The following is a 72,089-nucleotide window of genomic DNA, read 5'->3' as shown; positions in this document are numbered from 1 at the left end:
TAGGATACAAAATATGTTAAAACTGGGGGAATTGAGTCTGATTCTGTTGTATTACTCGATACAATCAGTTTGCAGTTTGGTAATTGCCTTGCCTTACTCATCTCTTCTCAGTACTCTTTTCAGCTCACCCCCCCTTCCCCTGGCGCACACATGCGTAATGATGTCATTTACACCCTCGTACATGCGAGTCAAGCAGTGCGCACTCTGAATGGCAGGTGAGTCCAGTCTAGGGGTAGGCAAAGAGCTACCTGCCCTGCCCTAGGCAGCTGCCTCTTCTGCTTAGTTCCAGCCCTGGATTTTCATCACCTCTGGTGCTCGGCATCACAATGATGTCTGAGTGTGATTCTTTAGATGCAAGCCTGTTCCTTCCATTGACTCATCTCGTAGAGGGAACACTGGAGCTACCCCCACTGAGTAGGTCTGCACTGAGAATTAAAATAGGCCCTGACATTTCAGGTACACAGAGGCCCAAACAGCCCCCACCAGCCCACTAAATATTGACTTTCTATGGGACCTTATAGCAGCCCCTCTGGCATTTGCCAGAACCCACAGATTGCCAGTCCGGGCCTGCCACTGAGGCAAAGGCAGCTCCAAGAGCTGCATGCAGTTAGGAACAGGGGGCAGAATGGATGCCCTGGCATTAAGCACAGCTATGTGGATATGCAAGGAGAGGCTTTGGATGCAAGCAGTAGCATGTAGCATAACTTTAGGAAGGATCTGCCTCCTCTATAGCTAACAAGAAACCCCCCTTCCCCAGCCACTCTCTTACCTGAGGCGGGAAATCAGAAAGCAGGTCGGTACAGGGCGGAGAGTGGGCGGAGCCATGTTGGGAGTGTGTAGAGTCCAGGTAGAGAATGGGCGGGGTCAGGACGGGAAGTGGGCAGAGGTGGAAAGTGGGCGGGAGGATCTGGATTGGAGTGCGCTGGGCCCCCCTGAAGATTTTTTTGCAGTGAGGCCCAACGCACTCTAGTTACACCACTTGATGCAAGTACTTTTATTGAATGGTGTCCAGTCATGCAATGACTGTATCCATTTTTGCGTGACCACAATATGTGTAAAAAAAGTTTTTCCTACTACAAAGTACATACAATCTTTAATCTTTGGTAGTTTTTTAAAACTATTATTACATTTTTGATAAATATAAATGCCAGGGGTCTGCTTAATAGTTTGGTACTGCATATGTATATGTAAATGTAGACGTGCTGGCAGCAATGGCAATGCTCTCTAATAAACTGGCTTCTCTCCTGACAGTGCTTAGTGTTAAACAAACAATGCCTTACAATGTGATGTGTACTGAACTAGGCTGTCACAGAACATTAGTTTCTAACATTTAACTCTTTCAGTGGCATGTATGTTGTGTACAGCTGTGTAACCCGTGCTCGCTTGAACTGATTTCACACATTATGAGCCAACAATAAACATTTCAGTGTTAGAGCTATATATTCTATATATTCTAGAATGGAGCAAATTCCAACTTACCTCAAGACACTTTCCTCATTGCCGAAGGTTGGCTGTTGTCCAGAAGATTTCTGAAGCCCCTGGGAAAAGGAATTAAAAGTGAAGCTGAAAAAAGTCAAATGCACATGTAGGACAATATAGAGACAGTAGGACAAGACAGAGACAGTAGGGTAATGTAGAATCAACAGGGGAAGATAGAGACTGTAGGACAAGATCGAGACAGTAAGACACGATGGAGACAGCAGGATAATATGAAGATATTTGGTCTGGATATTGCGAGGAAGCCAAGATGAAGAAAGTCAGGGCCGGATTTACACAGCAAGCACCCCTAGGCCCGCTCTGTTTATCACCCCTGTTCCCTCCCTTTCATTTGTGCACATGCACACATTTTCATAATCAGGTGGGAGTACTGGGGATTGGTGCATGGGAAATTTAAAAAATGATTGTATCTCATGATCAGCCCCAGAGCTTCCGAACCAATACATGTGTGGTTGGGCTTCATGTCTTTTATGGCCTTTCCACAAATCCGGGCCTGGAAACAGTAGGATAAAATGGAGACAGTAGGATAAGATAGAGACAGTAGGACGAGATGGAGACAGCAGGGTAAGCTATAGAGAGGAAGACAAGACAGAGACATCATTGAAAGATGGAGACAATGGCACGATTGTAACTCTGAAAGATATTGAATGCAGTTGATTCACTGTACACCCATCATTTAACCATAGACTGTACTGGTGGCACAGGCTTTCCATATGCCCAGCAAGGTCCTTGTAATCCAGAAAAATATAAATTATAAACTGCATATACGTAAGTGCATCAGTGCAGCTCCGTACAATTTTCTACAGTGTTACAAATGTAGGACTAACATTTTATATCACTTTTTCCCATCCTGCAGCCCTTTTGTTGCTGTTGTTGAAATAAAAGGCAGGGCAAAGTTGGGGTGTAAGGGTTAAAATACAAGGAAAGCTAGAGTAACTAGGGGATGCCAGTGTGTTACCCCCTCCCAGTAAGTGTCATTGCGTCTCTCTCTTACCCTGGTGCTTCTCTTCCATGTAAAACACATCAGCTTGGGGTCATTTTCAAACTTGCATTTGCTAATGAGCCCTTTTGTGTTGTTTCAAAAGCAAAACATATTGGCATCTACATTTGGTATACTATAGCACACAAAAAAACCCCATTGATTGCTGAGTATTTAATTGCTGTCAGTATTAATATTACCCCACAATTCATTACATAGTCCAAAGCCTATATTTAATTAAATGCTAATGACTTTTCCTTTTTGAAAGGGATATCAGCAGAGATACACAAGTACAATGATAACTGGATACTGGAGTACATATAGATGAACCTCGAATAAGCATTAGTAGTTGTTTATTCCTCTGGTAAATTCACATTCTGATGCATGTTGCATAGTGTAATTAATGAATTCTTAACCAATTCTAAAGGTTCATTAAGCCCTTAAGTTCATCCCTATCCATTTTCCAGCAGAAAAAGTTCATTGTATTTTACCCTTTTTATTGTTAAGTTCAGCCTTTCAATCATAATCACCCACCTGCCTCTTTAGGAAGTCTTCTAGTTCTTCAAGAAGGGTGACGGACAGGACTGTTTCTGTAGAGCATTGGAACGCTTCTGAAGGATAGTTGGAAGGGGCATCTTCAACACAAAAGAAACTTTACCAGACCACAAGGGTCCTGATCATTCCAGAAAAGTCAGGGGTATCTTCAACATAACTAACACATCCAAACTTTCCAATGTCCCAATTTAGTGTAGGCTTTATGTCTACAGAGAAACCTGACTGGACAAATGGTCCTGATCATTCCAGCAATTGGAAGGGGTATCTACTTACCAATATCCACAGGAAGTGTAGGCTTTATATCTGAAAAAAAGAGACCAGACAAAACAGCCCTTATCTTTATAGAGAAAAACTCTGCCAGCAAGAAGTTTCCTTAGGTTTACAGAGAATCTTGGCCAAAAACAAAGATGCAAAATGTTATAGAGAAACTCGGTCAAGCAGAAGGATCCTGAGGTTTACAGTCAGAAGGAAAATCCATTTCCCATATTAAAACACTGTCTATTGAAAAGCAAATTATTTGCACTCAAATCCTCATTGGAAGCTCTTACAGGTCTTCTATCCAGAACACTTACAACATAACTCTTCTACTTGAAGAACACTGGACGCATGTACCAATTTTTTTTGTTGTTGATTAAGATCATGGGTTGAGCGCCTCAACAGCAGACCTTTCCAAGACCTTGGTCCTACTCATTTTGCATTCATGTTTGTTATTTCAACTCTCTGTTCCTCTTTTGTTAGTGTGAGTATTTGTTGTGGCTCCTCTCAAACTACAACCTGTCTAACACAATTATCTTGGCTGGCACACATTTACTAAATAGTAACAAGATACCAGCAGCTTTAGAACTGTTGTAGTCTTCTAGATATGAATGGCCAAGAGCTGGCTCCTGGTAGGCCCATATTATCAGTGCATTGTGCTTATCAAATTAGAGCAAGTCATGTTGTTTAGATAAGTAGTTAGTGTTACACGCCTTGTTGGAAACAGCATAATGTTTTGCACAGAATTCCTACTCTGAGCTTTTGTGTTTGATTAGTGACACAATGAAAGTGATTGACCCTCATTATCCAACTGTTATTACTGCTCATGTATCAAAAATCCACCTGCAGAGATGTATTATTGTGGTTAAAAAGCAAATAATAGTGTGGCCATACTTAACTCCTTCATGCTATTGATGTGAATCAGAGCTCTATTTCTGGGTACGTACTGCTGGGAGATTAATTTCCCTTAAAAGGGGGATATTGCCTAATCAAGGGAAAGAGCAGCCTAAGAAGAAAAGTTATAGAGAGTTATATAATATTAAGTACTTGTAAGAGATTGGATTCCATTAACACTGAAGTGGTTTCTTTTTGACCAAGGGAAAGAGAGCAACCCAAGGACAGGAAATACAATAAATAACAGCTCTGTACCTAGGTAAGCACTGGAAGGAGATTTGATTCCCAAGGGTAGGGATGTAGCGAACGTCGGAAAAAAAGTTCGCGAACATATTCGCGAACTTGCGCAAAAATGCGAGCGGTTCGCGAACGGTTCGCGAACCCCATAGACTTCAATGGGAAGGCGAACTTTAACATCTAGAAAAGACATTTCTGGCCAGAAAAATGATTTTAAAGTTGTTTAAAGGGTGCAACGACCTGGACAGTGGCATTCCAGAGGGGGATCAAGGGCAAAAATGTATCTGAAAAATCTGCCTGTGTGTGCTTGGAAGAGATAGTGTAGGGGGAGAGCTGTTAGTGATTTCAGGGACAGATGATAGTAAGTTTGCTGGCTAGTAATCTGCTTGATACTGCTCTGTATTGGAGGGACAGAAGTCTGCAGGGATTTGAGGGACATTTTAGCTTAGGTAGCTTTGCTGGCTAGTAATCTACTGTTCTCTTTAAACAACTGCCATACGTTGACCTTGTAGGCATTGTTTGCCCAGTTTTTTTGGACGCAGCCACTGAAGCACAGTTGCCAGAAAAAATATGCCATATAAATGCTGAAAATAGTCATTTTGGTGCTGTCAGTTGGTGCTGCTGAACTACTAGGAGCAGCAGATTAGCACACCAGTCCCACTCCCCAACACTGCTAGACTAATAGCACTGGGCTCTTATAGTAGTAGTAGTAGTAGTAGTAGTAAAACAACAAAAAAATAAATAAAAGCAGTCCTTACAAGGACTACTGTTATTGCAGCAGTCAGCAGATGAGATCAGAAGCAGGACAGCTGCCCACTGCAGCTACATACAGAGCACTGCAGTAGAAGGTAGATTACTAGCCAGCAAAGCTACCTAAGCTAAAATGTCCCTCAAACCCCTGCAGACTTCTGTCCCTCCAATAACAGAGCAGTATCAAAACGATTACTAGCCAGCAAACTTTCAACTGTCCCTGAAATCACTAACAGGCAGCAGCTCTCTCCCTACACTATCTCTTCAGCACACACAGGCAGAGTGAAAAAACGCTGCAGGGCTTCGGTTTTTATAGGGAAGGGGAGTGGTCCAGGGGAGAGCTTCCTGATTGGCTGCCATGTACCTGCTGGTCTGGGGTGAGAGGGCAAAAAAAAGCGCCAACAATGGCGAACCCAAAATGGCGAACGTCGCGCGACGTTCGCGAACTTCCGGCGAGCGCGAACACCCGATGTTCGCGCGAACAAGTTCGCCGGCGAACAGTTCGCGACATCTCTACCCAAGGGTGAGTTCCTAGTATGGCTCATGCAACCATTTCTAGGAACTCTTTAGAACAGAAAACTGTCCCAATGACCTTGGGACATTGATTAATTAGTCTTTCTTGTTCATTTTAACCAGCAACTAATGGTCAAACAATAAGGGTCCCTGAGGGGGGGGGGGTTGGTTTTTAGAAAAATAGACCAGTCTGAAAGTTATTGTTGGATGCTACATATTCTAACTTGGGATTGAATCTTGCATAGGGCCCAAAGTAATTTGCTTCAGGTGCCAAATACAGGGAGAAAGGTTGTTTTGAACTGAACGTTTGGTAGCTATGGAGATCTCACATACACATGACTATTTACTGGCAGCAGGTTCCACTTTATATGGGCCTGTGAGTCGTGCATTTCTGATCTTGTTCCTAAATATACTATAGGTTAATTTACAGCTGTAAGTGCTGTGATCAAATTAAATTTTCCCCATTGCTTTTTACTCAGAATTCTGGCATCATTGCTGTTGCAAAAAGGCAAAGCACTTGGTACAAATGTAATTGTACAATCGTAATTGTTGGCTAAATCCAGGAGTATACCCTTTACTGGTGAATATCAACTGTATGGCCTACATTTGAAAAGCACCCACTTAAACCCATCTATCTCCAAACAACTGCTTCACAAAAAAACAGCACCGTTGTAGAACAATGTCAAATGCAAATGACCCAAAAAGTTTTTTTTTTTAGGGACTAGTGTACCATGAATAAGTAGAAGTATTATTATAAAACATGTAATAGTAATTAGGTGCAGTGACTGGTGCAAATATTTTTATATTTTGCTCATAAAATGTACCATATCCTCAGTCAGCCACTGATAGATTGTCTGAGCTGAGTAATATGTGCTACTACAGTGTGGGTCATGAAACTCTGACTCCTCTATTGTATATCAAGGAAAAGAACCGATTTGCTTTTTTAGAGTTCCTTGTAACCAACATATTGCCATTTTTAATGGTCACACTCTCAGCATGTTCTTCTAGTGATACATTAAAAGCTTTTTATGGGAATAGTCTTTACCAGTGAAGCAACCTGTTCCTCAATTTATATCTTTTTCCATCTTGATTCACAGAACTTTCTAAAAGAGTAATTCTAAAGAATTACCTGCCCCTTCCTCATCAAACTAGTATAGTGTAATTTACTTTTCCAACATATGTGCCAATAGTTCTGTAAATATCTAGGTAATCCCAGATTATTAATACAGGTACATTGCATTGATTTCTATAGGTCGTTTCACTTAGGAGACTCAATGAAACCTCTTTTATGGAGAAGATCCCCTTTGGTGGTCAATGCCATTGACAAAAGCAATCAGTATGAAAACCAGTATAAGGGGCATAGATCAGGATTAGGAATGTTCTGTGCTATACACACATATTCCTAGCATACATATGTTTAATGTTGTGACATTTTCTGGGTAAATCACTGATAAAACAAGGTTTGCTTTTCCTTTATAAAGGCTGATGTGTAGATAAATATTCCTTTATGGAAACATGACAGTATAGATGAAAGAGCAAGCCTGCTCTACAGCAATAAAAAGAGCAATACAGGCCATAAATCACACAAATGCCTATAACAAAATCAAACAGACAATAAATCAAGGGAACTACTGTAACAAAGACTCGCATAGGCAATACATCAGGAATATTACTGTTACAAACACAACCAGGCAGCCCATAAATCAAGGAAAGGACTGGAGCAAGAGGCTAGCAATTATGCATCTGCCCATTAATAAAACAGCAAGAAAACAAACAAACACAAGAAAGTGATATTATATTACCCTATACCTTTCAACATTCATCATCAAAACCAGGGCATGCTGGCAATGCCATAACCAGATCCACATGGGACAACATATCTGCCTATTTTGCTCTAATGTCACCAGCTTGCCGAAGTCGCTCAGTGTCACTATGTTGTCTTACTGTTGCCATCTCACCCAATGTCTCCATCTTGCTTTAAAGTTCCATCTTGCCCTTCTGTCTATACATGGCTGCGTTTTAACAACTTCCTCCATATTCTTCCATGGTTCCATGCTTCCATTCAGTTAATTTTGTATTGCTACTATCTTGTCTTGCTGTTTCCATCCTGCTCTACATCTTGCATTACTATCTTCATCTTGCCTTGCAGTCTCCATCTTGTCCAACTGTCTCCATCTTGCCCTACAATCCCCATCGTGGCCTACCATCTCCATGCCCTACTGTCTCCATCTTTCCCTACTGCCTCCATCTTACCCTACTGTCTTCATCTTTTCCTACTGTCTCCATTTGCACTGGTTCCATGCTTCCATTCAGTTCATTTTGTTTTGCTATCATCTTGTCCTGCTGTCTCCATCCTACTCTACTATTTACATCTTGCATTACTATCTTCATCTTGCCTTACAGTCTCCATTTTGTCCAACTGTCTCCATCTTGTCCTACAATTCCCATTGTGTCCTACCATCTGTAATATGTCCTACTATCTCCATGCCCTACTGTCTCCATCTTTCCCTACTGCCTCCATCTCACCCTACAGTCTTCATCTTGCAATACTGTCTCAATCTTGCCTAACTGTCTCCCTCTTGACTTACTGTGTCTCTCAATCTTGTCTTACTGTCTTCCTGTTGTCATGCAGCCTCTATATTGTCTTGCTGTCTTTATCGTGTCCTACTATCTTCCTCTTGTCTTGCTCTAATATCACCAGCTTGCCTAAGTCACTCAGTGTCACTATGTTGTCTTACTGTTGCCATCTAACCCAATGACTCCATCTTGCCTTAAAGTTCCATCTTACCCTTCAGTCTACACATGGCTGTGTTTCACCAACTTCCTCCATATTCTTTCACTGCGGCCATCTTGGATAACTGCTTCCATTCAGTTCATTTTGTATTGCTACCATCTTGTCCTGCTGTCTCCATCCTGTTGTACAATCTACATCTTGCATTACTTTCTTCATCTTGCCCCACAGTCTCCAGCTTGCCCTACAGTCTCCATCTTGTCCAACTGTCTCCATCTTGCCCTACAATCCCCATCGTGTCCAACCATTTCTATCATGTCCTACTACCTCCATGCCCTACTGTCTCCATCTTACCCTACTGTCTTCCTACTGTCTCCATTTGTCCTAATGTCTCCATGTCACCCTACAATCTTCATCTTGCAATTCTGTCTCTATCTTGTCTTGCTGTCTTTATCGTGTATTACTATCTTCCTCTTGTCTTGCTCTCTTGATCTTTCCAGGTCAGTTGGACAGATTAGCAGCACCCCAATGTAAAATGGATAACGTGTTCCCTACTATAATTTATAAAAATATTATAAGTCAGCAAGTAGTTATGTCACTGTATAAAAGCATGAGACCGCAGGCTCATTTACTAACACTAATTTACTAACAGTTGATAACCTGAAGCTGTGCAGCACTTAGTTTAGATCAGAACACTACAGGCTGGAGGACAAAAGCAAAAATAATCGATTAACCTTGCACATGTGCAGTCTAAACCTGATTGTGTGGCGCCCTCTTGTGGCACAAACATATACTGAGATTAGAGGGCTCTGAAACAAATTAAAGGGATACACATAGGGGCACTGTGTCGCTTTCATGCTTTAATTTAGGTGTAATTAATGTAGACTTGTTATCACTGTAGAATACATATGTCAGCCAGATCCCAGACCTGTTCCTTATTTGTTCTTTTCCTCCATACTGTGTGCTGCATGGTCTCTTTCAGTTGCATCATTGCACTTGTCTACTTTATTCTCCCTCAACAGCCAGGCAAGCCTTAATTGAAAGGTTTTTGTATGGGTGTAATGGGATCCCCCCACCACCATTATGATGACGATTGTGCACTCATTGCGACTCCAAACAGCTGCACCATGCTGACCAATCTCAGTCACATGATACAGTCATTCTACATTATGATGGTGACTTGGTCTGTCCTTTAACAGAACATAGTTTTTTGCCTTATTAAAAAAATATAATTGTGTACAATTTCCTATTATCCATTAATTTGTCATTCTTGCTGGGTTTGCAGTTATGTGTAACTGTCATTGCAATTGTCTGTCACTGTTTCCCTTTCTGTTCTCTGCACTGTTGGCTCTTACTCCTGAAACAATTTCTTAATGTCAAAGTTATGTGTGGCAGTCATTGTGTCTATCTGTCTATTCTTTTCTGCATTCTGAACTGCTGGTTCTGACTCCTGATACAACTTCTGAATCAGTCCTTAAACTTTGTTACATTTCACTGATTTTACATTTTCCTGGACTTAACACCATTTTTTTCTGGTCCCCTGAAAACCTAAACTATGGGTTCTATTGTAGTTATGTGTAACTGTCAGGGCTATTGTCTCCCACTTTCTGTCCATTTCCCTTCTCAGATTTTAACTCTTCAAATAACTTAGTTAGTTAGTTAGGTTAGTTTTTAGATTATGCAAAACCAGCATTTTTTTGGTGGAGTATTAGAACACATTTTTGTCCTTGCTTTAGTTCCTTATGTTTGTATAGATATTGGGGTGTATTGGTAGCTATCTACAGATTGAGTCTTATGAGAGACTATTGCAGAAACCGCTTGTTTCTCTGCAGAACCCTGGTCCAATCCCCAGTTCCCAGGGAAACTAAGCTCACTTCAGCCCATACAGTATTATTATTTCAATCTTGATATTGTCCTACGCTTGGCAAATGGCGTGGTGGGTCCAGTATGCATGGAGGTATAATATTGCCCCACTAACTGGAACTTTCCCAGATAGAATAAAGGTGGTAAACTGTGTGTAATGATCTTCACCGCTTTAGAACCCCTTGGTGATTAAAGGCTACTGCACCAAGAGTTCCCAATCAATGTATGGCACCAAATGGGTTAAGCTACACCCAAAAGTGACCTGTAACACAATTTCTGCCTGAGCTCCCCCACTCCTGTTCCTGTCTGGCGGCTTGATCACCGCAAGGGTGCTAACCCCAACTGCTCTCCTTGTTGGAGTCAGAAAGCTGCTCACTAAAGTAATCTGCCACTATATTTTGCTTCTAGAGTGACTATAACACAAAACTCCTACAACTAAATAAACATTCCCAAGGTGGGATCCAGGAAGAGGGAGCTCTATTATCCATCTCTTTCTCTTTAACTGCCATCTATGTCTGTCTGTCTGTCTATCTGTTTAATCTATCTATCCAGGTCCGGAACTATGGGTAGGCAGAGTAGGCACTTGCCTAGGGCGCAAAGCTGGGGGGGCACCAGCAGGTTACATTATCTTACTCCTACCCCATGTCCTGTCCCCTCTCTCCACTCTAATGTCGGATGTTACCTGGCTAAGAAGTACCCGCATGTGTCTATTTTCGTGTGTGCCTCTTTGTGCATATATACACACGTATGCATCAGCGCATTAGAGGCAGTGCGACTGGTAGGGTTACCACCTGTCCGGATTTCACCCGGACAACCCATTTTTTGGAAGGGCTGCCCGGGTGAAAAGTTCCAAATTAGGAAATCTGGACAGGACATTGAAGTGAACGACATGGTGATCAGCCAATCACTGATTGCCACTTCATCAGTCCCGCCCCTGACATCACCTGCCTGCCTCCCCACATCACCTGCCCACCCCTGACATCACAGCCATGCCCCCTGATGTCACTGGTCCGCCCCCTACATCACCACCCGCCCCCTGCCCGTTTAATCTACCTATCAAATGGTTGTAATGCGCAACCAATCTAGGGAAAATGCCAAGGTGCATCCAGATCTTTTTGTCCCTCTTTCCATTTTCAAATGTTGGGAGGTATGTGAAAAACAACAACAAATAAATGACAGTGACACCTTTCCTTTACAGAAACCTCGGCTATAATCAGGAAGGGATCTGTTGGGATCTCAGTCTGTTCAAATTAAAGCCCCTCCATATATTGGGCTATAAATGAGTTTCATTAGGGTTATTAGAGGACTGGCATTCATACATATTGTAGTTCAGGGCACAATGCTGCGCCACCATTATTAGGAAAGGTCTGAGCAAAGAACAGGACAAGGAGTAGTCAGTTGTGGAAAAGGATGGGGTACCTCCAGTTTACTCCAGCAGCCTTGCTGTATGGCAACACCCTTTTAAAGACAGCCTTGCCTGCAGCGCCAGCCTGTGCCACCTGTTTTCCCTAAATCTATTCCTTAGATATTCAGCCTTAAAGGAAAGTAAAGCCTGGCATTAATCAGAAGCACAATAATCCCTGGCATTAAAATGCTCTATGGGCCGGCCTGACCATTCCTTCAGCATTCATGTTTTGTCTCCCTCCTTACAGCCCCTATCCACTTGCTCTTTATCTTTTCATAGATGCCCTTCTCATGGGGGGGGGGTAGAGTGGCACATGGAATGTAAACCAGGTGGCAGAGATTTAAGTATGTGCCATGCTCTTATCTGTAACTGTGCCCTGCTCTTATCTGCCATTTACATGCCCTGCCCCTATGCAATATACCTATTATTTGCAAAAAAAACTTAAGGATATATTATTTCTCCCTAGCACTTTGCATTTCCATAGACAGGCAGACAGGTTTGTTCTTAGAGCAGTCACGCACTACTGAGTTATAGGATCAAAAGAGAAGTTGCAGGTGTATCAGCACAGGGAGAACTGGCTCAGAGCTAATAATGCAGGATTAAGAGTGTTGAGCATAAAGACAAAACTCAAAATCTGATAATTATGATAACTATTGGCACCTCTAATTATTGAAGCCTCTGCAAAAGCTGAAAGTTATTGAATCCACACACTGTTGGTTTATTTGCAATATCACAGGCCATTTCCCTGTAGGTAAATACGTTCTTCTGGGCAAAGACTAAGAAATATCACCAATTCAACTAAAGTGATTCTTATTGATAATATTATCCAATCACTATACTTGTTTTCATCCCTCACTAAATGAACTGCTAACATCTGGCATGCCCTCCCCCCAGGACTTTGCTGACTTCTTTAAAAGCAAAGTATCTTGTATTCAGAGACACTTTCCCCACCCATAAGGTTCCATTTGGTTCATCCCTAGGTAAAATCCCTATCATGACTAGGGATGTAGCGAACGTCGGAAAAAAAGTTCGCGAACATATTCGCGAACTTGCGCAAAAACGCGAGCGGTTCGCGAACGGTTCGCGAACCCCATAGACTTCAATGGGAAGGCGAACTTTAACATCTAGAAAAGACATTTCTGGCCAGAAAAATGATTTTAAAGTTGTTTAAAGGGTGCAACGACCTGGACAGTGGCATGCCAGAGGGGGATCAAGGGCAAAAATGTATCTGAAAAATCTGCCTGTGTGTGCTTGGAAGAGATAGTGTAGGGGGAGAGCTGTTAGTGATTTCAGGGACAGATGATAGTAAGTTTGCTGGCTAGTAATCTGCTTGATACTGCTCTGTATTGGAGGGACAGAAGTCTGCAGGGATTTGAGGGACATTTTAGCTTAGGTAGCTTTGCTGGCTAGTAATTTACTGTTCTCTTTAAACAACTGCCATACGTTGACCTTGTAGGCATTGTTTGCCCAGTTTTTTTGGACGCAGCCACTGAAGCACAGTTGCCAGAAAAAATATGCCATATAAATGCTGAAAATAGTCATTTTTCGCCATACGTTGACCTTGTAGACATTGTTTGCCCAGTTTTTTTGGACGCAGCCACTGAAGCACAGTTGCCAGAAAAATTATGCCATATAAATGCTGAAAATATAAATTTTTTTGGTTGCAGCCACTGAAGCACAGAGGCCAGAAAAATTATGCCATATAAATGCAGAAAATATGCATTTTTTTGGTCGCAGCCACTGAAGCACAGTTGACAGAAAAATTATGCCATATAAATGCTGAAAATATAAACTTTTTTGGTTGCAGCCACTGAAGCACAGAGGCCAGAAAAATTATGCCATATAAATGCAGAAAATATGCATTTTTTTGGTTGCAGCCACTGAAGCACAGTTGACAGAAAAATTATGCCATATAAATGCTGAAAATATACATTTTTTTGGTTGCAGCCACTGAAGCACAGAGGCCAGAAAAATTATGCCATATAAATGCAGAAAATATGCATTTTTTTGGTCGCAGCCACTGAAGCACAGTTGCCAGAAAAAATATGCCATATAAATGCTGAAAATAGTCATTTTTTGCCATATACGTTGAGTCAACGTATGGCAAAAAATGACTATTTTCAGCATTTATATGGCATATTTTTTCTGGCCTCTGTGCTTCAGTGGCTGCGGCCAAAAAAACTGGGCAAACAATGCCTACAAGGTCAACGTCGTTGACCTTGTAGGCATTGTTTGCCCAGTTTTTTTGGCCGCAGCCACTGAAGCACAGAGGCCAGAAAAAATATGCCATATAAATGCTGAAAATAGTCATTTTTTTGGTCGCAGCCACTGAAGCACAGTTGCCAGAAAAATTATGCCATATAAATGCTGAAAATATAAATTTTTTTGGTTGCAGCCACTGAAGCACAGAGGCCAGAAAAATTATGCCATATAAATGCAGAAAATATGCATTTTTTTGGTTGCAGCCACTGAAGCACAGAGGCCAGAAAAATTATGCCATATAAATGCAGAAAATATGCATTTTTTTGGATGCAGCCACTGAAGCACAGTTGCCAGAAAAAATATGCCATATAAATGCTGAAAATAGTCATTTTTTGCCATACGTTGACCTTGTAGACATTGTTTGCCCAGTTTTTTTGGTTGCAGCCACTGAAGCACAGAGGCCAGAAAAAATTAAACCAGTAGGGTTTGCACCCTAGTTTGTAACGGTGGCGGAGGGAGGAGGAGGACGCTAAAGGACAGCTGTGTGTGGAGTCATGAGGCTTGAAGAGAAGGACAGCTGCATAGAAGTCAGAACAAGTCTTCCGGCGTGCAGTAACCCTCCGAGATCCACCCCTCATTCATTTTAATAAAGGTCAGGTAATCGACACTTTTGTGACCTAGGCGAGTTCTCTTCTCAGTTACAATCCCTCCTGCTGCACTGAAGGTCCTTTCTGAGAGCACACTTGAGGCTGGGCAAGACAAGAGGTTCATGGCAAATTGTGACAGCTCTGGCCACAGATCAAGCCTGCGCACCCAGTAGTCCAGGGGTTCATCGCTCCTCAGAGTGTCGATATCTGCAGTTAATGCCAGGTAGTCCGCTACCTGCCGGTCGAGGCGTTCTTTGAGGGTGAATCCAGAAGGGTTGTGGCGCTGCCTTGGACAGAAAAACATTTGCATGTCTGACGTTACAGACTGGCCAAAGGGCTTTGTCCTTGCAGGTGTGCTCGTGGCAGGATTACTGGCACCTCTGCCCCTGGAATGTTGATGAGTTCCTGAAGTGACATCACCCTTAAAAGCATTGTACAACATGTTTTGCAGGCTGGTTTGTAAATGCCGCATCTTTTCGGACTTGTGGTATGTTGGTAACATTTCTGACACTTTATGCTTGTACCGAGGGTCTAGTAGCGTTGCGACCCAGTACAGGTCCTTCTCCTTAAGCCTCTTGATACGGGGGTCCTTCAACAGGCATGACAGCATGAAAGACCCCATTCTCACAAGGTTGGATGCAGAGCTATCCATCTCCGCTTCCTCATTATCAAGGACTGCATCATCCACGGTCTCCTCCCCCCAGCCACGTACAAGACCAGGGGTCCCCAAAAGGTCACCACTAGCCCCCTGGGAAGCCTGCTCCTGTTGGTCCTCCTCCTCCTCCTCCACAAAGCCACCTTCCTCCTCTGACTCCACTTCTGGCACCTCTCCCTGCGTTGCAGCAGGTGCCTGGGTTCGTTCTGGTGATTCCGACCAGAAATCGTGCGCTTCCAGCTCCTCGTCACGCTGGTCTACAGCCTCATCTGTCACTCGTCGCACGGCACGCTCCAGGAATAAAGCGAAGGGTATTAGGTCGCTGATGGTGCCTTCGGTGCGACTGACCATATTTGTCACCTCTTCAAAAGGTCGCATGAGCCTGCAGGCATCGCGCATAAGCACCCAGTAACGGGGGAAAAAAATCCCCAGCTGTGCAGATCCAGTCCTACCACCCAGTTCAAAAAGGTACTCGTTGACGGCCCTTTGTTGTTGCAGCAGACGTTCCAACATAAGGAGCGTTGAATTCCAGCGAGTCTGGCTGTCAGAAATCAAATGCCTGACTGGCATGTTGTAGCGCTGCTGAATGTCAGCAAGGCGTGCCATGGCTGTGTAGGAACGCCTGAAATGGGCCGACACCTTTCTGGACTGGGTGAGAACGTCCTGGAATCCTGGGTACTTGGAGACAAAACGTTGGACTATTAAATTTAACACATGTGCCATGCAGGGCACATGTGTTAAATTGCCTAGTCTCAACGCTGCCAACAGATTGCTTCCATTGTCACACACCACTTTTCCGATCTGCAGTTGGTGTGGGGTCAGCCACCGATCGGCCTGTGACTGCAGAGATGACAGGAGTACAGATCCGGTATGGTTTTTGCTTTCCAGGCACGTCATCCCCAAGACAGCGTGACAACGGCGTACCTGGCACGTCGAATAGCCTAGGGGGAGCTGGGGGTGCACAGGTGTGGAGGAGGAGAAGGAGGACCCAGCAGCAGAGTAAGAAGAAGAAGAAGAAGAAGAAGAAGAAGACGAGGTAGAGAGCGATGGAGGAGTAGAGGTAGAGAGCGATGGAGGAGTAGAGGTGGTGGCAGAACCGCGTGCAATCCGTGGCGGTGACACCAACTCCACTGTTGTTGTTGAGCTACCCATTCCCTGCTTCCCAGCCATTACCAAGTTCACCCAGTGGGCAGTGTAGGTGACATACCTGCCCTGACCATGCTTGGAGGACCATGCGTCAGTAGTCATATGGACCTTTGGCCCAACACTAAGTGACAGAGATGCGGTAACTTGGCTCTGCACATGTTGGTACAGGTGTGGTATTCCCTTTTTAGAAAAAAAATTGCGGCTGGGTACCTTCCACTGCGGTGTCCCAATTGCTACAAATTTGCGGAAGGCCTCAGAGTCCACCAGCTGGTATGGTAAAAGCTGGCGGGCTAAGAGTGCAGACAAGCCAGCTGTCAGACGCCGGGCAAGGGGGTGACAGTCAGACATTGGCTTCTTACGCTCAAACATGGCCTTCACAGAAACTTGGCTGGTGGCAGATGACTGGGAATGGGAACAGGTGGTCAAGGTGGAAGGCGGAGTGGAGGGTGGTTCAGACGGGTCAAGGAGAGCAGAGGTAGAGCAGTAAGATGCTGGACCAGAAGGAGTGTGGCTTTTAGTTTGCCTGTTGCCTTTGAGGTGTTGCTCCCAAAGTGCTTTGTGCTTGCCGCTCATGTGCCTTCGCATAGAAGTTGTACCTATGTGGCTGTTGGGCTTACCAAGGCTCAGTTTCTGACTGCACTCATTGCAAATTACAATGCTTTTGTCAGAGGCACACACATTAAAAAAATCCCACACTGCTGACTTTTTGGAAGTGTGCGATCTGGCGGTAACAGTAGAAGTTGGCGGAGTTGGCGGTATTGGCGGCAATGGCGGGTGCGTTGGCCGGCTGAACACAGGTGCCGATACATGTTGTTGCCCTGCTGATCCCTGCGGGCTGTCCTCCCTGCTTCTTCTAAGTCTTATTCTCCTACTGCCTCTCTGACTCTCCGTCTCTCCATCTGAACTACCCTCCTCTTGCTCTCTTCTACTAGGCACCCACAAAACATCAATCTCCTCATCATCATTCTCCTCAGATGCATCAATTTCTTCTGACACATCACAGAAGGAAGCAGCAGCGGGGACCTCCTCCTCATCACTCATTATGTCCATCTCTATCGTGTTCTCTGCCAGAATTAAATCTGGTGTAAGGTCCTCATCTCCTTCATCTTCTTCTGGCAATAATGGTTGCGCATTACTCAGTTCAAGAAACTCATTGGAAAATAACTCCTCTGACCCCAGTGAAGAAGGGGCACCGGTGGTGGAGGAAGTGTTACGTGGGGTGGCCATAGCAGTGGAGGATGAGGAGGATGTTGTGGTAAAGTTAGAAACGGTAGAGGATGGGGTGTGCTGTGTAAGCCAGTCAACTACCTCTTCAGCATTTTGGGAGTTCAGGGTCATTGGCTTTTTAAAACTGGGCAATTTGCTAGGGCCACAGGATTGCATAGCAGCACGGCCCCTAGCACGGCCTCTGCGTGGCGGCCTGCCTTTGCCTGGCATTATTTTTAAAAAAACAACAACAACAACAAAAACTCAGTTGGTTTTTCTGGAAACGATAATACACACAGCTAGATGGCGGGTTGAAGAAAACACTGTGCAAATAATGCCTACAAAGTCAACGTATACACTACTACAGCGGTGGATACGGATTACGTAAAATATATGAATGCTGCTTGAAAAAAAGTAACTCAAGTGGTTTTTCTAGAGACGATAATATTATCAATATTTAGACAAAATGTGAACAAGGTCACACAGCTCGATGGCGGGTTGAAGAAAACAGTGTGCAAATAATGCCTACAAGGTCAACGTATACACTACTACAGCGGTGGATACGGATTACGTAAAATATATGAATGCTGCTTGAAAAAAAGTAACTCAAGTGGTTTTTCTAGAGACGATAATATTATCAATATTTAGACAAAATGTGAACAAGCTCACACAGCTCGATGGCGGGTTGAAGAAAACACTGTGCAAATAATGCCTACAAGGTCAACGTATACACTACTACAGCGGTGGATACGGATTACGTAAAATATATGAATGCTGCTTGAAAAAAAGTAACTCAAGTGGTTTTTCTAGAGACGATAATATTATCAATATTTAGACAAAATGTGAACAAGCTCACACAGCTCGATGGCGGGTTGAAGAAAACACTGTGCAAATAATGCCTACAAGGCCAACGTATACACTACTACAGCGGTGGATACGGATTACGTAAAATATATGAATGCTGCTTGAAAAAAGTGACTCCGGTGTTTTTTCTGGAGACGGTAATATTATGGATATTTAGACAGAATGGGAACAAGGTCACACAGCTCGATGGCGGGTTGAAGAAAACAGTGTGCAAATAATGCCTACAAGGCCAACGTATACACTACTACAGCGGTGGATACGGATTACGTAAAATATATGAATGCTGCTTGAAAAAAGTGACTCCGGTGTTTTTTCTGGAGACGGTAATATTATGGATATTTAGACAGAATGGGAACAAGGTCACACAGCTCGATGGCGGGTTGAAGAAAACAGTGTGCAAATAATGCCTACAAGGCCAACGTATACACTACTACAGCGGTGGATACGGATTACGTAAAATATATGAATGCTGCTTGAAAAAAGTGACTCCGGTGTTTTTTCTGGAGACGGTAATATTATGGATATTTAGACAGAATGGGAACAAGGTCACACAGCTCGATGGCGGGTTGAAGAAAACAGTGTGCAAATAATGCCTACAAGGCCAACGTATACACTACTACAGCGGTGGATACGGATTACGTAAAATATATGAATGCTGCTTGAAAAAAGTGACTCCGGTGTTTTTTCTGGAGACGGTAATATTATGGATATTTAGACAGAATGGGAACAAGGTCACACAGCTCGATGGCGGGTTGAAGAAAACAGTGTGCAAATAATGCCTACAAGGCCAACGTATACACTACTACAGCGGTGGATACGGATTACGTAAAATATATTATGGCTGCTTGAAAAAAGTGACTCCGGTGTTTTTTCTGGAGACGGTAATATTATGGATATTTAGACAGAATGTGAACAAGGTCACACAGCTCGATGGCGGGTTGAAGAAAACAGTGTGCAAATAATGCCTACAGGGCAAATAATGCCTAAAAGGTCAACTTATACACTACTACAGCGGTAGTAAAATAAAAAAAAGTAAAATAAAAAAAAATGAATATTAAAAAAAAAAATTAAAGTTGGTGCTGCTGAACTACTAGGAGCAGCAGATTAGCACACCAGTCCCACTCCCCAACACTGCTAGACTAATAGCACTGGGCTCTTATAGTAGTAGTAGTAGTAGTAGTAGTAAAACAACAAAAAAATAAATAAAAGCAGTCCTTACAAGGACTACTGTTATTGCAGCAGTCAGCAGATGAGATCAGAAGCAGGACAGCTGCCCACTGCAGCTACATACAGAGCACTGCAGTAGAAGGTAGATTACTAGCCAGCAAAGCTACCTAAGCTTAAATGTCCCTCAAACCCCTGCAGACTTCTGTCCCTCCAATAACAGAGCAGTATCAAAACGATTACTAGCCAGCAAACTTTCAACTGTCCCTGAAATCACTAACAGGCAGCAGCTCTCTCCCTACACTATCTCTTCAGCACACACAGGCAGAGTGAAAAAACGCTGCAGGGCTTCGGTTTTTATAGGGAAGGGGAGTGGTCCAGGGGAGAGCTTCCTGATTGGCTGCCATGTACCTGCTGGTCTGGGGTGAGAGGGCAAAAAAAAGCGCCAACAATGGCGAACCCAAAATGGCGAACGTCGCGCGACGTTCGCGAACTTCCGGCGAGCGCGAACACCCGATGTTCGCGCGAACAAGTTCGCCGGCGAACAGTTCGCGACATCTCTAATCATGACTGACTGTGAAGCAAAGGATAGCATAGAAACCTTGTAGTTACTTATCTCTAGAATTCCATCCCTGAATTCCTCCATAGTGAACAGTCTCTCAATCTCTTCAGTAGTGATGGGCGAATTTATTCGCCAGGCGCGAATTTGCGGCGAATTTGTGCGATTCGCCGCCAGTGAATAAATTCGCAAAACGCCCGTCAAAAATTCGCCGGTGTCAAATTTTTTTTTCGAAAAAACGAGACGCCGGCGCCGTTTCACAAATGCGCCCATCACTACTCTTCAGGAAAAGACTTAGACTCTACCTTTCAGAGCACTAGAACATTATTTATTTTAGTCTAGTCCCTGCACTTAAGATCCAAAGCCCAAAACATGCACTTTTGCCCTGCAGAGTGTGCCTGTATGTTATCCACCTACTTAGATTGTAAGCCTCTATGGGGCAGGGACCTCCTTCTTCTGTGTGTCTTACCACATGTCACTTAATCCCTGTGCCTTTATACTTATTTATTGTGTATACTATATTATTTTTCCTCCCTGTGTGTACTTTGGTACATTGTAAGAATGTACAGTGCTGCATAGCCTAAATAAGCACTAAATAAAGTTATACATACATATATAAAATCGCTGCCCATACAGTCTTCATCATAATCATCATCATCATTTATTTATTTATAGATATAGCGCCAGCAAGATACACAGTGCTTTACCTATAACAAACAGGGAATAAATGGTAAATAACAAACAAGGGTTTACAGAGTACAATAGAATTAGAGGGCCCTACACGCAAGAGTTTACAAACTAAAGGTTAGGGTACAAGTGAGACATTAGGATGTTAGAAACAATTTTGTGACTTATGATACAGCAATGATTGATTGATTAAGTGAGGTACATTGAATAAGCTTCTTTAAACAAGTGGGTCTTTAAGGAGCGTTTGAAAGTTTGGAAAGAAGTCCGATAGCTCGACTTAATAAACTCTTAAAATAAGTACAATTCCTGAGACTGCTTTTGTGAGCATTTTTGCAATTTACATTAATTATATTGTTTTCTAGTTTCCAAAATATTAACATTTTTTGTATGCAGCATAATATATAAAGATAATGAATTTGAACAGAACCACCTACTGTTCATTTTAGGCAACTGACTACACTGAGAGAAAGTGACGTTAGTGAGAAGAGCAAAGTTAATATATATATATATATATATATATATATATATATATATATATATATATATATATATATATATATATATATATAATCCAAAAATACAAACCGCACTCCAAGGTTTGTATTTTTGGATTGTTATGCTATGTTATAACCAGCACCCAGGCGGCTGTCTATATTGAGAGTGCACCACTATAGACTGTTTATATATATATATATTTATATATATATATACGAACATCAAAGAACCGGCACACCCATGTAAAAATAATTCACTTTTTTATTATATCAGATGTTTCGGTCCTCGTTGGGATGATATAATACAATTTCAACAAACTTTAAATACCTTTGTCCATTTGAATTAACCAATCAGTGCACGGTGTCTGAATTAATCAATTGTTTCTATTAAGAAATATTATCATTAGGTGACCATCTTTATCCATATGCCATAGAACGTTAAAATTTCAATAAAGCTGACATTATGCAATTATCATAAATATTTTAAATATTGTAAAACAGTGTAAAACAACCTGTAAAAAATGTGTAAAGCACATGAAGTGCATGAAATCAACCCATGATTAAATTATGTGTATAATTCATTAACATCCACCAGATGTCACCTGTGTACCTCTCAAGCTCGTGTTACAGTGTCCTTTTTAAAATCCATTTGCTACAATGCTTCCTAAAACAGAAAAAAGGAAACAAAATTGTAACTAATTTGTATCTTATAATCTATAAACCTTTCCTTACACTGTGAAAACCATCAAAGAACTTCTAATAGTCATTTCTGTCTAAAACGACTTTACAAACATTGCATTATTATTTAAGTCAGAAAACAACTTAAATTATATATATATATATACACATATGAAATGGAGAAAGTATAGAGAAGAGCAACTAAACTGATAAAGTGAATGGAAGGGCTCAGTTATGGGTAAAGGCTGGTCAATTTGGGACTGGTTACACTGGAGAAGAGGCGCTTAGCCCTAGCTCACTAGCAACTTTTTATTGGTTGGATCCTACACTGACTTGTTACTCACAGCAAATTCCATCAATAATATTATTTAGCATGTAACAGTACAATAATATATATATATAAAGTGCTCTGGAGATCACTATTAATCATGTAATGTACTGGCGTTTCTAACTTTATAAACACTCACTCCCTGCTTTAATAAGTGTTCTTATTATAGATACCAACGTTTATTGGATATAAGTTACCAAAAAAATCTGAAAATGACTCTGTGATACTGTATATATATATTGCAGTTTCAATACATGGGAGCACCGTATCAGGCTGCATTGGAGCTAATCCTTTAAATACTCCATATCTTTCCTGATCATAAAGTAAATGATTAATGTTTATTGCCTTTGTGCCATCCTCACTCTCCTTCCCATTTACAGACACACAATGTCATGTGCCGAGTAAATCCCCTGGAGAGGCTTCCTGTATGACAAGCGAGACAGTTTGGCCTTTGGAAGGAGCTGGGCAGTAACTGGAAGCTGTGCTCCTCAGAAGTAGGAGAGAAAAGACAATGCTGAGCATGCGGGATGAAAGCCTGGATATAAGTGGGTTCTGACATGCTGTCAGGCCCAGATTTGTGGAAAGTCCACCAAGGCTCGGGTCTAGGGTGGTAGGATTTTAGGGAGCGCCATGCTGCACAACCACATCCACATTGGTTCAAAAACACTGGGGATGCACAGGAGATACAATAGTTTTTTAAATTTCCTGGCACCATTCCCCATTTCTCCAAAAATGTGCACGAATAAAGGGGAGGGTACAGGGGCAACAAATGACAGCAGGCCTAGAGTCGCTAATAAACGTAGCAATTTCTATGAAACAATTTTAAGAGGAGAAGACATACCCTCAGAAAGGCAGGAGTGACTGGATGTCTAACATAACATGACATAACAGAACACTACTTCCTGCTTTTCAGCTCTCTAACTCTGAGTTAGTCAGCGACTTTAAGGGGGCCACATGGGACACTGTTCAGTGAGTTTGCAATTGATCCTTATCATGCAGCTCAGATTCAAAATCAAACTGTTGTGTGGCCCCCTCTCAAGTCTTTGATTGGTTACTGCCTGGTAACCAATCAGTGGAAACCAAGAGAGCTGCAAAGCAGGAAGTAGTGTTCTGGCTATTATGTTAGACATCCAGTCACTCCAGCCTTTATACATGACATTTTTGTCTAACCATATTAGAAACATTTTTTATTTTGCACAGCCAATCTATTTAACCACTTTTTATTTTTACACTGAACAATTCCTTTAAAATCAAAATCCCACAAAATGTGTGACTGGGTGTTTAATAACAACGAGCAATCGACAAAATGCAAGCATTGGCAGAATTCTTTAAACTTTTCCCAAAAACGCATGAAGGTTCATTTACTGATGACAGGACAGAGTGCAAAGTGCAAAAGGTGCCCAAACTGCCATTTTTTTGCCCATTTCACCCTGCCCCACCATCTGAATCTCTAGATTCTAGAGCATTGGATGTAATGACCAGGGTTTGAATGCTGCTCAGTGATCTTAGGCTCCCAGGATCTTATTTGTAAGTATCCAGAAGGGCCTGTACAGGAAGGAAACAGGTCGGCAGTGGGTTTGGTGGGTTCATTCTCCTTTAACTGGATTGGTTATGATGCTTCTCTTGTAGTTTTTTCCCCGCATTCTTGGTTGTTCAGCTGTTACAGTTATTGAACAATTTAATGTGTAGTCGGAACATTGTTCCACGTTAATAAGAAAAGTAACCCTTTATGTTGCTGCCGGTAATTTTTATGCCCCCTGAAAGGTGGCATATGTTTATACTTACAAACCTTTAATCCCTTTCTCTCTGCCAAATTAACATTTAAAGGCAAAATGTGGAGATGTCCCATTCTTTCCATATAGCCTGAGGAACTACAGTGTGACATCTTAAGAATCTTCATGAAGTCCAGCCATTAGGTGGAGCTTTTGGGTCATTCCCTAGTTCCTGCTGGATTTCTATTCTTTCATAGTAGCATAGTAAGTAAGGTTGAAAAAAGACACACGTCCGTCAAGTTCAACCTTTTAGTTTTTTTTTTAATCTGCCTAACTGCCAGTTGATCCAGAGGAAGACTAAAAACCATCTGAAGCCTCTCCAATTTGCCTCAAAGGGGAAAAAAATCCTTCCTGGCTCCAAAATGGCAATTGGACTAGTCCCTGGATCAACTTGGACTATGAGCTATCTCCCATAACCCGGTATTCCCTCACTTGCTAAAAAGCAATCCAACCCTTCTTAAAGCTATCTAATGTATCAGCCTGTACAACTGATTCAGGGAGAGAATTCCACATCTTCACAGCTCTCACTGTAAAAACCCCTTCTGAATATTTAGGTGGAACCTCTTTTCTTCTAATCGGAATGGGTGATCTTGTGTCAGTATCAAGTTCCAGCTGTGTGACCTTTGCTGTGCCACCTCCTCCTTTTATAGAATACAAGGGGGTACAGCAATTGGACTCTGGCACAAGTGTATTTATGTATGTAGGTGCAGTTATCATTCAGTATATATCAGCTTTAGAATAATCTGCCATTGTTTGTTCTACCAGCAACTGTGAGAAGATGCTGGGAGTAGTAGTTCCAGTTTATGGATAGTTGACTTGAGATGCCCAAAGAGATTCAGTTAGTCAGTGTTATAGATGTGTTGATTTATGACTAAGCAGTAAAATACATGGCACAGAGGGTCTCTTATTTACTTGCATTTTTGGCTGTAGGTGGCTGCTGGAACTTGTAGTTTGACAACCCAAGGACTGCAGGGTGGGCAACTCTGAGTCTCAGTGTCCCCAACTTGCCCTACTGTCTTCATCTTGTCCTACTATTACCATCTTGCCCAACTGTTTCCATTTTGCTGTATTGTCTCCATCTTGCTCTAATTTCATCAACTCACCCTACTGTTAAGTTTATGCCCTACTATCCCCCTATCAACCCATACTGTATCATGTTGCCTTACTGTCTCCATCTTGCCCTACTTTTTCCTTCTTGTTTTACTGCCTCCATGTTCTGTTTTCACTAACTTACTGCTCTTGCCCTCCTGCTTGGGTATCACCCTTTTTGTAAACATCTTGCCCTGTGATATCTGCCAAACTCTTCTTACCTTTAACAGCTGCTCTGTGAAAACCCCCAGGCATTTGCACCTATCCGCAGCCCTTTAAGAACAATTTTTGTTGTTTAGTATGACAACTCATCTTGCATTGAATGGTACCATTTGTACCTATAACTCTGCAGTGCAGTAGAGAAATGACTGGGGAATTAGCTGCACATGCCCATGTAATGAAGCAGAGAGGTCCTAATTGTGAGGGGAGCCCCCCTGTTGAGCTTATATTAAGGTTTTTAACTAAAGGATTCTGATCCAAGCCCCTTGCTTTCCCATGACTTATATAGACATGTGGCTGTTTTTAACCGAGCACTTCACTTTGGCCTAAGAATGTTGTGACTCATAAGAAGGAAATATAATCCACTTTATTAAAAATATGTTTGGGCTCATCTCTAGAGAATCATGCCAAGATTTGGACCATGTCACTGGGATGAAACTTAAGCACAGCAAGTACACATTAAGACTTCAGCTAAATATACCAAAGAGATTAAAGGGATAGAGGAATTTTCCTTCACTTCTCAAGCCTCTAAATACCAGGAATGGAGTTCAACAGCCAATCTAATATGGATCTCAGGAAATTAACCCATATAGTGCCCAGGAACCAATGACCAGTCCTGCAGTCACTTACTGACCTCACTAAAAGACCAGTCCCTCGGTCACTTACTGACCTCATCAAGAGACCAGCCTTACAGTCACTTACTGACCTCACCAGCAGACAAGCCCTACAGTCACTTACTGACCTCACCAAGAGACCAGTCCTGTAGTTATGTAAAGACCTCATCAAGAGACCAGCCCTACAGTCACTTACTGACCTCATCAAGAGACCAGTCCTGTAGTTATGTAAAGACCTCATCAAGAGACCAGCCCTACAGTCACTTACTGACCTCACCAAGAGACCAGTCCTGTAGTTATGTAAAGACCTCATCAAGAGACCAGCCCTACAGTCACTTACTGACCTCACCAAGAGACCAGTCCTGTAGTTATGTAAAGACCTCATCAAGAGACCAGCCCTACAGTCACTTACTGACCTCACCAAGAGACCAGTCCTGTAGTTATGTAAAGACCTCATCAAGAGACCAGCCCTACAGTCACTTACTGACCTCACCAAGAGACCAGTCCTGTAGTTATGTAAAGACCTCATCAAGAGACCAGCCCTACAGTCACTTACTGAAATCACCAAGAGACTAGTCCTACAGTCACTTACTGATCTCACCAATATTCCAGTCCTGTAGTCATGTAAAGACCTCACCAAGAGACCAGTCCCACAGTCACTTACTGACCTCATGTAATTATAGGAGTTTTTTTAATAATGGCTCATGGTAATACTCTGATTAAACCCAATAGTTCATTGCAATACTTTGCTACAGAACTATACAAACTATAACATAAAGAACTGTTATACTGTTTAGCAGTATGTTGTATGCTGAGCCCAATATAGTATACAAGGTGGCCTTATAATCTATAATCCTGTATAATGAAGCTTTGTGCAAGAGAAATCATGGGAACTAATCAACTCGATGACTTAAAACGTTTTCTTTATTCTAGATATTCTTATGTATATGTATTATCTAATATGCTTATGATTTCTGAAGCCCTTATCAGACTCTTCTTTATTGTAGCTAGGGGCACAATATGCTATTTAGCTACCAGTTAGCTAAGATAAGATCTCTGTTTCGGATGTGCTTGTTGGGAGTCTGGCCAGATCCTGATGAGCGCATGGGAAGCAAGATCTGTTGTTAACCAAATCATTATGAGTTATTGACTAAATCACTAAATAAGCTTATTACGAGTTATTGACTAAGCCTCTCAATGAGCTTACTGTTTGAAAGCATATATAAACTGGGGGTCACCATTTGGTCAGCTGAGTGGGGTTTACGCGTGCCACCGCAGGACCTTCCATGAACCGTTTGAGCCTCGATCTGCAGACTGTTTAAGGATCTCCCAGTCATACAGGCAGAGAGGGGTTGCTTGCATACTGTGCTCACTCGGTAATGTATATCTTTTCCATTCTATGTATGTAATAAAAACCTTTACTTATATGTAGCCATTATGTTTCAATTACTTCTAATAGACTCATAGAACCACAATTAAAACACCTCACCAAGAGACCAGTCCTGTAGTCACCTTTAGACTTCACCAAGAGTTCAGTCCTACAGTCACATAATAAGAGACTGTGGGACTCTATATTAATTGATGAACACTTGGAAAAGTAGCTGCCAGATATAAATGCAAAACTGATACTCTGAGGAACTATTTCTCTGCATTTTATATACCCGTTTCATCTGTGTATGGTGCAAAGCCTGCTGGAGACTGTATTTGTGGATTAATTCAGCGATGATCAGAATGTCTAAAATACCCCATGGTTTTCCCATTTATTCTTTTAAAGGAACAAGGCTTGAGGTCTCTGGTACTTATTGTTGAAAAATCATATTGTAGTTCTCTGGTTCTCACACTTACAGTGGTAGTGGGCAGCTTGGGAAGCTGTAATGGGGTAGAGGAAGGGCAAGGATTATGGCAAAGGTAAGAGAAGGTATTACAGTGGGCAAGGGAGTGCTGGGAAGGAGAGAGATTTAGGGAAGAGAAGGCGATAGAAAGGAACAATGGAGAAGGGAGAACATTTAGAGATCACCAAAGATCCATTAACTATACAAGGGGACACATATCTATATCTTCAATATTATACTTAAGGTGGAGGCCAAGGGGAAATCTCTATCACACTCCAGTGTCTCAAGCAGGTGCTGCCAATACGATACAACATATGGCACCAACACTCTTCCCAACTTCCTGACACCATTGCCTTCCAAAATGGCAGCGCAATTGCCTTGCATCCTGGGAACAAAATAGGTCAAAAGGTTTGACCTCAAGGAAAAAAAACAGCATAATAAGAAACACTTGGAATTTTTTGACTGTTGCCCCCCCCCCCCAAGTTCAATTTATATTATTCTCTGTTGCCTTTTGGTGCAGACAATGCTACTCTGACTGTGTTTCAGAAAGGCCAGGGAGCATTAGCTACAATTTTCTGTGAGTAGAAAGGGAAAGAAGTGTATTTTCTTTTGCCATTGGACAGGTTCAATCTATTGGAACAGAATATGGCTTACTGGCCAGCCGGTACTGAGACATGTTGTTATGATTACATTTAATGTTTCCTCACTGTACATGGAATCTCATTGGATGTCAGAAATAGTATAGCATAACTCAACATGGAACCTCATTAGATACTCATTAGATGTCGGATGCAGTTTAGCAGTTTATGGACAGTGGGTGGTGAGAAATGAAACTCTGCTTGTTTAACCCTTGTACCTGCCCTGTTATAATATCCCTGCAGCTGTTCTGCCCTCTGACTGTAGCGAGCAGATTAATATTCCTTCTGCTCATGTTTCGCACTTATCCTTCTGCATCTACATACTGGGCCTTGGTATTAAAAGAAGGGCATCCAGCCAATGTCCCTTCTGCATCCCCTGCAAGAACCTCTCTGCCAAGGCTTATGTGGGGCTCTTGCAGGTCTTGTAGTCCTGTATCACCTTTAATACCTTTTTCTTTTTAAATGCCAGTAAGTCCTTTTTGAAGCCATCCAATTGATCAGTCAATAGTGTAGCAAAATGATCCCTTTCTTTTTAGTTTGCGACTTTGTCAAATTACAATTCAGTTTTGAGTATCTCGGTTCTTATTTTAGCTAAGTTATTTCTAGTTTGTTCTATAACCAATTACATCAAGTCCAGGGATGCTTTATTTAAAAAAGCACACCACTTTTGACAAAATTCCGACCAGAGGTGGGTGTGTTGGTGATCCCAAAACCTTGAGGTATGAGTCTCTGTTTATAATATTCACTTAAAGTTATTCTGTGTAAATGGAGCTCTATGTTCCATCAGGAAGGACAGTCAAATAGACCAAGAGGGTTCACAGGGAATTACGTTGAGTCGTAGAACTCGCAGCAGAAGGAACAGATAATATTCAATCTATCCTCTACACCATTAACAGACATTCAGTTTTGTGTCTTCGGTAGGGGCTTACGTTTTGTTCCCACCACCAACTTCAACCAATTCAACTTTTTCCTCCTAAAATCAATCCCCGTCACCTTCATCTTATCAACATTTAAACTATTATTATGACACCAGTCTACCAGATGCTCAACCTCTTCCCTGTATAATGATTAATTATTGTTACTAATACAACCCACTACTTTATCAATAAAGAGTACAATTCTTCAGCAAACCACTTACTTCATTCGGGTGCATTCAGCTCCTCCAGCTACTTCAAAACCAGTCACCATATTTGATTTCCAGCAGGGAGGAATCACACCAATACACTTGGCAATGCCTTTAGAACATTTATTCAGTGGAATGTTAGCAGAGTAAACAGCAGTGGGCTAAGCACACAGCACAGAGGAGAGCCTGTGCTCAATCTGAGGACACTAGAGTTAATATTTCTAATAGATACTGTCGCCTATGGGTCAAAAAGTCTAAAATCTCTAAATGTTCCAGCTTTCTTACCAACTTCTGGGGAATTAATGAACACATGAAAGGTCAGGCTCGATGCCATAGCAGGTGCCGCATGAAGGGCAGTCTCCTAGGATAAAGTTACTCACCAGCTGAAACTTGAGGACCAGCAGTATATTATCTGTCCATCTGCCATGTCGTTAGCTGCAGGGACACAATGATTTGGGGTTGTAGCAAGTTCCCATTCTTAGCATGTAATCCTGTCTCCTCTACTGGTGTATAAAGCACCAGAGAAATGATTGTATGGTCTCCTTATATATTTATATATAGTGATCATATGGCCCCATTAACTGCATTTACTCCAATGTAACCAATTCAAAGCCCTACCTGTTAGTCAGTTTTGCAGGGTATTAAGGAATAATTCCGATCCCCACCAATGTGAGCAACAAATTGAGGATATGTGGGAAAGGTTTAGTGTTAGAGGCTACCCTGACGAGGTTTTACAAAGGGCCCTAGTCACGGCACATAAAAAATGTAGGGAGAAAACTGAAATTTGCAAACAAAATTCAACACTAGTATTTAGTACCATATATAATTTGGGTACTAAAGATCTAGGGAATGTGGTCAAAAGGCATTGGAATATAATTGGGGGCGGATAGTGATTTGGCTAATTTATTGTCTGAACCTCCTGATATAGTGATCAGGTATTCCCTCAAATACAGTATTGTGTCCTTTATGTGTTATTTTTCCCCAGAACATACATAACAAGAAGGAAACTACTCCCAAGGGGGGCAGCAAGGCAAGCGTGGAACTAACTTACGTGATTTACTGGTTAAGACTGACCCAGTGAATTGTTACACTACTAACAAAAAAACATGGCTAGCAGAATTTAAATCAGGATGTTTTCGTTGTCCAAGCTTGTTGCTATATGACGCCAGGTACATCTTTTCTACATCCTCATACAGGTAAACGCTTTCAGATCCGACATCATATAACGTGTACCACTACACATATAATTTACCTAGTAACATGTCCATGTGCGCTTTCCTACGTAGGTAAAACGGATCAAACCCTTAGGCTACAAATGGATGGCCACCGCTCTGCGATTAGCACGGCTTTTAGGGATGGTCAGACACAGAAACCAGTGGCCAAGCACTTCCTCGAGAGGGGACATAGGTTGCCCACCTTTAAGTATATAGCCATTGATCATATCCCCCCTTTGAGCAGAGGTGGTGATAGATCTAAGATGTTATTGCAACGGGAGGTGTTTTGGATAAAAAAACTGAACACCTTGGCACCCTCGGGGTTAAATGAACATTGCTCTTTCCTATGCTTTTTGAATGAGCGTTGATACCCTCTTTGTTACTAGGATCGAAATGATTGAACTCAGACAGCAGGTATGTGCAGGTTTATTAGGTTTAATTGAACACTTAACAATTGGATTTGTGTAACATTTATTATTGGCTAAAGAATTGATAAACTTATATTCTGTTTGAAAAATTGGGTTTCTACACGGTTTAATTGCCAATTTGTTTTTATTTACATTTCCTTTTTTTGGTTTACCTGCAGATGCATTTAATGACATTTGAAAATGCCTGAATCCATACAACAGGGCTACTATATTTATTTAAAGTAAGCAATGGCAGGGTAACCTCTTGTGGGTGGGATCAATATATCTATATATGTGCTCTTTTTAATCAACCATTTGGGTCTTGACAAAAGTCTAAGCTGGAGACCGAAACGTTGACCTGACCATGTTTTAAATATGTATTAAATAAAAGTGAGTTTTAATTTTTTTAAAAAATCCCGGTGTGCATCCACTTATTCACATTTTTGTATGAAAGCACGTTTGGATAGCACCTGGGTCGGAATAATTATTTCCTAAATGGTGTGCTGAGATCACATTGGAGACTATATATATATATATATATATATATATATATATATATATATATATATATATATATATATATATATATATATATATATATAGTGATCAGGTATTCCCTCAAATACAGTATTGTGTCCTTTATGTGTTATTTTTCCCCAGAACATACATAACAAGAAGGAAACTACTCCCAAGGGGGGCAGCAAGGCACGTGGCTGTGGAACAAACAATGCTATAGTGCAACATGAGAGGCTATTAAAGAGGAGAGGGATTAGCAGCTATGTACAAGAGGAAGACAAAACGATTGTGATGGCATCTGGTTTAAGACACTAACAATTCTATTGTGTAATTGAATCTGACAAGTAGGGGGGGGGAGAGGGATTCCCTCTGTGTCTATTGTTATCAGGGGAATCCCCTTGGCTGAATGTGCAGATAATACAGTGATCACTGGGAGCCCATGACAATGCAAATTCCATTTTAAAACCTAAGCATCTCGTCATGCAGGAAATGGACTAGGGCAGGGATGTCCAACTGGAGGCCCGCGGGCCACATGCGGCCCACGACCCCCCCTTCTGTGGCCCCGACATGCTGTGTCTTCTTACCATATTGTAACATTTAAAAGGTGTCACTACATTGTTTAAACCTTAAATTCAGACTCTAATCCCCTGTATTGTTCACACCTGTGATCCCCCTGTATTGTTCACACTTGTGACACCTCTATTGTTTACTCCCCTAAAACCCTGTACTGTTCACACCTGAGACCCAGACTGAAACTGCCCACATTGTTCACCTGTTCACACTTTAAATGCTAATGGGGCACCAGCACTGTGGAAAGGGTTTCTTCTGGTTTTTGCACATATTGTTATATAAAACTGGGTGCCCTGTATGCAATGTCTCCAGTTGGCATCTCAGCAAGTTACATAGATGATGGTTTTATAAAGAATGTTCAGTTGTGTATAATCTTTTTTTCTACAACAGATGCACACACCATCATACATATACACCAACGCACATCCCCCAAGGTCAATTTCATCAAAGGCCAAGTCTCAGAACTCACAGAACAGAACTCAAAACACAAAACTTGGATAGGATTAAAAAGAAGGGGCAACAGTATTGATGGAGACAACTGTCTCCATTAAAGCATTCTTCTCCATCTTCTCCTTCTGTTACCCCCTATTACAATTTTCCCTACTTTCCCTGTCTTCTGCTATTGTTTGCTGTCAGTGTTTTGCCCAGCAATCAACATCTTTTGCTACTTGATCATATTGATCACTTTGTTGCCTCGCTCTTGTCATCTTGTCCAACTAGCTCCATCTTCTCCTCTTGTTATTGTTTTATGCAGTTGTGGGATCCTTAATTTGCCATCCTGCCCTACTGTCTCCATCTTTTCCTTCTGTCTTGATTTTGCCAATAAAGAGGATATAACTGACAATCCTAAAACTTAATATAACTGAGATTCTTCTTGCCAATATTCTGCTTTACACCTCCGCTGTAGGGCGCATAAATAGTCCATAAAAAGTACAAGTGCACTTGCAGCAGAAGTTGACTTCTCAAAAAGTGTTTATTGCCACACAACATGTTTCAAGGCCGTGGGGCTCTTTGCTGTTTCCAGATTGCCTAACACTGTCACCTGTCACCTGCAGGCTGGAGGTGACCTTTGCATAGCCTTTATTTATCTGCCTATTACAGTATCATTTATGTTATTTGTAAAATCTTCTACATGCTTACTGCACCACCTTTGTTTGTAAAAGAAAAAATCAAAAATCAGAACACAAGATCAGAAAATTTTCAAGGGATTTTAAAAACCCACAGACAGGGTCGGACTGGGAAAAAACCTAGTGAGCCCCTGGGCCAGTAGGCCAGTTTGTTGTAGACCTTCAATAACTTGTGTTTGTGTATTGCAGGGGTCATGATCCTGGTGTTTTGGAGTTATTTCTAAACAGCAACGCTCCAGCCAAATGCTTTAATTGAAGTCCTGGAGTATTTCTGTTCGCACTCCAATAACCTGTCTTTATAACATGAATTATTTCTGCCTCATCAGATCTATTCCTGGGCACCCCTCCTTCACAAAGCCCAAACAAGGTTTCCTGCAGAGTGATTGGACACTGGAGAAGAGAACAATGCTCTCTACCCCAATTTAACACAGCAAATTAAAGTTCATCTTGATGTCTTTCTATTTGGCGGTGTGGGGCAGATTTCTCACCCAGCTGGCTGAACCAGTTGCTCTTTGGATTCATCTCACATCTTAATGAGCACAGGGCAGGCATTATAGTTACTGAGGCTTGAAACATAACATTCTTTTATTTTTAGGATACTAAAGCAGATTCTTAACTTTTTTTTTTTTTTAAATAACTTTTAGTGTGTCATAGAATAATTTTTTTTATAGAAATGGCAAATTGTCTGACTATCATTGTCTAAAGTGTATGAAAAGTTCCTTTAAAGGTACCTCTTGATGATGTAGAAGCTGTATTTTTAATTACAACCATTATTGTTGATCAGTATTCTTTTAAAATATTTACTATATTATAAATTGCACAGAGCTAAACAGAGAATTATCATGAAAACAAATCAGTCACTGTATCAGGGGAGCTTGCAATCTAATTTCTGTACTAGACACTGTACTACACCCTTGTGGCAATGCAGGAATTATTATGTTTGGGGCAGTGGAAGGCAGAGGCAGATGAAACCGTATAAAAATGGGGAGAATATACAAACGACTTAATATACAGTAGATACTGTCCTGTTTGGAATCAAACTCAAAGAGAATCTATGCCCTAAATACTGCAGGTCTCTATAAATTTACTCCTCTGTCACTCCTAGGAGACCGCTCAGCCTCCCCCTCCTATGGCAGCTCCAACCCCAATTCAGTGGTGCTCTGTCCGCAGCGTCCCCACTGCTTTACTCGAACTGTGCCAAAGAAATGGATGGCACTCCACTTGACGAGGGAAAAAAGTCTTTATTGCAAGCACATTATGATTAAGGGATTGTATCCCGAAACGCGTAGGGCCGTTTGATCCCTGCATGTGCTTGCAATAAAGACTTTTTTCCCTCTTCAAGTGGAGTGCCGTCCATTTCTTTGGCACAGTTCTCTATAAATATACATCAGATAAAAAAGCTCATATTTAAATCACTATTTTTATATATCTTTTTCATGATAAATATATTTAGCAGTATGTGCCACTGGGTAGTCCCAAAACTAAACACTGCCAGTAAAGGGAAACTATACCCCTGGACATTTCAGGTGTCTATAAATCAATATCATAACATATTTGTAAAACACTGTTTCATATAAATAAAGCATTTTATATAATATATAAAGCCTTATATACAGTATATTAATATTAAGCCTTATATAAAATAAACTGCCATTTTAAGTACTCGTCTGCCTTCTGCCTCCTATGAGACGCTGTGCTCACACACAAACCAAGTGCAGTTAGAACCTCCATTTTTCCCCTGTGATAGAAATTGCCAGTTGGATTTTAATGGAAGAAAATATTAAACGAAGCAGGCAATTTTACTATTTAAGCTCCGTTAACTTAATATATGACTAATATAAGCTATTTTATAAACTTAATCTATGACTAATATATGCTATACTGCAGAGCAGGAGCTGTATTCAATTTATAATATTTTACTGTAGTTTTGTGTTTGCGGGAGGGGAATGTTCTGTGCAGTGAGGGAAAGACTAGAATAAAGATATTTATCAAACCAGTGACCTACTGCATTCCTGCCATTCACCATTGCGAGTATCTGATGTCAGATGAAGATCAATTGCATTCACTAGACTGGTGGGTTCAGGGACCTTATTCTGAACATGGAATAGGGAATAACACAGGGAAGTGAGGAATGCCATTTGGAGATGAGCCAAAAGTGGCCTTATACATTACCCAGATATATATACGCCTTTCACCAGCCCTCATAAAAGTCACTGTTCCCATCTCTCTGTTACCACATTTCGGACCCTTTTTATACCCAACGCAAATGGCGAGTTCAGAACAAAGCATTCTTATAAAGTCTACTTTGATTTAAATTTTTTTCCATAGTTGACACTATGGGGAAGAATTGAGCTTCTGTTGAAATGTATCTGTATACATATACCTGGTTAGTATAGGTTAATATCTTAAACTGTCAGGGGGTGGGTTGGCCTGAAGATTTATCAAGGTGTCAGAAATGCTTTCTGGGCAGTGTGCCAGGCTAGGCATGCCTTTAACAGATGGTGTGTTATTGAATCCATGGCGTTTATGACTGACATCCCATGGTAACCCAAACTTATATGACTGTGATAAATATGTCCGTTGCTTGGGATGAAGATATATCTAGAAACAAAAAAACCTACACAAATTCCTAATTAAATTCACTGTTGACCCAAAACAAAGTCTTGTGAGACAACTGTGAAACAAACAACTTTTCCAGAAAAACAATTCGTTTTTAAGCATCTAAACAAGATTTATTCACAATTGAGCATTTGAAAGCCCTTTGTGAACCTTCACTGGGGAGAATGACAGGCAAGAATTTTGTCATGGACCCGGTGCAAAAAGTGGGCGTGGGGTGCTTTAAAGGGGATCAGCCTCAAGTTGTGGTGTTTGGGTGTATTGGGTCGGGGTAATTTACATAATAGCGACTTTTTCTTTCCAGTGGTGTAACTAGACGTTGCTGGGCCCCACAGCAAATTAATTTTAGGGCCCCCAACATGTCCAGAGGTTTTCATTTTTTACCAATATGTGTTGACATGCTCATTAATTAGGGCCTTCTGGGGCCTCCTATACCTCCTGGGTTCCCTTGCAGTTCCAGGGTCTGCTTCCTCTGTAGTAACACTCTGCTTGTTTCTAACGTTTTGTTGCTCTTTGCAAGGAATAAACCTCTCAGCTTTCCCTAGCAGTGCCTGGCAGATGGGTTTTTTATTAGCCAACATAAGTGGATGAGCAGATGAGGTCGGCAGAGAGAGGCAGAGAAGGCAAGGTGCCAAATGAGAATGTGGTACTTGACACTCTCAGGCTAGACAGGTCAAGGAGCAATGAGGCACTTAGCAGATCATGTTCAAAGAAACAAACTTCATGAGACCCTTAGGGCTTCAGCCATGATATTTTAATCAGTGACGTTTACAAGGCAATAAAAAGTATGCCAAAAAGTTTGAGGCATGTAACTTCAGGCACAGTAGAACAGATTTATCAAAAGTTGAGATGCACATTTTTGATGACAACAAATTTTCCCACAAATCAATTTAAAAAAAAATAGATTTTTTCAATGTGTTCTTGCTAAAGTATTTTCAACAAGGTAATTTAGCAGTTGAAACATGCCCAGTTCCATGGGAGTTGCAGACAGCATTACTTACTTAACACAACCCAATTATAACAACCAATTATAGACACGGACACATGCATGGTGGAGAATGGCCGCAGCTGTTGTTTATTAAATATTATATCAATCAGAACATTAACCATTGCTAATGATACTAATACCTGCTCATACATATATTCCCAGCCAGCCTCTGCATCAGATCTCTGCAGCGGACCGCCTTAAAGATTAACAACAAATATCCTTAAGCCCCGCCAATTTACCACCTAGCCAGGAGCATACCTCCATATGACACTTCTCTATAAACAACAATTAACCGCTGCGACAATATATATATATTTTTTTTTATTTATTATGCATTCATATATGTTATACAATAACAGGGTGGGTGGGTGGGATTTTCCAAACGATCCTCTCGCGTCGGCTGCCGATGAAGAATGAAGAGCGTTCGCCGGCTTGTCCTTTTATAGCCGGCTTTCGCGGCTTTTCCCGCGAAGCCATGCCCCTTTTTGAATCGACCAATCAGAAGCCTGGGATTGAAAATTGACCAATCGGAAGTGAGGTAAGTTTTAAACAGAAGAAAATTACACGAGGTAAGTAAAAAACGATACAGAAAAGGGGGGGAGCTGCCGCACTCCCATGGTAGGGGAGGTTAAGTCTCTCCCCATTCATTCTAACCAGAGGACACATCATCATTTGTTTAAATGGAAATCTATCTCTCTCTTCAATTACTAAAGAATTCTCAACAGCTATGAGAATTTTCAATTTACTTTAGCTGTAACCTGAACCCTAAACTGCAGAAAACTTTCTCTGTCCTGCTTCACACATATCTAAGAAGGAAAATATAAAGTGCAGGCAATGGTCTGTGGCATTCCTCATGTGAAATATTCAGTTATAAATATCAAAGATTTCTTTTGAATTTTGATTATTCACCAGCAGAGGGTCTTCTTTTGTTTCTCTTGTTTATTCAGCATCACATATAAAATGTAAGGTGGCCATAGACATAGAGATCCGCTCATTTGGCGGATCTCTCCCCGATATGCCCACACTGAAGTGGGCGATATCGGGCTGATCTGATTTAGGGCCCAACGATCGGATCATAATGGACGGATCACGGGACTACATACACTATATATATATACTATATATTGATTGGCCGGATATCGATCGGGAAAGCCCGTCCGATAGCGCCACACACGGGCCAATAAGCTGCCGATTTGGTCTGTCGGCAGCTTTTATCGGCCCGTGTATGGGGGTCTTTACACAATCTGAGATACACTGCAGAACTATATGTCTCTTGCGTTACCCAGGCACACTCCATGTATTGAGAAGGATGCAGTGCCTGGTAGCTATTGAAGTTATGTCTTCCACAGTTCCATTATCAGTGCCAAAACAAGAAGAAGTGATGCCAAAAGCAATAAGTACCTTTCACTGCTTGGTCTTCATGTAACCCCACCCTGAACTCCAAAAGGTCCACTATGAATTAAGGTAACAGGATTCCAAGGAATACATAAAAACAGAGATCATATCATAGCTAGGAAGTAATATCACTGTCTGTGTTCAGTGGGTCTAAAATTGGACTTTTTCTACTGACCTGCTGGCAAGATCATAGATGTATGGTCTTATTCACCTTGTAAACAAATGCTGGGCCCCACAGCAAATTAATTTTAGGGCCCCCAACATGTCCAGAGGTTTTCTTTTTTTACCAATATGTGTTGACATGCTCATTAATTAGGGCCTTCTGGCGCCTCCTATACCTCCTGGGTTCCCTTGCAGTTCCAGGGTCTGCTTCCTCTGTAGTAACACTCTGCTTGTTTCTAAAGTTTTGTTGCTCTTTGCAAGGAATAAACCTCTCAGCTTTCCCTAGCAGTGCCTGGCAGATGGGTTTTTTATTAGCCAACATAAGTGGATGAGCAGATGAGGTCGGCAGAGAGAGGCAGAGAAGGCAAGGTGCCAAATGAGAACGTGGTACTTGACACTCTCAGGCTAGACAGGTCAAGGAGCAATGAGGCACTTAGCAGATCATGTTCAAAGAAACAAACTTCATGAGACCCTTAGGGCTTCAGCCATGATATTTTAATCAGTGACGTTTACAATTCAATAAAAAGTATGCCAAAAAGTTTGAGGCATGTAACTTCAGGCACAGAAGAACAGATTTATCAAAAGTTGAGATGCAAATTTTTGATGACAACAAATAGATTTTTTCAATGTGTTCTTGCTAAAGTATTTTCAACAAGGTAATTTAGTAGTTGAAACATGCCCAGTTCCATTCTAACCAGAGGACACATCATCATTTGTTTAAATGGGAATCTATATCTCTCTTCAATCACTAAAGAATTCTCAACAGCTATGAGAATTTTCAATTTACTTTAGCTGTAACCTGAACCCTAAACTGCAGAAAACTTTCTCTGTCCTGCTTCACACATATCTAAGAAGGAAAATATAAAGTGCAGGCAATGGTCTGTGGCATTCCTCATGTGAAATATTCAGTTATAAATATTAAAGATTTTTTTTGAATTTTGATTAATCACCAGCTGAGGGTCTTATTTTGTTTCTCTTGTTTATTCAGCATCACATATAAAACTTAAGGTGGCCATAGACGTAGAGATCCGCTTGTTTGGCGATGTCATCAAACAAGCGGATCTCTCCCCGATATGCCCACATTGAAGTGGGCGATATCGGGCTAATCTGATTTAGGGCCCAACGATCGGATCACAATGGACGGATCACGGGACTACATACACTATATATATATATATATATATATATATATATATATATATATATACCATATATACCATATATTGATTGGCTGGATATTGATCGGGAAAGCCCGTCGGATAGCCCCACACACGGGCCAATAAGCTGCCGATTTGGTCTGTCGGCAGCTTTTATCGGCCCGTGTATGGGGGCCTTTACACAAGTGGCAGATAGCTGTCACTGAGATACACTGCAGAACTATATGTCTCTTGTGTTACCCAGGCACACTCCATGTATCAAGAAGGATGCAGTGCCTGGTAGCTATTGAAGTTATGTCTTCCACAGTTCCATTATCAGTGCCAAAACAAGAAGAAATGATGCCAAAGGCAATAAGTACCTTTCACTGCTTGGTCTTCATGTAACCCCACCCTGAAATAGGTCCACTATGATTTAAGGTAACAGGATTCCAAGGAGTACGTAAAAACAGAGATCATATCATAGCTAGGAAGTAATATCACTGTCTGTGTTCAGTGGGTCTGTAATTGGGCTTTTTCTACTGACCTGCTGGCAAGATCATAGATGTATGGTCTTATTCACCTTGTAAACAAATGGATACAACCAGAGGAATGAATGCCCGGCATTGGACAATCAGATCTCTTCCTGCAGAGATCTAGCTTTAGGTTGGATAGGGAGACCTCAATGATGTTGAACGGTTAGTCATTTTGGAGAAAGGTACAAAGTTAGAATTTACTCCAAAGATACAACTCCAGGGCGTACTGCCCAGGGGGGAATAATACAACCCCAAGTACATTAGGTAGAGGCAATCCAAGAGTGCCACAAACTTTAACAAAGTAATGGGTGCGAGAATTTCTGAGTTTTGTGGAATATTAACGAAGGCTTATCAATATTGCCTCCACTGCAGCACCCTTGACTGACCTAACAAAGGGTAACAAATCTGTAATGGTTAAATGGAATCAAGGTGTTGAAAGCCATGTTGTGTGAACAATCAGTACTGATCACTCCTGAGGAAAAGGAAGGGTCAAATCACTAGAGGGTGCCAAATATTAGACACCCCCAGTGATTATAACTGCACCTGCCAGGGTACAACTTTATCAGCACCACAGTGCAGTCATCTTCTTCATTCTTGGGTGACCCTGGGCCATTGCATGCTCAATTGAGTGAGAAAGCTGCCTTGTGCACCCAGCAAAAAAAAAAAAAAAAGAAAAGGAAGAAGAGAAGTTCACTCCTTGGCTCTAGCACAGAATTACCCTGTGGTTATAATTACTGGATGGGGGGGGGGGGTTAACCTAATATTTGCACCACCTGTGATTATAACTTTCCTTCTTTTTAAGGAATAATTTTTGGTACAGATACCCCTGATGTCGCTGTCATGTGTAATTAATTAGGAACCATGAGTGTTTTAAGCATTTATTCTAAATACTAGACATTAAGCCCGTTAAATTAACGGGCGCTAGAACATACAGTATGTAGTCAAACATTCGCCAGAGAAGGTCCGTGGGGCACATGCGCAGTAGCGCAATCCCACGGACACAGGGACTGGACGCAGAGACACTTCAACTTTATTATATAGGATGAGCCATACTGTATTTGATGTGCTGTTGGAATTTACTTTGTAAAAATCCCTGCTCTGAATATAATAAATAATGTACCTGCTATTGTAAAATATAAGGATATTATAAGTCACTGAGGAGTTCTGTGACCAAATAAGACTCCAAGGTTATTTCTAATATCCTCATCTATTCTTACAAATGGTGCTTAGTGATGTCATTAGTTATAATAAGTGCTTAGTAATGTAATTTGTCACATGACTCGCTGTAACTTGTATATTATAATAAATTATGTACCCTCTGTTCTTGGTGACTCATAATATCCTTATATTTTACAATAGGAAGTGCATGATCCAATATATAACTGTGTAATAAAGTAAAGCGAGTCTCAGGGAATGTTAACCCACAAAGGATCTTGAACACAAAAATTGTGAAGATGCTTGCTCTACTGAGACAAACAAGGGAAAGTTGTGCTCACCACTATTTTTTAAAACCATTAGGCGGGGGTGCAATGAGGCTGTGACCACAAAATACATATAGTCAAATACAAGAGTCCTCTGCACTCAACCCATTATCAATATATTTAAGACAGAGACATTTTGTGCATACTGCTACTAAAAAATGCCTTACCCTTTAAACAAAACAGGGATTGTTTGTCCATATATTGCAATATATTTAAGCTGGCCAACTACGTCAAAGTCATCCCATATCTGGCCAGTCCTATGCTCAATTTTCATCTGATTCATTAAGAATTCTATTGCTTCATTATACATTTTACAAAGGGACTAAGTTTTACCTGCAACTTACTAGCTGCTTTCAAAGTAAAACTCCCAAACTTGGCTGCCCTTTTATTAGACACCAGTGGGATCACCTGACTATAGCTGGGAAGGGTGGGAGCTACAACATGGAGCTGGTCACTGCTCCTGTATAAACTATAACAAACAAGGGAAAGTTGTGCTCACCACTATTTTTTAAAAAATAAGTTGCAGGTAAAACCTAGTCCCTTTATTAACTTTGTTTCATATGGAACTGTTTTCTACTAATCTATACAAATTTTATACACGCTAATAAAGACTATGTTTTAAGTAAGGAGTGTGATCTGGTTGGAAGTTATATATTGGAAGATAGCGAAGTGACTCACCGCAATTAAGGTCTGTACCCTAACAATTCTTTTTCCAGAAATATATATATATATAGTGTAGAGTGCAGAGGAACTCTTGACTCTGTATGAATGTTGTGGTCACAGCCTTATTGCACCTCTGCTTAATGGTCTAAAATCTTGTGGTGAGGTTTCTGAAACAGTACCACCATACTTTTCTTATTTCTTAAAAGCCTTTAATAATGCTTATGGGCATCACAGCGCAACTTTCCCTTTTCTGCACTGTTTCATATTAGTCATAGAAAATATTTTTCCCACTGCAGAGTAAAGTGTTACAGGTCACATGTAAGAGCTATCATGAGGGTGCTATCAGGTCAGCCTGCATTGATTTATGTGATAATCTTCACACAGTTTCACCCCTGTGTTGTGAATCCTAGCTGTGAATTACAGGTCAGAACCAATCCATCAACACTAAAATGTTAGCAGCTCAAAAAGAGCATCTGTTTTATGTGTACTTCCCTGGCCTGGGATGTGCTGAGCTCTATGTAGCCTACATATCAAGCTACGCAAGCTAAACTGTATGGGTGCATTTGTGTTTGGTAAAACTCTAAAGCAGCGCAGGACTACTGATTAAAATCGGCATCAGAGAAGATTTGTGCCACTGTCATTTAAACCACTTGTTTGGGCTGAAATGCCAAACTGTGGGGGTTGCTGAAGAAAAAGTTAAGCAATTAAAAACCTACAGATATTAAAAATAAAGCTCAATTACAACTTGTCATTATTGTGCCAATGTCTTAAAGGAGAAGGAAAGACTTTATGCATTTGGGGGTGCCAAATGTTAGGCACCCCCAAGTGATTGCATTGAATTACTTGATACCCTGGGCTGGTGCTCCTATCAGCAGAAAACTGCACCGGCCCGGGGTTATACCAGTGAGCACCATGGATCTAATCTCTTTCGGCTTCTTCTTCTTTCAAATTTCCAGGGTCAGGCTCATGCGCAGAAGAATGAAATAGATGACTTTTTAGTTAACATTTGGCACCCCAAGTGCATGAAGCCTTTCCTTCTCCTTTAAAAGAAAATTAGAAATAACTGCCACTGCCCATACTGTTTTTTTTTTGATGGGGTGTCAGTACCCATTGGTCATACTATGTAATGTGAAGGGGGGATCTGCAAGATTTGCTTGTGGATTCCAAAAAAACTTTTGGTTTCAGTACCTACTGCACTTAATGTATAAAAATAGTTGGGTTGCTAGTGCCAGTGCTCTTTGTGTATAATGTATCTGGGTCTCATTACCCATACCTCTCAATATTTAATATAGTTGTGGTGTCAGTACTGTCTACTTTTAAAATATAAAACGATTGAGATGCCAGCACCCAGTGCTCTCAATGTATAATATATTGGGGTGTCATTACCCCATGTTCTCAAAGTATAATGTATTGGGGTGTCAGTACCAAATACCATAAGGGATAATATGTTTAGGATGTCAATACCCACTGTTCTTAATGTATACTTTGTTGGATGTGAATATCCACTTCTCTCCTTGTGCCAGTATCCATTTCTCGCAATGTATAAAATGGTTGGGATTTCAGTACCCAATTCTCACAATGTAAATGTATTGGGGTGTCAGTACCTACTGCTCCCAATGCATAATATATTTGGGGTGCCAGTACCCATTTCTCTATCATTGCATGACTTCTGAATTTATTATAATCAGATGGGACAATGATCTATACTTACCTATAAAATGTAATTTGTGTGTGTCTCTTAAACTGTATTATCCAGTTTATCGCATGTATTCATGTTTTCACAAAACTGCTGTGTTTCGTTTAATCAGATATGTAATTTTATTGGTATTTATAGGTATTGGAGCTTGGGAGAGCTCTGGTATCTTAATAAAACTGGCATTGCTGCCTTTGTATATCACTCAAATTACAGTTCTATGTAGGAAAAATAATTTTAAACCAGCCATGGCTACTAAAAGACTACAATAATCAAGATACACAGTCACACACTACACATAAGGGCTGAGAAGTTGCCTCACGAGGAACGACTTTGGAAAATGAAGCGATCCGATTGACATCCCGCCAGCGATTTTCATTCTAGCCGGCGGGAAGGTAGGGGAAGGCTGTTCGGGTAGATTAGTTGCCCCGAAAAAGAGGAGATTTGTTGCCCGGTGACTAATCTCCCCGAATCTGACCGTGTGTCTCTGCCCTAAGCCAACAGATGCAGCTTGCACATTAAATCTTGCCTTGCTACACAATTCTATGATCTTTTGCAATATTTCATCCTCCCCATGATTATAATAACTCCCATGATGAACTGTGAGCTCACTCTAACAAACCTCTATAAGGACAGGGTTAAAATAAAGTATTTCAAATATGGCAGCAGCTGTTGAATTCTTTCCTTTTAGTATTTCCCTGCTCTTAATGGAATAATTTTCTGTTCCCAATGTGCCATGTTTATTGTTTGACTGTAACTGCACACATTACGGAGGGGGCATTTTATGGCACAGCTGGTGAGAGATAAAATTAAATTATATTGAAATTATGTGTTCGCTATGCAGGAGAAATGGGTTTCAGATGAATGAAATGTATCTGTTTCCCTGTAAAATGTAATAATGTTTCCCCTGCTCCCCCCCGCGGTGTTAGAGGAACAATATTTTGGAAGCATAAAACATCTTGCAAACTGTCCCATCCCGTAAGGGAGCAATTTGCTTAGAAAGCACAAAGTCCCCACGCTGAACTAACAGACATTAATTGGGTGCTAATGGAGTTCCCAGACTTGCGAAGAAGCTCTCTCTGCCTGTAACCTGAGCAGCTCCTAAAAGATTCACTTACCACAAGCTATCAATAAGTTTCTAAGGTTTTGATCTCTGTAACCCCAGGGTTAACCATGTTTCCTTTTCAGCCTGACACTATGCAGCATGCACTGTATAATGTTAACCCTATTTCTGAGTCTGGGACATTAGTGCTTTGCCAAATAAACACAGGTTATCATCATGTTAGTTAGTGGAAAGTTGGAGAAGGATTTACCTGTGTTGGTTGCAATGAATAATAATTCTCTTGCAGGACAGATTAGATGCAATAATTGTAAATTAAAATCTTTGCCCCCCCCCCCCCCGAGACATTGAGCAGTCTCCTAGGCAAAGCTATCCCACAGCACACTGTTAGAGAAAGAAGAGAGCCTTTGAATTACTTTGTATAATTAGACCCCTGAGGGATATCCAATAACCAAAGCTATGTGGACTATGGTCTCTGAGCAACACTGGGATTGTCTGGAAAGGGCACAATCACAGATTTCCCTTTGAGGTTCACCTTGTAAGATTATTTTTAGGGGATCACTTCAGAGAGGCAAAGAGGGAAAAGAATGATTTCTAAAAATAACCAGCCACACATTGTGCAAATAAGAACTATGCTAGGGGCCAAGTTTGCCAAAATTGTTTTGACCTTATAAAGAATGGGGGTGTATTCTTCTGTCTGATTAGAAATCCCCTACTGTATAAAAAGCCTCCATAACCCACTTATTATACCGATCAGGTAAGAAAGGGTGCCTGTCCCCTATGCTATCTGGCAGCGCTATCCTTATTATAATATCACCTCTTAGTTGGAGCAACAGAAATCAATAAACACACCTTCCATTTGTCTTACAGTACTGTCCAGACAAGTGATCGTTGCCCGGTGCCACCACAGGTAAGATCTTCTCATTTATTCTTCATAATCATGTTGGTTACCAGTCACCGCTGATACAAGATGGCAGATACAGATTTAAGAATTATTGCACAAAAAAATTTCTTTTGATTATTTCAGAAGGGATATTTTTTGACAGATACAAATCTTAGCTAATTCTTGTTGGTAAGGGTACACCTAGATACAGGGAGTTTTGGAAAGTGATCATAGACGCAATCCATAGACAAGTTCCAAATGCAATGGGACATATGAACAGCCTGTGGTAATGTATCTGTCTGCTAATGGGGGTCTGTAAACATCACCTTTGGAACAAACCATTCATCCAGCTGGAGAGGCTAAAGTTATCTCAACCATTCCCTATTGGGTATATTGGCCAGTGCAGCAAATTCATTCTTACATTTCAGAATTATAAATATTTATTTAGATATTATAGATATAGATATTTAGATATTATTTATTCACCAAGGAAAAGAAATGTTACACTATTTACATTTGATACATAAGGATATCCTGTTTTTATTCTTTGATACTTTAATTGGTTACATGCTAACCCCCAAGTGAAAAAAATAACCATTTAATGAATGATTAAAGTTAAGCAGTTTAAAGGTTTTTGAGTCCCATTTTACTGAAATATCTAGAGGTGGCAAGGGCCTCAGTGTAGTCAAACATTGCAAAAGGGTAGCCCCCAAAACAGTATCTCGTGTGGCTGTTGTTTAAGCAATGATCTGTTTGATACAGTGCTAATTCTTTGAAAAGGGAATCACGTTAGTCATTATTTTTTGGTTCATGGTCCCTTTGATGGAGGCCTTATGATGACTGGACTATGTTTTAATTAATAGAGTACAGCAATTAGAGATTGGAGGACAGACCTTTACTTTTCCCACCAAAACAAAGTTCATGCTCCAAAGCTCTATGACTTCTATATGAGCCATCATGGTCCTTTTTAATAAAACAATTTGCTGTTTCATCCAGAAACAAAAGGAGAAAGTTAAGAGAGGCTCCACTGTCAATTTTACACAATATTTCAGTTACAGGTGGAGCTTACAGGCTCCCTTAACATTCTGTAGTGATTTCAGTATCAACAGCTGAGGCTTTCACACATTCTTCTCTACCACTGATCATGTCTTCATCTCAGTGTCTGGTTACTGCTCCATGTAGGACAAAGGGAACTGAAATATGGAAGATATTTTTATTGCATACATATGTCAGTTATAGAAATAAGACAATTACATCTAGTATGATATATTCTTTTAGCATAAACTATATATAAACTATATAAAAATGCTTATTGAAGAGCCTTTGTAATCTCAAACTGCATTCTAAATGTCAATACACTTTAGGAAATAGGATTAGCGTCCTTAAAGCAGCCAAGGAAAGTGGCATTAATATAGAAAGCATCATTCACTTTGAATATTTCCAGTATGTTGGATTTTCTCTTGTAAGGAAGGGTAAAAATCAAAGGTTTCTAATGGTTACATTCTTTTCTACAGCAGATATTTTTTTTACATACTTGGGCTCTGCTCCCTAAACCGCAACCATGAGTTCGGACGCGGAGATGGCTGTTTTTGGGCCAGCAGCCCAGTTCCTCAGAAAAAGTGAGAAAGAGCGGATTGAAGCACAGAACAAACCATTTGATGCAAAGAGCTCTGTGTTTGTGGTGGAGATCAAGGAATCCTACGTGAAAGGAGTCCTTCAAAGCAAGGAGGGTGGGAAGGCAATTGTAAAGACAGAAGGTGGACAGGTATGGTTACTAGTGATCTGTCCCATTTTGCATCTCCAATAAAATTTGTGAAACGGTGAATTAGCGAAACACTTTAAAGTCAAATGGACGTCAAAATTATTTTGATGCACATTGATTTTTACGCACGCGACAATTTTTACATGTGCAACTTTTTTTGTCCGAATGCATTAAAGTCAATGGTCATCAAAATAGTTTTGACGCGCAACAATTTTGATGCATGCAACTCTTTTGTCCAAATGCATTAAAGCCAATGGGCGTCAAATTTTTTTACGAACACAACTTTTTTCAGCAGTGAATTTTTGCTGCAGTTTCGCCAAAAATTCACAGATAGTGAAGTGCGGAAATTTGCTGTAAATCCATGCCTGGCTAATAAATTCTCCCATCACTAATGGTTACACATTGACCCCAGTTCCTTTGGGCTGTACAGGGAAAATGTATAATCATTATGTTTTGAAGATACTAACAAAGGTGTGATGTCCTTAACCCTGTAGTTGTATCTCAATGTTGAATAATGTAACACTACTTTTTATACTGTAATACTACTGTGATATACTAAATACAATTACAGGGATACAGACACTATAGACACGGCAGAATGTGAAAGGTGCATTTAAACACTGCTACACAGAGCTGTGAAATATATATATGTAATCTAAATCTGTGATAGGACAATTACAGAATAATAATACAATTACTTACTGTATACTTTATATAGAAATGGACTGAAAACTGTATACTATTACTATTAAAACACAAGACTGACCACGCTAAGCATATAAAATGCATGTAAGCTATTAATTAGATTGAAAGTGAAATTGGACAAATCAAAATCCTTTTACATTTAATAACTTCTTGAACTGCTATTGGACAATTATGGCAGCGAGAGGGCTCAGGTGTAAAGGCAGTGGGTGAATTTCCAAATAGACATTTCTACACAGTCCCATAAAACAATTTATTGCTTTAGGGCCTTACACAAAGTGATTGTTTAAACCCAATGAATAAGCTGTCTTTGCAATGTATAATTAATTCTAAACTATTTAAGGAACATTGGTGTGAAAAGTCATGCAACTGGCTTTACTTCACAAGCATTTCCTCATTTTGTAGACTGTAACAGTGAAGGATGATCAGATCTTCCCTATGAATCCACCAAAGTTCGATAAAATTGAAGACATGGCCATGATGACCCACTTGAATGAACCATCTGTTCTGTATAACCTCAAAGAGCGTTATGCAGCCTGGATGATCTACGTGAGTATGGAGTGGGTAGAGAGAAATTTCTAAATAGGAAAACACAAATGCCTTGGGATGACACCTTCTTTGGATGTATATTTCTTTCAGACCTATTCTGGGCTTTTCTGTGTTACTGTGAATCCCTACAAGTGGCTTCCTGTGTACAACCCAGAGGTGGTGGTGGCTTACAGAGGCAAGAAGCGCCAGGAGGCCCCACCCCACATCTTCTCTATCTCTGATAACGCCTATCAATCCATGTTAACTGGTAAGTTATAGGAGCTTGTTTAGTTGATGTTGCAACTTCTTATATAATTTCTTTTGCTCATCTTTTCTAAGATCAAGGCTCCTAAAAATGATATAACACACTATTGCCTTCTACCAGCTGATTACAAAAATGGGTGTCTGTCATTTCCTCATTAACAGTGGCGGAACTACCGGGGGAGCAGGGGGTGCAAGGGCCTGCACCCCCTCAGGGCCCCCCGGCAGTTTGTTCGCCGCTGAAAATGCCGGCAAATGCGGCCGTACGGAGGGGGGCGGGGCCCGGCTGCGCGTCACGCACCAGGGCCCGCCCCCCTCTAGGATCGCCACTGCTCATTAAAATGTTATTACATGTTTCTTTTCCTGTATGGATCCTAGACTGAGGCACTATTCATTTAGCTTCTACTCTTGCTTTTTATTTTCCATTTCCCTTGCACAGTCAGTGGCTATTATTTTAGCTATTGACTAATATCTTTTGGTTGATCATCTCAAGAAGACCCAGTGGAGCAACTAAGACACTGCGCCAACAGAACTGGTCTTGAGTCAAATACTAGCAACCTCAATGGCAAGCCCATAGTTTCAGCCTCATGGGTACAAAAGTTTAAGGAGGATGGAAATAGTAACAAATTTGCATGGGGGCCCATATATGTTAAACTGTACATTTACAGGTCGAACGAGGCAAAATCAATAGGCAATGTTGTTTATTTATAAACCGAGTATACATTCTTGCAATATAATGTGCCTCAACGATGCCATATCAATTAATCTTACATTATGCGTTCTTGTTTTGCAGATCGGGAAAACCAGTCAATCCTGATCACGTAGGTTCAATTATTTTTCCCCCGGCAATACTTTAATTTTATTTTAATGAGGTGCAATGCTATTGCAGACAAATATGTTGGCTGCGTTGGATAAATTCATGTTATACTAGATTGTGAATTTATAGTGAGTGACCTGATACACACAAATTCTGAAATAGCCCCAGAAACAGTGCAGTTTTACCCTTGTGTGAACGTTTCTTGTTCTCAGTTTACAAGGAAGGCTGTATCTACTTTTCTGTAGTCTCACAATTCTTTTCCAAAAACCATCAAAGAGCTTGGCCTAGAAATGCATGATCCTAGCCTTTGGGGGTGTCCGAGGTCTGCTGCTAAGAGTTTGAAAATAAGGGCTGCACTTGTACTTTATGCACTAAAAGAGCAGAATTTCCTTTGAAAAAGGAATATGTAAGTTTTAAACTTGCCAGGGGCAGCTATTTTCTGTCCCTACTAAAGTGCCAGCTAAGAGGTAAAAACAACCCTGTTTCCATCTTGGTTCCACCAGCAGTTTCAATTGTTTGAAAGCAATATCAGTAGTGGCAACACTGCCAATATTTTACTCTGATCTGCACAGTTCAAGTGATTTGATATTTATTTTCTGCAGTGGAGAATCTGGTGCTGGAAAAACAGTTAACACAAAACGTGTCATTCAGTATTTTGCAACAATTGCAGCAGCCCCTGACAAGAAAAAGGAAGAAGTCGCAAAAAGCAAGGTATGATGCTTCCATTAAAGTGTTTGTCTAACTGCAAAAACTATATCTGAAAAACCTATTAGGTAAGTGTAAATAGATATTCAGGAATGGAAGGGGAAGACTCCTCCAACATTTATTCAGGGGATGAAGCTTAGTGAGCTGGGTCAAACTTAGGGATCTAGGCTCTGTTTCCTCTTATATATTAATGCTTCTGTTTCTCCTTCTTAGGGAACCCTGGAAGATCAAATCATTCAGGCAAATCCTTTGCTGGAAGCTTTTGGAAACGCCAAGACAGTGAGGAATGACAACTCTTCCCGCTTTGTGAGATATTTCGATTTACTAGAAACAACCCCCCAATATCATAAGGGCCTCCCTGGTTATTAAAATACGATGCTTCCACTTAAAGTTATTTAGTTCTAAACATTAGTGTTTTGTCCATAGTTTATTAAAAGGTTGGGTGTTACTTATTACTCACTATGTAAATGACATTTTATATCTGTCAACTCAAGCACATAACTGACAGGGAAGCACATAAGCAATACAAGCATGTATAAAGTTATTTGGAGGATGCCAGATCATGGGTGTGATTTGTTTCTGCTTACCAGTAGTCATTGCTTAGCCGCAATACCTTATCACCAGCCCATGACCAGTAACCAATTGTTTGTAATGAGGATTTTGGCAGCATTGTCTAAAGGGATGGCATTCAAAATGTTGTGAATCAATTCAGAGCAGTGGTACAGTTGGGCTGGCTCCCCTGGTGGAGGTTATCCTAAGGGCACTTAGAGGAAGATCTGGGAAAATTGCATATTTGGTCTCCTAGATATACATGAAAGCTCACCTTGAAAGTCAATTAGGGTGAAATTTGGGGTAAAAATGTATTTGCTGTCCTAGATATTGGTAGAACTTTCGCTGTATGGCTCCTATACTAAGCTAAGGAAGGCCCTGACCACAAGTTGGAATTCCAAGTGGGCCTTGAACTAAAAAAGTCCAACAAGCACTGCTACAGTATCTCCTATTCTTGATCTATAGCAGTGATATATTTTTTTTAGGGCTGAAAAATAACATACAGTTACTTTCCCCTGGCACCATGTCGATAAATCGAATGTTATATGAGTGGTGATACCTGGAGAGGGTTTATTTGTTCTGTAATCATTATACCTTTCTCCGTCCCTTACCTTGTAGGGTAAATTCATCAGAATCCATTTTGGCACAACTGGGAAACTCTCCTCAGCTGATATTGAAACTTGTAAGTATCATTAATGTACAATAGGATAAAGGGAGTAATGGGGATTTTGGTGGAAGATCTATTAACTTTCGAATCCTATTTTTTTTCTAAATTCAATCTTAAGCATATTGCTGAAAAAAATTGAATTGGAAAAACTTGATGAGGTTACTTTGCAAAAAAAAAAAAAAAAAAAAAAGATAAAATCACACTGTAAAGTAGCTAAAAGAGAAAAGAGAAGGAAGTGCACATAGGGCAATACTATTTTATGTTGTCTGATAAGGGCAATCCAGCCATAATAGGATTAAAAGGTGTTCAGAGAAAAAAAAATGTTAATTGGATCCACGCTAGTGATGGGCGAATTTGCGCCCTTTCGCCGAAAAATTAGAGAATTTCACGTGAAATTCGTGCAACGTGAATAATTTGTGAAATGGCGCCGGCGTCCATTTTTTTGATGCTGGCGTCCATTTTTTTGGCCAAAATGCGCTGGCGTCAAAAAACGGACACCGGTGTCCAAAAATTTTATTTTGATGCCAGCAGCGAATCACGCAAATTCGCTGCACCACGCAAAGTGTACACATGAATCAGGCTTCCCTTTTGGGTATCTACTTACAACCAGTCGGCATGTTATATTTGTTTTGTGTTGATTTGTTGTGCAGTTGATTCATTACTCCATACATGAAGTGGAGATAAAAGAGAAAATAATAATAGTATATTATAAAGTATATTATAAATAATATAATTTAAATAATTTAAAAGCAATCACAGAACACCAATTGCCTACTCACAAACAGTTCAGCACCAAAAGCACATCACATTCTACAACGATGCCCTTTCAACAGCACTTGACTCCCTTGCACCTTCTACCACCCGTCACAGCCGGCCAGCTAAACCCCAACCCTGGCACACTAGTGTAACACGGTACCTCAGAAGATGTAGTAGATCAGCTGAGCGACGATGGAGAAAGTCACGAACTGATCCTGATTTCATCCACTTCAAATTCATGCTCTCCTGCTATAACCGAGCTCTATCATTAGCCAAAGAACAATACTTCTCTTATCTAATATCTACTATGTCCTCCAAACCACAGCAGCTGTTTGCCACATTTAACTCACTCCTATGCCCCTCTCCACCTCCTCCACCTATTAATGTTACTGCCCAAGACCTTGCTCATTTCTTTAATGAAAAAATCGATCTCATTAGGCTGAGCATACCGTCCAACAACAATCTCAGACCAACGTGCAGTCCACTCACATCTACTTTGCACTCCTTCACCCCTGCAACTCTAGATGAAGTCAGCAAACTTCTAGCCAGCTCAAAACCCACCACCTGCTCCCTTGACCCCATACCCTCTCGCCTTCTCCACCCAATCTCTGATACACTCTCTCCTGCACTTACCCACCTATTCAATCTTTCACTCTCTACTGGTACTTTTCCATCATTATACAAACAAGCACTAATCACTCCTATCCTCAAAAAACCTTCCCTTGATCCCAGCTCTCCCACTAACTATCGACCAGTCTCCCTTCTTCCATTCGCCTCCAAATTACTAGAAAGGCTTGTTTATAAACGCCTGATCCAGCATCTCACTCACAACTCCCTCCTCGACCCCTTGCAATCTGGCTTCCGCCCATCACACTCGACTGAAACTGCCCTCACCAAAGTAACCAATGATCTTCTATTGGCAAAGTCTAAAGATCATTATTCCATTCTAATCCTACTAGATCTCTCTGCAGCCTTTGACACAGTTGACCACACACTCCTCCTTGACATTCTACACTCATCTGGCATTCGGGACACTGCTCTTTCATGGTTTACATCTTATCTGTCTGACCGTTCCTTTAAAGTTTCCTTCTCCAACTCTACTTCTACTACTTTCCCACTCTCTGTTGGAGTTCCTCAAGGCTCTGTTCTTGGCCCCCTGCTGTTCTCGCTCTATACAACTTCACTAGGAAAACTCATTCAGTCATTTGGACTTCAGTATCACCTTTATGCTGATGACACCCAATTCTACTTGTCTACTCCTGATCTTTCTAATTCTGTCCTTTCCCAAGTCACAGACTGTCTCTCTGCTGTCTCCTCCAGGATGTCACAGCGCCACCTGAAACTGAACCTTTCTAAAACAGAACTCATCATATTTCCTCCAAGATCTTCCCCTGTCCCTCAGATATCACTCACCGTAAACAACACCACCTTTCATTCCACCACACAGGCACACTGCCTAGGAGTTATCTTAGACTCTCATCTGTCTTTTTCACCACACATTCAAACACTTGCAAAATCTTGCCGTATTTAACTGCGCAACATTGCTCGAATACGACCCTATCTCAGTTCAGAATCAACTAAAACACTGATTCAGTCTCTCATCATCTCCCGCCTTGATTACTGCAACTTACTCCTCACAGGTATTCCAACAAGTCACCTTTCACAACTCCAATCTGTTCTAAACGCGGCCGCTAGACTCATTCATCTATCTCGCCGCTCAACATCAGCTGCTCCCATATGTATGTCCCTTCACTGGCTCCCAATCTCTTCTAGAATCAAATTCAAATTACTTACACTCACATTCAAGGCCCTTAATAATGAAACCCCTCCCTATATTTCATCTCTAATCTCCAAATACACTCCTTCACGAAACCTACGCTCTGCTTCTGATCTTCGCCTCACTTCTCCTCTGGTCACTTCTGCCCATTCTCGTCTACAAGACTTCTCTCGGGCTTCTGCTTTTCTCTGGAACTCTCTGCCACAAGCTGTCAGACTTTCTCCTTCCTTCCAAACTTTCAAGCGCTCCTTAAAGACCCATCTGTTTAAAGAGGCCTATTCGTTGTACCTTAATTAATCATTGCTGTATCAAAAATGACAAAGTGTTTATATGATCCTTTTGTCTCAATTGTACCCTAACCTTTTAGTCTGTAAACCCTATTGTACTCTGTAATCCTTGTCTGTTAGCCACCATTTATTCCCTGTTTGCTATAACTGCAGTAAAGCACTGCGTATCTTGACAGCGCTATATAAATAAATGATGATGATGATGATGATTCCAAGGTAAAAGTCTGGACTCGTCAGAAAGATCTGCTGTTTGGAGAAATCACCCTGCCACTGTGGAGGGGTCACAGATCATTATTTAATGTAAGCAGTAGTAGGTTAAGTAGTTGGCTTTTTCTACAACTGTTGGGTGAATAGTTGGTGATAAGGTCATTCCAAGATTATCTACAACAACAAGTAAATGTTCTTCCCTGATCACCATAATGAACCTTCAGGCTTACAGGAGTATCTTAGAAAGCAAATAGGTATTCTCCCCAAATCTCACCATACCTGTCCTTTGGGCTGCTTACCCCAGTCACTGTTCTGGGACATCCTATGAAAGCAGCCTAATATTTGGGAACCACTGCCATAGAGATTATTACAGAACATCATAGACAGCTAATATTGTCCAGTTCATGAATATTCATATAAAAAATAACCTAAGGGAGCACACAGCATTCTTCTTTACCTAAAATAGTATATGTATTATATTCTATTGTATGCAATGTAGGTTGGGAATTTCCATTGGTACTTTTCCCATCATGCACTTTCTTTATCCACAGACCTGCTGGAGAAGTCCAGAGTTACCTTTCAGCTAAAAGCCGAGAGGAGCTATCACATTTTCTACCAAATCATGTCCAACAAGAAGCCGGAACTGATCGGTAAGTTTACAAATAATCACATTTGGAGGTAGCTCCCCATCTGGCTTTAAATAGAAATTGCACTGTGCCTGATAGGACCCATAGCAGCTTGAAAGGGGGAGAACATCAATGTTCCCTGTGTGGAAAACCTTGCACCTCAGGTCTGATATTTAGGGCTCATGTCAAACAAGGGGTATTCAATAGATGCAGAGAAAGGCCTAAATGCAACCATGCAGCCTATTATTTCAGTAATGGCAGGGTCAGATGGAGTTTAAACCGAAACAGCACCTTTTCAGCCTGAAATGTGCTTGTCTCTTGAAATAGTAATGGCCCTGTGTCTGATAGGCCCCTTAGCAGCTTCAGAGGGGGAGTACATCAATATTTACTGTGTGGAAAACCTTGCACATCAGCCTGGAGAATGTAGCTTGAGTGACATAACCCTAAATGAATGTATTTCTTTAACTGTGTATCAGGTGCCCCCACAGTGCATATTATTTTACCTTAGACTGTTCTTTTGTTTCATAGAAGTTCTTTTGTTTCATAGATATGCTCCTGATTACCACCAACCCCTATGACTATCCATTCGTCAGCCAAGGGGAGATCTCTGTAGCTAGCATTGATGATACAGAAGAGCTCATGGCCACTGATGTAAGCCTGAATATGCACTGACTTAAAGGCGTGTGTGTGTAGAGAGAGAGAGAGAGAGAGAGAGAGAGAGAGAGAGAGAGAGAGAGAGAGAGAGAGAGAGAGAGAGAGAGAGAGAGAGAGAGAGAGAGAGAGAGAGAGAGAGAAAGGCAGATTCAAAGCTAGACAGGACAACACAGCTAAATCTATTCTCTCTGTACAGAAATTCACAGAAATTGCAAACAGATGTTTAATCTAATAATGTTTAATTAACGGGCTAATTAATATGTGTGGGCATAAATCACATTGTGTTTTTGAGGGTACAAAATTAGCTGCTTGTGATCTCGTGCAACTATACTGTACTTTGATAGATCCTTGCCCATGATCTTAAAACTGGGATGCTTTTCCTTACAGAGTGCTATCGATATCCTGGGCTTCACTGCGGATGAGAAAATGACTATCTATAAACTGACAGGTGCCGTCATGCACTACGGTAACATGAAATTCAAGCAGAAACAGCGAGAGGAGCAGGCTGAGCCAGACGGCTCAGAAGGTACATAATACTCCGTAGAGAGAGAGGGCAATAAAAAGAATTTAGTTCTGTTCTATATGGGGCAGATTTATCAAGGGTCGAAGTGAAATCGAGGGAATTTTCGAAGTTTAAAAATTCAAAATTCAAAGTAATTTTTGGATACTTTGACCGTCGAATAGGCTACTACGACTTCGACCTTCGATTCGAAGTAAAATCGTTCAACTATTCGACCATTCGATAATCGAAGTACTGTCTCTTTAAAAAAACTTCGACTTCAATACTTCGCCAACTTTCCAGAGTATATTTCTAAGTTTTTTGTATTCGAAGGAAAATCGTATGATCGTACAATAAAATCGTTCGAATCGTACGATTCGAAGTACGATAGGAGTACGATCGTACGATGTAAAAAATCCTACGAATTCGACCTCGAATTTCGTAGTATTCAATTCGATGGTCGAATTTCGAAGTATTTTCCACTTCGAAATTAGACCCTTGATAAATTGGTGTATGTGAATATTGCTTATGAATAATTATATAGATATTGTATGTGACTTTTGTGATATAGCCAGGCTGGCTACTTATTGGTACAGACTGAGATATGTTTAGCTGGAACAACCTTTTATTTGCATATAGTGTATTAATATTTTGTTTTTAGAATAGTCATCTTTATCTGGCCTGGGGTCCCCATACTATTTTCGAGGGTGGGGGGAAAGAGTGCAGAAAAACGCCACTCAAAAAAAAAAATCATTCTATTCTGCTTTCCAGAAAGTGTGAAATGTTACAGTAGCTGTGCTCTCTTTGGTCTGGTAGTCTGCAATTCCTGTACCCCCTGGCCAAAAATGGTCCCCTCTACCATTCCTCCACCCATGTCCCTTAGCTTTGTAGTCATTCCTGGCATGTCTTGGCCATAAATTAGAAATGATATATTAACTTTCTGCATACCTTAAAGAAAGGATAGGAGCCATGCTGAGTAGAGGCTGGCAGAGGTTAAGCAACAGACCTATATCTCACTCACCACTTGTATAAGTGCTGGAACATAAAGTGCTTGTATAAATGTTGGGGATTAAAATTGCTCCCCTTTAGGGCCCATACACAAAGCACTTAATGGTACTCCTGCCTTGCATGTTTTGAAGCACATGCAAGGTAAGGACATGCCCGGAGATGCCCACATGCTGCCCATATAGCATGCCTTGATTACCCGTGAGTAGTCACTTTTTAAATACAACTCATTTTACACAAGAAAATTGCAATATAAATACTTCCCTTTCATTTAAGGGGCATATTGTGTAAATAAACAAGAACATGCCAGAGCATGATATTCCGTTAAAAATAGAAGCAATGCACAAAAAAAAAGTTTCAGCGGCAATTTATTTATATATTTGAAACATGGGCAGGGACAATCTTAATCATTATTGCCTACATAATTACAGGAGGGTTTAAAATTATGCTACAGGTCTTCTTTAAGACTAAAACTATAAGCACATATGACTTGTTCAAACCTCTTGCACACTCCATAATTATCCTGATAATATGTTTCTCTGCAGTTGCTGATAAGGCTGCCTATTTGATGTGTCTGAACTCATCAGATTTGCTAAAAGCTCTCTGCTACCCAAGAGTGAAGGTCGGCAATGAATATGTAACTAAAGGGCAAACTGTTCAGCAGGTCAGTGATCTTATTATGTAGACCAAGAATTATGTCCTTGGAAAAATATCAGTAGCTACTCAGTGGGAAAAAGGTCCAATGAGTACCTGTAACGGAAAGTTTTGCTATTATTACAAGATCTTTTCTAGAGGGCATGAGGCATCCAAGAATGCAGATCACTTGTTGATGAACCAATTAACATTATCAGATTTGCTTACCCCAATACATATTTCTCTAGGTTCACAACTCAGTTGGTGCTCTGGGTAAAGCTGTTTATGAGAAGATGTTCTTGTGGATGGTCACACGTATTAATGAAATGTTGGATACTAAGCAGCCAAGACAGTTTTTCATCGGTGTGCTGGATATCGCTGGGTTTGAGATCTTTGATGTGAGTCATAGTTGTACTGCATGGCAGGGAATGATCATTTTTCTAACCCGTCCACCTTATAGTTCAGCATCAGTATAGCACTGGATCATGAGCCAAACTAATAGAAAAGTAAAAAGGGTATCAATGTTCATTTGTAGTAAAGGGTTCCAAGACCTGGTCTTTTGGAACTACAAGCAGGGAAAACCTTTGGGATTTTCAAGCATGAACTTGGGAGCAATAATAAGGGGCCCATTTACTAAGGGTCGAAGTGAATTCGAAGTGAATCTTCGAAATCAAAAACGTCAAATTTCAAAGTAATTTTTGGGTACTTCGACCATCGAATAGGCAAAAATTCAATTTGAGTTTAAAAAACTTCAAATATTCGAGCATTCGAAAATTGAAGTACTGTCTCTTTAAAAAAACTTTGACTTTGACACTTCGCCACCTCAAACCTGCCGAATTGCTATGTTAGCCTATGGCTACGTTTTTAGAAGTCAATGTTTTTTTTTTTGAAAATCGTTCGATCGATTGAATAAATTGTTCGAGTCGTTCAATTTGAACGATTTCTACGTTCGATCGAACAATTTGAATTTGATCGAAAACTGCTAAATTGAATCCAAAAAAAAACTTAGACTATCGAATTTCTACAATTCGATGGTCGAATTTCGAAGTTTTACCACTTCGAAATTCGACCCTTAGTAAATGTGCCCCTAAGTGTAAAAGCTATGAACCAATATCATACGAATAAAACATTTTTTTTTTATTATTCCTTGAGAAACGTAATCATTTTCATATGGTAATCCTCTCCCAAGCATCTAGAAACATTTACTGAAAAAAGCACAATCATAATTATTTATAATATTATTTTAATTTATGGGGAAATGGTTCTTCAGTACAACAGCTTGGAGCAGCTCTGCATCAACTTCACCAATGAGAAACTGCAACAGTTTTTCAACCATCACATGTTTGTCCTGGAGCAAGAGGAGTACAAGAAGGAAGGGATTGAGTGGACATTTATTGACTTTGGCATGGACTTGGCTGCCTGTATTGAGCTTATTGAGAAGGTATAAACACTATGAATAGCTCTTTTTTAGCATTATATCTACTAAGTATCCAAACTTATTGGACAATGTTCCACACACATTCCAACTTTTATAATATTATGTTAATATTATTAATTTATAAATAGACCTTATGAGTCAAAGTTCAGCATGGCCAAATCTCCTAATAGATATCTTCTGTGAATAAAGCAGACGTTGTAGACATTCATCTATATGCTCTTTGTTTACTAGTCTTTGTTTACCATAGATTCTCTATTAAAGGCAATAAGGTTAGTAATATTAAACATTATTTAGGAAAGCTACAATGTGTTGCAGGCGAAACACAGTCTTCATCTTTCTACAATCTTCAAATTTGCAGTAATTAAACCATTATTTTTCCCAGTTGGCTTTTCAATAAATGTTATTGTTGTCTACATTTCCCTCTCAGCCAATGGGCATTTTCTCCATCCTTGAAGAGGAGTGTATGTTTCCCAAGGCAACAGACACTTCATTCAAGAACAAGCTGTATGACCAACATCTGGGCAAGTCAAACAACTTCCAGAAACCCAAACCAGTCAAAGGCAAAGCCGAGGCTCATTTCTCTCTTGTCCATTATGCCGGAACAGTTGATTACAACATCACTGGGTGGCTTGAAAAGAACAAGGACCCACTGAATGACACTGTCATTGGCCTCTACCAAAAGTCTTCAATGAAGACACTGGCATATCTATTCTCCAGCTATGCCGCTGGTGACGCAGGTAGTGCTAATGTGTGTGGTTTCCATGGGTTGTAGAAATAATAAAAGGTTTTCATGGTGTTTGTATAAAGGTTTATGTAATGTAAAAGTAGTCATGTTATTAAATAAGGTGTTGATAAGTCAGTCAATAGTGGGGATTTAAAAAAAAGTTGAATGTATTTCCTGGGAAAACAGCATATGTAATTATTATTATGATGCCAATCTTTATAGGGAGTTTTTTTTACAGCATTGCCCATTTCTATGTCACTTGTAACAAAAAATAAGAAATTGGATTTACTTTTTGGTGAAGTGGGGGCTGAAAACTTTGATGTTAAAGAATAATCACTATAATATTCAAGTACTTACATTTTCTCTCTTGTTTTAAATTTTTCCTGCAGAGGGTGGTGGAAAGAAAGGTGGGAAGAAGAAGGGGTCCTCTTTCCAGACCGTTTCTGCTCTTTTTAGGGTAAGTATCACTCAGACAACAGATTGCATGTGAAGTCAGTTTACAAATGTAAAAAACTAACATATAAAGTCAAGGCAATAAACGTGACAGCTTCCATGTACAAACACAAATGTGCAGAGATAGAATGTTCTGTTAGAATATTATGAGTTAATGCATTGCCATTTAAAAGCAAATAATTGGAAGGTAAATTCCTCCTTTTAAAGCATGCCTATGGACCATATACATTTGGATAACTTTGTAAACAGTGTTTCCCATTAAGGATGAATGAATTTATGTTGGGATCAGAGAACTTATTGATATCTTCTTATCATCGCAGTTTGTTTATTAAATACATTTTTTTCTCAATGTTGCAGGAAAATCTGAATAAGCTGATGTCCAATCTAAGGACCACCCATCCTCACTTTGTCCGTTGCATTATTCCCAATGAGACCAAAACTCCAGGTGAGATAGCAATAACCAAACTAAAAAAGTGAACATTATATCAAATCCTCTAAATCCTCTAAATCTTTCCTAAATACCTGTTTTGTACCTTTCAGGGGCAATGGAACACGCACTTGTATTGCATCAGCTAAGATGTAACGGTGTGCTGGAGGGTATTAGGATTTGCAGAAAGGGATTCCCAAGCAGAATTCTCTACGGTGACTTCAAGCAAAGGTACTTTTATTTACATATTGAGAGATGCTACTCAGATCCATGAGGGTTAAGTGAGTGATCAGTCTTTTCAACAGTGACTGTTCTTCTTAAAATAGTGAAAATGCATATTGCACAAATTGTGTGCTTAGTTCTCTCCTTGGCAGTTTGATTGCAAAGTAGTTTTTACCTACACAGATATTTAAATGATATGAGATGTTAGGCTTGGCTAATATCTTCTTCTATTTCTATTTTTGTATTTTCAGATACAAAATTTTAAATGCAAGTGCAATCCCAGAGGGTCAGTTTATTGACAGCAAAAAGGCCTCTGAAAAACTCCTTGGATCCATTGATGTTGACCATACCCAGTACAGATTTGGCCATACTAAGGTATCTTGTTGTCCCTGCCTCTTAAATTAGTATAGCTACATGTTTAAGTTTTACTCTAAGATGCAATTGTACCCTTACATTTTTGAAAGGTGTTCTTCAAAGCTGGTCTCCTGGGGTTACTGGAAGAGATGCGAGATGATCGCTTGGCTGAGGTCATCACTCGTACCCAGGCAAGGTGCAGAGGATTCCTCATGAGAGAAGAGTTTAAAAAAATGATGGAGAGGAGGTAATATTTAAGTACTAAATACATGGTCTGTAAATATAATAACTTTATATTAAGTGCAACATTTATTAATAATTGTGCGAGATTTGAAAATCACTAAAAAATGTTACTTTGATTTTTTAAGAACAAAACTAAAAAAAAATAGAATATAAATTGTGCCATCTTAAATTGTGCAGCATCTGAATTTTTCCTTGATTTTATGCCACTTATGATGTATCTGCTTGCGTGGAAATAAATAGAAAAATGCAAATCTCGTAAATTTCCCCCAACATAAATCAATTATGGGTAATCCATTTAAGATTTGTCATGAAAATTGGGAAAAGAAATGTAATCTCAGAAAAAAAGGAACACAATTAACATTTTCAAGGGGCAGATTTATAAAAAATGTAAAAAAAACGTATTTAGCTTCAAATATTTTTCTGCTATTGACACATTTTTATATTATGCCCCTTGTCTTTCCAAAATATTGATTATTTTGCCATTGAGTCTTTGTCTGACAAGCAAAGTACCTTTATTATTGGATTGAGAGGATGATGACTAGAAGATATTCATTCAAGCTAACACTATGTTAGGGGGCTGACTGATACTAAGAGGGCAGTGCCTATATCTTTTGCATTATTACAGGTAATTTCTGCAAATATTTTAGCAGTATGCCATATTTTTATCTTCCAGGGAAGCTTTGTTCACTATTCAATACAATATCCGGTCCTTTATGAATGTCAAGCATTGGCCATGGATGAAGCTTTACTTTAAGATCAAGCCTCTTCTGAAGAGTGCTGAGTCAGAGAAAGAGATGCAGAATATGAAGGAAGAGTTTGCGAAGACCAAGGAGATGCTGGCCAAGTCAGAAGCTAAACGTAAGGAACTAGAAGAGAAGATGGTTAAAGTTCTCCAAGAGAAGAATGACCTTCAACTTCAAGTCCAGTCTGTGAGTGGTTTTATTTTTGTAAGCTATGTAATACTAGAACTAGAGTATTACTACAGTATTTACATTTTTATGCTCCATTATTTATATATGGTTATGAAAAGGCACAAATAAAATTGTGCTTTTTGCAATAAATATATTAGCTTTTAACATTCCATGTACTTTAATTCTAAACAGGAATCAGAAAATCTCATAGATGCTGAGGAAAGGTGTGATCAGTTAATCAAAGCTAAAATTCAGTCAGAAGCAAAAATCAAAGAGCTGAATGAGAGGCTAGAAGATGAGGAGGAATCTAATGCTGAACTGACAGCCAAGAAAAGGAAACTTGAGGATGAATGCTCAGAGCTGAAGAAAGATATTGATGATCTGGAGTTAACACTGGCCAAAGTTGAAAAAGAGAAACATGCAACAGAAAACAAGGTGAGGGTTTTCCCTTTATTCTTATAAATGTTTGATTATACAAGAACACAAGTTTAAATTGCCTGGACCATGCTAGTTACCATTGCAAGGTAGTATTAATTTTGCTATTACTACCTTTATATTATCAAAAAATTATGGATACATGCATGTATACTTTTAACTCTTCGTCTGATGTTGATTGATTTTTTACATAATATGCAATTTGTGCTTTAACAAATAGGTTAAGAATCTCACAGAAGAAATGGCAGTTTTGGATGAGACCATAGTTAAGCTGACCAAAGAGAAAAAAGCACTTCAAGAAGCCCACCAGCAGACACTTGATGACCTCCAGGCAGAGGAGGACAAAGTTAATACTCTGACCAAAGCCAAGGCCAAGCTTGAACAGCAAGTTGATGATGTAAGTCAAGTCATGTATGCAACAATCCATCAGCAAAAAACCTGGGTAATTATTGATTTCTTAACTATTATTATTTAATTCAGCTCGAAGGGTCTCTGGAACAAGAGAAGAAATTGCGCATGGACCTTGAAAGATCTAAGAGGAAACTAGAGGGTGATCTTAAACTTGCCCAGGAAACAATCATGGATCTGGAAAATGATAGGCAGCAACTGGATGAAAAACTTAAAAAGTAGGTTTATTCCCACTCACTTGTCACTTTGTTATCATGTTGGTACAGGTATGGGACCTGTTATCTAGAATGCTGAGGACCTGTGTTTTTCCAGATAACAGATCTTTCTGTAACTTGGATCTTCATACCTTAAGTCTACTAGAAAATTATGTAAACATCAAATAAACACAATAGGCTGGTTTTGCTTCCAATAAGGATTAAATATATCTTAGTTTGGATCATGTACAATGTACTGTTTTAAAATTACAGAAAAAAGGAAAGTGTTTTTAAAAATTTTGGATTATTTGGATAAAATGGTGTCTATGGGAAACAACCCTTCAGTAATTCTGAGCTTTCTGGATAATGGGTTTCTGGATCCTATACCTGTACATTACTGAATGCATGCTATTTCAAGTCTCCTTCACTCTTAGCAGGATAATTGAACATGCTAGTGAAGTTAAGTTTATTTTAAGACTGGTCACACAGGAAGAAACATGCCTTCTCTTTTATGAGAATCCATTATTAGTGAAATTATTATTACTTATTGTATAGCAATATTATTGTATACCGGTATGTAGAAATTCCTGGATAATTATTTTCTTTCCATGATCAACCATCACCATCTGAGCTCTAGTAACTTAGATCAGTTGTGGTTAGAACTATGGGCTGTTTTAATAACATTCTGCAAATAGTATTCTACAGAGTATGGGGTTTCACTCTGGCACACAATTTATAGGTCTTCCATCATCTATAATATTTCTTTAATATTTTATTTGACTTCTACAAATACATTTAATTTTAACAGGAAAGAATTTGAAATCAGCCAGTTTGTGAGCAGAATTGAGGACGAGCAGGCTCTTGGTGCTCAGCTGCAGAAAAAGATTAAGGAATTGCAGGTCAGTCTTTCTCCTGAGATATTCTTTAATATTTTTGAAAACACTTCTTTATCAACATGGGGTTTCTGTAAATCTAGGCCCGTATTGAGGAGCTTGAAGAGGAAATTGAAGCAGAACGTACTGCAAGGGCCAAAGCAGAGAAGCAGAGATCTGAATTCTCTAGGGAACTTGAAGAAATCAGTGAGCGTCTGGAAGAAGCTGGAGGTGCCACTTCTGCTCAGATTGAGATGAACAAGAAGCGTGAGGCAGAGTTTCAGAAGATGAGACGTGACCTTGAAGAAGCCACTCTACAACATGAAGCCACTGCAGCTGCTCTTAGGAAGAAGCAGGCTGACAGTGTGGCTGAACTTGGGGAACAAATTGATAACCTCCAGAGGGTCAAGCAGAAGCTGGAAAAGGAGAAGAGTGAGCTAAAGATGGAGATTGATGACCTTGCCAGCAACATGGAATATGTGACTAAAGCTAAGGTACTGCTTATCGTTTTTCATTGAATGCTTTCTATTTAACAAAACTTATCTGTGTATTGTGCTTATCAATTTATGTTATTATAACAGCATCTTTTTTAAAATTTGCTCAGGCTAATTTTGAGAAAATTTGTCGCACCCTGGAAGATCAGCTCAGTGAACTGAAGTCAAAGGATGAGGAACACCAGAGGCAACTTAATGACATCACTGCCCAAAGAGCCCGACTGCAGACAGAGAATGGTGAAGCAATATTTTGCATATTTTAATCTTTTATGAAAACATATACAAGTGCAATTAGACCAGTCCCTTAATAAACTTCTTCATTTCAAAGTTTATCACAGTTGGTGATACAATTTTTACTGAATGGAATGTAACCAAATGTACCCAAACCCATTGACATCAGAACACGCCAGCTAACTCCAATAACAGTTGTGGAAAATGATGTCCCAATCAAACTACAGTTCTAATAAATATGTTATAAAACATACATTTAGAACATACTTTTTGATGTGAAATCTGGATGTGATTTATTCCAATATATTTATTCAGACAATTCTTACCATGTTTTTGCCAGGTGAATATGCACGACAGTTGGAGGAAAGAGAAGCTTTAATCTCCCAACTTTCTCGAAGTAAACAGGCATTTACTCAACAGATTGAAGAACTCAAGAGGCAACTGGAAGAGGAAATCAAGGTGGGTGCTAGGGATTTGTGTTTTTTTGAGAGGGGGCAGGAATTAGGATTACCTATGTAATACTATATTATCCAAAGTTTTCGGATGCATTTGGGGGCATAAGACAAATGCTAGCTTTCACTCAAAGTGCAATTTTGTACTGTTTTTTTTAGATTATTTAATGTTATACTGAGCACCTATCTACTATGGAACATATATAGTAGGCAAAACATTAATTTGTAAATCTTTTATAGGCCAAAAACGCCCTTGCCCATAGTCTGCAGTCAGCCCGCCATGATTGTGACTTGCTTAGAGAACAGTATGAGGAAGAACAAGAGGCCAAGGCTGAGCTTCAGCGCTCATTGTCCAAAGCCAATGGGGAGGTTGCCCAGTGGAGGACCAAGTATGAGACAGATGCTATTCAGCGCACAGAGGAACTAGAGGATGCCAAGTATGTAAAAATATAATATTCATGTTACTATTGTGCACATTGCCATTGCAAAATGTGAGTTTTCTATACATATCATAATTCAGGAAGAAACTTGCTCAGCGTCTCCAGGAAGCAGAAGAACACATTGAAGCTGTGAATTCCAAGTGTGCTTCCCTTGAAAAGACCAAACTACGACTTCAGAATGAAGTTGAAGACCTTATGGTTGATGTTGAAAGGTCAAACAGTGCATGTGCTGCTTTAGATAAGAAACAAAAGAACTTTGATAGGGTAATAATTTAGAGGCAATTCTTTTGATTTGTGCAGTTTCCACAATAAATTGCTAAAAATCAATCAGCAACATGACATTTTATATTGCAGATTCTGGCAGAATGGAAGCAAAAGTTTGAAGAGAGCCAAGCTGAACTGGAAGCTTCTCAGAAAGAATCTCGTTCACTCAGCACAGAGTTGTTTAAAATGAAGAACTCTTATGAGGAATCTCTGGATCATCTTGAGACAACCAAACGAGAGAACAAGAATTTGCAGCGTTAGTATAAAATCCTGTTTTTGTTATATTACTTCAAGAATGATGGCTATATTTATAATTATATATATATATATATATAAAGTTTTCGGAATGTCAATATAAATGTGTAATCAATGTGCATTACAATGCACAGCCACTACTTAGGTATTTGGGGATATTTGTTTGGTAAGCTCCAAGTGGGCTAATATAATTTTGTTATTTTTATTAGCTTTTGATTTAAAATGTCTTCCTCATAGCACCACATTCTACACTGAAGTGACATAAGTTCCTAGATATTTTATTGCTAGGACTTGTTTGAAAAGGCTAAATTACTGGCTGAAACCACTTAAAAGTAATCTTTAGAAATCTGCAGAGTCTACAGACCATGGCAAGAGTTTTATCAGTTATGATTTTAGAAAATGGCTTATAAATTAATCATTTATATTATTGAAATCAACAGAGGAGATTTCTGATCTCACCGAGCAAATTTCTGAAAGTAACAAATTACTGCACGAGGTGGAAAAAGCCAAGAAACTAATTGAACAAGAAAAGACTGATATTCAGTCTGCTCTAGAAGAAGCTGAGGTATATCTTTACTTGAAAATTAATCTGTAATGTAATGCATTATTTTACACGACAGAGGTATATGTTACACAGCAGGCTGCATTGCTACTAGCCTCTTTATAGTTACAGGTTGAAAAAAGACAAAGTCCATCTAATTCAACCCCTACAAATGAAACCCAGCATCCATACACACACCCCTCCATACTTTCACATAAATTGTATATACCATATATATATACTAACTATAGAGTTTAGTATCACAATAGCCTTTGATATTATGTCTGTCCATGAAATCATTCAAGCCATTCTTAAAGGCATTAACGGAATCAGCCATCACAACATCACCCGGCAGTGCATTTCCCAACCTCCCTGTCTTTACTACGTTGCTTCAAAGTAATTTAAAACAATCTAATAATTCATTTTAAATAACACTGAATGCATTTATAAGAAACCAATACTCTTGATTAGGCATCTCTGGAACACGAGGAAGGCAAGATACTGAGAATCCAATTGGAACTTAATCAAATAAAATCAGAAGTTGACAGAAAGATTGCAGAGAAGGATGAAGAAATGGATCAATTTAAAAGGAACCACATCAGGGTGGTGGAGTCCATGCAGAGCTCATTGGATGCTGAAATCAGAAGCAGAAATGATGCTCTAAGGTTAAAGAAGAAAATGGAGGGAGATCTTAATGAAATGGAGATCCAGTTAAGCCATGCCAATCGACAAGCTGCTGAGTCTCAGAAGCAGTTGAGAAATATTCAGGGATTGTTCAAGGTAAGATGGCACCCTTAGGTTTGTATATGTTCTATGGTACAGACAAGTATACAGTATGTATGTAACTCTGTATTTCTTTGCTTTCTTTCCATAGGATGTTCAGATTCACTTGGATGACTCCCTGAGAGCACAGGAAGATCTTAAGGAGCAACTGGCTATGGTTGAACGCAGAGCTAATCTAATGCAGGCTGAGATAGAAGAGATGAGGGCTGCTCTTGAACAAACTGAACGCAGCAGGAAAGTGGCAGAACAAGAATTATTGGATGTTAGTGAGCGTGTACAACTCCTGCACTCACAGGTATAAAAAGTTACCTCTGGCTAGTGTAGGACATGGGCTATGTAAATATATTATAGAAACTTCGCTGTTTTTTAAGATTGCCTATCCTCGCTAACATTGTGCATCATTGTATTAGAACACAAGCTTGATTAACACCAAGAAGAAGCTTGAAACAGACATGGCTCAACTACAGACTGAGGTTGAAGAGGCCATACAAGAAGCCCGCAATGCTGAAGATAAAGCCAAAAAGGCCATAACAGATGTAAGTTGTAATGTTTCTGCACACAGAAATACATATATACCGTGTGTGTGTGTGTATATATATATATATATATATATATATATATATATATATGTATTTATTTCTAAAGATAACACAAAATTTACTCATACCTGCAGGCTGCTATGATGGCAGAAGAACTTAAAAAGGAACAGGACACCAGTGCTCACCTGGAAAGGATGAAGAAGAACCTGGATCAAACAGTGAAGGACTTGCAGCATCGTTTGGATGAAGCTGAACAACTGGCTATGAAAGGTGGAAAAAAACAAATCCAGAAATTGGAGGCTAGGGTACGTATTATGCTTCTATGTACAGTGTATTGTTTGATACAAAGGTCCTGAAGATGTTACATGGTACTTTTGTAAAACTGAATGGATTTTTGTTTTATTTTTAGTCAAACTGATGTTTACATTAAAAGTTAATAATTTGCTTAGATTAGGCAATACAAGGATTTTAACTGGGGCAGTTTTTGGAATGTGCTCTGTCTCGGGCAGGGTCCTTATTCACAGAACATTCCCCAGTTCCAACTTTCAGAAAAGCTGCTGTTTATCATGAAAGCATGGGGTGGTATAGCAAGTAGCTATTGCTTGGTGAACATTTTATCTAGCAGAGCCCTAGTTCTATTTCCTAATTTGAAGGAAAGCATTTTTACAATGCTTATAATTTTTTGAATTATTTCATTGGTACTCTGGGGTAACATGTACCATGTTCTTCATTTATAGTAACATAGACTGGTATATTTATACTTCTTGTATAATTCTGGTCTCCAAAACCCTTGTTTCCATCCAAAACAAAGTAATCTTTCAATCCAGGTAAATGGGTAATGAAACCAATCAGCGCAGGTGTACTGCTGCAAGGTGCTTTTATTAACTGCACGGTTCTTCATTTATAGGTTCGGGAGCTTGAAAACGAAGTGGAATCTGAACAAAAACGCAGCACAGAGGCAATTAAAGGTGTCCGTAAATATGAACGGAGAGTTAAAGAACTAACATACCAGGTTTGTCAAATTACTTTCTCTTCCATAACAGTAATCACTGTAGCACAGTGACTATTAAAATACGATTTGACCTTTTCATATCTGCAGTCTGAGGAAGATAAAAAGAATATCCTGAGACTTCAGGACCTGGTAGACAAACTCCAAATGAAGGTGAAGGCCTACAAGAGGCAAACAGAGGAAACTGTAAGTAGCTGTTTGTTCCCTTAATGAAATGGCTTCAACATTCTATTTAATGTAGACATTTTGGGTCTTTCTGTATTTATAACTGCTTCCCAGTTGATTTCCACTTCAAAACATTTCAATAAATTTAAGACTGAAGATGGTTCCAGTAATCCCAACATCATTTGAAAAACATACTGTATGCTAGATAAATATTACCTGCATATTTACATTATCTCTCTTTTTCTCTCGGTCTAGAAAGAAATATTAATTACATAGAACATTTCTCCTACAGTATGTTTCCATGAACACTAATTAAGTTTATTGTATAGTTGTTAGAAAGGTGTAGCTTTCTCTTAAAGGCTTTTTGCAGGATATTTATGAATATATAGTGTGCTGTGGTTCTGTCAGAAAAAAACAAACAATTAGTGATGGGCGAATTTGCGCCGTTTTGCTTTGCCGAAAAATTTGCGAATTTCGCGCGAAATTCGCGAAACGGCAAAAAATTCGCGAAACGTCGCCGGCGTCTAGTTTTTGACGCCGGCGCCCGTTTTTCGACGCCGGCGCCCGTTTTTGGCGCCGGTGCCCGTTGTTGGCGCCGGCGTCCGTTTTTTCAGAAAAATTTTTTTTGACGCCGGCGAATTTTTGACGCGAATTTTCGCGGGCGTTTCGTGAATTTATTCGCTGGCGGCGAAACGCGCAAATTCGCCGCGAATTCGCGCCTGGCGAATAAATTCGCCCATCACTACAAACAATATTTGCTGAACTCTTGAAGCTATCCTCACCCTTTAACAATATATCTTATATTTGGAAGATAGGGGCAGATTTCTTAAAGTGTGAACTTAGAGTTCACCACAGTAAAATTCCAACACTATCAATGCATACTTCAGGGATAGTTAGAGGAGTATTTCTCAATGAGTGGAAGTTTGAGTTCACCAATTGATTAACACACCTCTAAAAATAGAAAGTGTTGGAATTCTACAGTGGTGAGCTTTAATTTTACACTTTAAGAAATCTTCCCCTTAGCGTGTGTATTTTATAATCTTATTCTAGGTCTGGACTCTATTATGTGAACTAAAATCCACTTCTTGCTCTTGATTGTCTTTTCCTAGGAGGAACAGTCCAATAGCAACCTCACCAAGTATCGCAAGATGCAACATGAACTTGAGGAAGCTGAGGAGCGTGCTGATATTGCAGAATCCCAGGTCAACAAGCTTCGTGCTAAGACCCGAGAGGTTACTAAGATTGTGAAGAGTGAAGAGTAGGCGGGTGCTGGAGCCTCCAAACTAGTGACTGATGAGAAGCACATAATGTGGAATTCTTTTTTCTGTCACTGTTATGTCTTAAATATATTCAGTAATAAATATATAGGTCCTTGCAAGATTCTAGGTCTCCGATATTTCATTCTCTGTTCTCTTAATGTCCCGTTTCTTAGCTATATTTGTTTTGAAACTAACCTATATTCCCTGATTTTTCTAATACTCTAATCTATTGCTTGCCATTGCCCTAACTCATGCTGATCGTGAAAGAAATAATAAATCAAGAAATAATAAATCCAACAAAACCGGTAATACAGTGTAAGACATGGTTATTTCACCTGTTCTGGACACATGGTGAGCTTAAAGGGATTCTGTCATGATTTTTATGATGTAGATTTTATTTCTAAATTACACTATTTATACAGCAAATAATTCACTGTACCATATAAAATTGCATTCCTGAACCAGCAAGTGTATTTTTTTTTAGTTGTTACATTGGTGTGT

General features: G+C 40.0%; 1 protein-coding gene and 1 long non-coding RNA gene across 2 annotated transcripts; one reads left to right on the top strand and one right to left on the bottom strand.

Moving 5' to 3' along the window:
• Positions 1 to 37,148: 37,148 nt before the first annotated feature.
• On the bottom strand, positions 37,149 to 45,526 carry LOC121399014. Its single transcript, XR_005964684.1, has 2 exons — positions 45,411 to 45,526; positions 37,149 to 37,540 (listed from the first exon to the last, which is right to left on the bottom strand). It is a non-coding gene; the product is annotated as an uncharacterized LOC121399014 (long non-coding RNA).
• A 399-nt stretch (positions 45,527 to 45,925) lies between these two features.
• On the top strand, positions 45,926 to 71,709 carry LOC108702858 (myosin-1B). Its single transcript, XM_041579108.1, has 39 exons — positions 45,926 to 46,067; positions 47,555 to 47,805; positions 48,910 to 49,053; positions 49,144 to 49,300; positions 50,087 to 50,114; positions 50,713 to 50,821; positions 51,029 to 51,121; positions 51,983 to 52,046; positions 55,610 to 55,708; positions 56,232 to 56,335; positions 56,726 to 56,864; positions 58,388 to 58,506; positions 58,724 to 58,873; positions 59,746 to 59,916; positions 60,341 to 60,650; positions 61,027 to 61,094; positions 61,448 to 61,535; positions 61,631 to 61,748; positions 61,991 to 62,114; positions 62,204 to 62,340; positions 63,010 to 63,265; positions 63,440 to 63,682; positions 63,903 to 64,079; positions 64,163 to 64,308; positions 65,093 to 65,183; positions 65,261 to 65,650; positions 65,761 to 65,887; positions 66,222 to 66,340; positions 66,574 to 66,770; positions 66,854 to 67,037; positions 67,128 to 67,293; positions 67,733 to 67,857; positions 68,305 to 68,613; positions 68,708 to 68,911; positions 69,027 to 69,152; positions 69,290 to 69,460; positions 70,063 to 70,167; positions 70,255 to 70,350; positions 71,439 to 71,709. Exons 2-39 carry the CDS (start codon positions 47,602 to 47,604, stop codon positions 71,589 to 71,591), a joined length of 5,811 nt encoding a protein of 1,936 aa, XP_041435042.1. The 5' UTR covers positions 45,926 to 46,067; positions 47,555 to 47,601; the 3' UTR covers positions 71,592 to 71,709.
• The last annotated feature ends 380 nt before the right edge of the window (positions 71,710 to 72,089 follow it).

The sequence above is a fragment of the Xenopus laevis genome, chromosome 9_10S, assembly GCF_017654675.1.
Source record: "Xenopus laevis strain J_2021 chromosome 9_10S, Xenopus_laevis_v10.1, whole genome shotgun sequence".
Lineage (NCBI taxonomy): Eukaryota > Metazoa > Chordata > Amphibia > Anura > Pipidae > Xenopus > Xenopus laevis.
The sequence above is the reverse complement of the archived record's forward strand: the minus strand, read 5'-3'. Positions and strand labels throughout refer to the sequence as shown.

Bases quoted from the DNA above. Each gene is read 5' to 3' on its own strand.
- LOC108702858 (XM_041579108.1), top strand. From the start codon at position 47,602: ATGAGTTCGGACGCGGAGATGGCTGTTTTTGGGCCAGCAGCCCAGTTC. The intron at 62,341-63,009 runs GTAATATTTAAG...TTTATCTTCCAG, and splicing joins AAAAAAATGATGGAGAGGAG to GGAAGCTTTGTTCACTATTC. The intron at 68,912-69,026 runs GTATAAAAAGTT...TCATTGTATTAG, and splicing joins TACAACTCCTGCACTCACAG to AACACAAGCTTGATTAACAC.